The sequence below is a fragment of the Triturus cristatus genome, chromosome 10 (assembly GCF_964204655.1).
Source record: "Triturus cristatus chromosome 10, aTriCri1.1, whole genome shotgun sequence".
In the NCBI taxonomy this organism is placed as follows: domain Eukaryota; kingdom Metazoa; phylum Chordata; class Amphibia; order Caudata; family Salamandridae; genus Triturus; species Triturus cristatus.
In genome coordinates this window covers 488380299-488452387 of record NC_140593.1, presented here as the reverse complement: position 1 = coordinate 488452387, position 72089 = coordinate 488380299, and positions in this window count along the sequence as shown.

Below are 72089 nucleotides of genomic sequence, written 5' to 3'. Positions count from 1 at the left end.
AATGAAAGCTACAGGTTGGTCCAAGCCCTCGTCGTTGATCTGTGAGAGTACCGCTCCCACACCATGCTCTGAAGCGTCTGTCTGCACTAAAAATGCACTGGAGAAATCAGGCGCCTTGAGCACCGGTGCCGTGCACATGGCAGTGTTCAGGGCATCAAAAGCAGTTTGACAGGCATCGGTCCAATTCACTCTCTTGGGCTGCTTCCTTGAAGTCAGCTCCGTCAAGGGGGCAACAATGGTGCCATATCCCTTGACAAATCGGCGATAATACCCGGTGAGTCCTAGGAAGGCTCTCACCTCTGTCTGGGTCTTGGGGGGCTCCCAAGCCAGGATGGTATCAATCTTCGCTTGGAGGGGCGCCCCCTGGCCGCTCCCTACCTGGTGTCCCAAGTACACCACAGAACCCTGCCCTATCTGGCACTTACTGGCCTTGATAGTGAGGCCTGCCCTTTGCAGAGCCTTCAACACTTCACAGAGGTGCTGCAAGTGTTCCTCCCACGTGGAGCTGAACATAGCAATGTCGTCCAGGTATGCGGCGCTGAATTCCTCCAGACCGGACAGTACCTGGTTGATCAGTTTCTGGAATGTGGCAGGGGCGTTCTTCAACCCAAAGGGCATGACTCGGAACTGGAAGTGTCCCTCTGGTGTTGAAAACGCAGACCTCTCTTTGGCCCCCTCAGTTAAGGCAATCTGCCAGTACCCAGATGTTAAATCAAATGTACTGAGGTACTGGGCAGCTCCCAACCGATCCACGAGCTCATCAGCTCTGGGGATGGGGTGTGCGTCAGTCTTGGTGACCGCATTGAGCCCACGGTAGTCCACACAAAACCGGAGTTCTGGGGTGGCACCGGGCGGAGCAGCTTTTGGAACTAAGACCACTGGGCTAGCCCTGGGGCCGCTGGAGGGCTCAATTACCCCTAGCGCCAACATCTTGGAAACCTCTTCCTTGATGCTGGCCCTGACCTTGTCAGCTACCCTGTAGAATTTCTGTTTTACAGGTAGACTATCTCCAGTGTCCACATCATGGACGCACCAGTTGGTGACTCCTGGGGTCAGGGAGAACAGGGAGGAAAACTGACCCAACACCTGGCGACAGTCCCTCTGCTGCTCTAGGGTCAGGGTGGGCGAGAGGACCACACCATCCACTGACCTGTCTTGCTCCTTGGCTGCCAGGAGGTCAGGATGAGGGTCACTGTCCTCTTCCATTCCAGCATCTGTAGCCAGGAGCATGGTTACATCAGACCTCTCGAAGTGGGGTTTGAGGCGGTTCACATGTAAGACCCTCAGGGGCTGCCTGGGAGTCCGCATATTAATCAGGTAGGTTACTTCGCTCTTGCGCTCCACCACCTCATATGACCCAGTCCACTTGTCTTGGAGCACACAAGGCTCCACTGGCGCCATCACCCACACTTTCTGACCAGGTTGAAATTCGACCAGAGTGGTATTCTGGTCGTACCATCTTTTCATTTCTTCCTGGCTGGCTTCAAGGTTCTCTTGGGCGAGCTTCCTGAAGCGCAGTGTCTGGTTGCGGAAGGCCAGCATATAGCTGAACACATCCTGGGGGGTTTTCCAGGGGGATTTCTCCCACCCCTCCTTCACCAGAGTGAGAGGTCCTCTAACAGGGTGGCCATACAGGAGCTCAAAGGGACTGAACCCTAAGGACTTCTGAGGCACCTCCCTGTAGGCAAACAACAGGCATGGTAAAAAGATGTCCCACTTTCGTCTCATGGGCTCCGCTAGGCCCATAATCATACCTTTCAGAGTTCGGTTGAACCTTTCAACCAACCCGTTTCCTTGAGGGTGGTAAGGAGTGGTGAACTTATAAGTTACCCCACACTCCTCCCACAGAGACTTCATGTACCTAGAGATGAAGTTGGTACCCCGGTCGGAGACCCACCTCTCTGGGGAACCCCACACGGGAAAAGATCCCCATCAATGCACGGCCCACCACGGGTGCTGTGATTGTCCTGAGAGGGACAGCTTCCGGGTACCGGGTGGCATGGTCCACCAAGACCAGGATGAACCTGTTTCCTAAGGCTGTCTTGGGGTCCAGTGGCCCCACAATGTCGATGCCCACCCGCTCAAAAGGGGTGCTCACCACAGGAAAGGGTTGGAGGGGTGCCTTGCACTTTCCTCCACTCTTACCACTTGCCCGACAAGTCTGGCAAGTCCTACAGAATGTACCAACGTGCTTCCTCATCTGGGGCCAGAAGAAGTGGGTGACAAGCCTTTGGAAGGTCTTGTCTTGCCCCAGATGACCTGCGAGAGGCACGTCATTAGCCAGACCCATTAGGAAGGTCCTGAAGCGCTCGGGTACCACCAGCACATGGGCTCAGCGACCTTAGGCTCACTATAAAGTAACCCATCCTCCCAGTAAATGAGCTGATCCTTGGACTCTTCACCTGCTGCCTGGTCTGCAGCCTGCTGCCGCACACCAATGAGAGAAGGGCATTCCTTCTGCGCCCTGGAGAACTCTTCCCTGGAGGGACCACCCTCTTGCTGCCAATGGGTCAGCTCAGGTAGCTCCCCCAGTTCGGCCACCTGTTCCCCTGTAGGTTCCAGGGCATCCCCCTCAGGTTCTGCTCCTTCCTGGACCGTGGGAACGGTGGGGGCTGGTTTCCCACGCCCTATGCTCCTTCCTCTCTGGGCAGGTTCCTGGGCCACTGTTTCAGGCTCCAGGTCTGCTGAATCACCCCTACTGGCTGCCATAGACCGAGTGGTCACACAGATCCACTCAGGCAAACCCAACATCTCCATGTGAGCCTGGCGTTCCACCTCCTTCCATGGGGAACTCTCCAGGTCATTACCTAGCAGACAGTCTACAGGCATGGATGGACTCACAACAACCTTCAAGAGACCTGAGACCCCCCCTCCACTCAAAGGGAACTTGCGCCACCTTACAGAGGCACACCGAGTTGTCAGCTGCAACTACTGGGTGAAGCACATTGGGAATGACCTGCTCTTCAGACACCCACTGACACCTCACAGATGCCAGACTGGCTCCCGTGTCTCTCAGAGCCTCCACCCTCCTCCCATTGATGGTCACCCACTGCCCGTATTTCTTAGTGTTATCGGGCAGGTAGGTTTCCTGGACCATCTCTTGGTCTCCAAAAGAGACAAGGGTCATAACTGTTGGTTCCACCCCTTCACTAGAAATTAAATCCTACCCCAAAGCTACACTCACTAAACCCGGTTTAGGAGCACCAGTGGGTGCTGGAGGTTTCTTGGGGCACTTAGGGGCAATGTGTCCCACCTCATTGCAGTGATAGCAGGTAGGTGGGCCCCTGGGGTCCCACCTGCCCCTAGGGGGCCAGGTCGGTTTGGGCTTGGGGGGTTGGGACTCCGCTCCCTGGGAACTGTTTTGGGGCCCTTGAGAGAACTCCTTTTGGTTACCCTTGTCCCCCCCACTCTTTTGCTGGGGACCCTGCCCACCTTTGGCTATGGTACCCACAATCCCTCTGTGGACCCTGGTACTGGTTCAGCGGTCCGCCTCCTTAGCAAGCTCAATGGGGTCCGTCAGCTTGCTGTCTAAAAGATGCTGGCGCAGCTCTGGAACACATAGACTACTCAAGTGCTCCCAACTAATTAAATGTAACAACCCCTTATAATCAGTTACTTTGCTGCCCTTCATCCAACCTTCCAGTGCACGCGAGTACAGATTCACACACTCCATCCAAGTCTCAGACTCTTTCTTCTTGGAGTTCCTAAACTGCAGTCTATACTGTTCTGGAGTAAGTCCATACCTGAGACATAGGGCCTCCTTCATATTGGGGTAGGTCATGGTACCTGCTAATTCCAAGGGCTCTAGAGCAATCCTCCCAGAAGCCTCAAAATGTTTCCACAGGCCCGCCCCCCAATGCTGTTCAGGCACACCATTCATTCTCAACGCAATTTCATATGAGGTAAACCAGGCATAGATATCCTCACTCCTATTATAATTCTGTACCAAATCCTTGGGGATATATACTTTACCCCCTGCACTGGCTGTGCGCTGCCACCATTGGAACCGGACTCCGCCTGCTTGGCCTTGATATCCAGTTCTCTCATGCTCAACTCATGAGCTAGAAGCAATTTCTTCTCCTCCAAGGCACGGGCATTCTTGCTCTCCTCCGCCGCCTTTTCTTTCTCTACTTCTAATTGCTTCATTTTCATTTTCATTATTTCCAATTCATGGTTCCTCACTCTTTGATTCTCCTCCAACTCCTCTGGAGTGAGACCCCTACTGGAATGGGAGCTGCCAGCCCTTGAGCCTGGGTTGCTCACAGGCAAATCGGGGGGTTCAAAACCATCCCCCCCATTTGCATTATTTCCATCTTGGGCCTCCCACCAGGCCTTCAAGGCTTTCTGTAGCACATCCTTTCGAGATCCGCTTTTCACAGGGCAACCAAGGTCTTGGCAGAATTGCTTGAGATCTTCAACTCTGTATGAATACAGATCCTCAATGGAAAACTCCAATTCTGCCCTCTCACTTGTTGCCACCTGAGACATGATGCTCTTGAAGAGTTATTCAAAAATAGAACCAAAAATCAACAATCAGCAGTATGTGGCTGTGTAATGGTCTGCTCTCCTAGTGATGTACACCAATTACTGTGGGTCAAGTACAAATACAAGTTCAATCCTCACCGCTGACCACCAATGTTAGATCTGGGGGTCTCTAGTTGGCAGGGTAGGTACCACTGTCCAAGTAGGGACCCTTGCTTCTAGTCAGGGAAAGGGGGATACACTGTTAAGATAACCCCTGCTCACCCTCTAGGTAGCTTGGCCTGAGCAGTCTAGGCTATTAAAGGCAATGTGTAAAGTATTTGTACCAACACTCACAGTAACACAGTGAAAACACCACAGATTTACTCCACACCAGTTTTAGAAAAATAAGGTAGCTTTACTAAAAACTTCACAAGACCAAATACTACAGAAAAACCAACATACAATTAAAAAGGTTACTTTAAAGATAGTTCAAGAGTTTGCAGAAAGTACTCAAGGATGTAAAAATCAGTGTCCTGCACAATGCGACTCTCAATGCACAAAATGCGACACTCTCGTGCCCAACAGTACCTGTAGTTGCACTAAGGTTCCCAAAAGCTATAACAAGGAAGATGGCAAAGGCGATACGATACTCCTGAGACCTTGGGGAGGCTTTGCAGCAGCCCTGCTTCACGCAGCAGAGGTGGATGCGCTGGCTCCGATCTGTATGGGGAGGATGCTATGACTTTGGCTTTCGTTGCGTAGGTTTCTTAGGGGGAAGCTTCATGCACAGGTACGATGCGATGATCTTGGGTGCGGCGCGGTGCGCGGCGCAGCGCTGACTTCTGGCTCCGCAACCCTCGATGCGTCACAGGACGGGACTCTGCGTCGACACACGCAGCGACTGGATACTTTCACGCACCGGCAGTCGTGCGGCCCGCAAACTGGTTCTGCGACGACCCTCGCAGCGTCAGGAATCTTCACGCACCGGGACGCTGCTTGACGCACTCGGCGATGCGGGGATTCTGGGTGCTGCGATGACGCCACGATGAAATTCTCCTCGCACTCTCGCTCTTGCGACTCGCAACCGGATGATGGATGATGCGATGGGTACCAGTTACTCTTGTTCACGCTTCTGCTTTCCAGCTCCCAAACACAGCAAAACGACCTCCTGAGGCCCCAAGACTAGGCAAGCACTCCAAGGCAGGTCAGAACTCCCTCAGCAGAGTTCCAGGGGAGCTGGTGGTGAAGTCCTTTTGTTCCTGGGACTTCTTAACAGGGAGCCAGCTCTCCTCAGGCCCTTGGAGATCAGAATCAAAAGAAGGGGACACAGCATAGTCCTCCCCCTCTCCTTGGCAGCAAAGCAAAACAGCAAGCAGGCAGTCTTCTCCTCTTCAGTTCCTTCCAGCTTTCTCCTTGGCAGAGGTTCCTTCTTAGTTCCACAGTGATCTAAAGTTTAGGTGTCTGGGGTCCTCTTCTTATACCCCTCCAAGTCTTTGTCTCTCTTTTTTTCAGTGGGGGATTCCCCTGCTCAAACCGGTTCCTGGGTCTGCTCTGCCCTGGAGCACCTGGTTCCTTTCAGAGTGAGGGGCAGGGTCATTAGATGCTCAGCAGGAGGTGAAGCCTTCTTTGTGCTGGCAGAGGCAGAGTCCTCAGCCTGGCCTGCAGGGGGTGGAGCCGGCATTGTGCTGGCAGAGGCAGCCCTACTCAAACCCAGGGGCTACTCCTCCCACCCATTTAGAGCAGATCTCCCTATTCACCCTGCTGCTGACTCATCCAGACTCCTGGAGCCACCTAGCCCATCACATGACACCAGTCAGCCAATCTGCACACAGACACACAGGAAGGTTAAACAGGAGAATAGCTTCTTTCTAAAAAGTGCTATTCTCACACAGTGAATTTAAAAACCATCTTGCTAAAAAGATGTATAATTAAATTCTGAACACAAAGATACCAAACTTGGATTTTCTATCTTGCCTTTAGGGGAAGATAAACATGTAAACAGCCTCCCCCATTCTGTCCTATGGGCAAGATAGCCTCTCAGCAGTGAAAACCGAAAATGGCTGTAATTCACTACCAGGGCATGTTACACACCTCAGTACATGCCCTACCTTTCAGATACACTGCACCCAGCCCAGGGGGTACCTAGGGCCACCATAGGGATGCCTGACATGTACAGAAAGGGAAGGATAAGGCCTGGTCAGTGGTTGCACTGGCCAGGTCGACATAGCAGTCCTGGACTGCACATAGGCACTGCAAGCAGGCCTAAGACATCATTTTAGGGCTACTCATGTGGGTGGCACAATCAGTGCTGCAGGCCCACTAGTAGCATTTGAATCACCAGCCCTGGCACATTCAGTGCACTTTACTAGGGGCTGACAGGTGAAACAAATATGTCAATCATGGATAACCAATTACAATAACAATTTACCTAGGGAGCACTTGCACTTTGACACTGGTCAGCAGTGGCAAAGTGCCCAAAGCATCTAAACCAGCAAAAACGAAATCCAGCATAGCGTAAAAAATACAGGAGGTAGAGGCAAAAAGTCAGGGGAAACCACGCCAAAGATGCCAGGTCTAACAATGATGATGGATTAAACCGAGATCAGTTGACTGGGGGTGAGTGTTTGATTTGCTCAAACGCTCCGTCCATCATCCCCTTTGGTACCCCATCGACAGAAGAAGCATACCTGATGTCCCTGCTAAAGCCGGATAGGGACCCCACAACCCTGGGCTCGTATATACCCTTAGCCTTACACAATACCGACTATAAAATACTCACTAAGGTGTTGGAAAACAGACTGGCGCCAGTAGTCCCTGAACTGGTCCACACTGACCAAAACGGATTTGTACCTGCACGGAGCACATCGCTGAATCTACGGAGGTTTTTCAGGGTGGCGACAGATGCCATACAGGAATGGCCCAGAGCGGGATGTCTCATATTAGACCTGGAGAAGGCATTCGATTGCTTAGAGTGGGGCTATCTGTCGACAGTACTGTTGAGATATGAACTGTGCCTGGGGTTCCTTCAGATGGTCAACTTACTATACAAAAATCCCATGGTCCGAGTGCGACTGGGCCCGCACATCTCTGATGCCAATCCGGTGCGAAGGGGTACTAGGCAGGGGTGCCCCCTATCACCCCTCCTGTTCACACTGGTAATAGAGCCCCTAGCGGCATCGATACGTGCAACACTGGGGGAAGGTATTCCACTGGGAGATGTGGTACATCAAGTGTCACTTTACGCAGATGACCTGCTGGTCTATGTGAAAGACATAGAAAACATACCTGATCAACCAATGTACCACTTACAAGACTTTGCCGCCATATCGGGGCTCCGAGTGAATGATGGCAAATCCTGCATCTATGCGTTCAGCGAGGGAGGCCGCATCACTGAATGGTACGGAGGTGCAATGGAGAGAGTTCACTTTCCGCTACTTGGGGATCCAGATCTATCGTCAGCCGAAAGACTTGTTTGATGGAAACCTGGGAAGTGCCTTAACAGCAGTCAGATCGCAGATACGATTCTGGAACACACTTCCACTGATGGTCACTGGCAGGGTAGCGTTAGCCAAGATGGTAATCCTTCCCGGCTCCTGTATTATTTTGTTAATCTGCCGTTATATGTTCCGGTGACCTTCTTCACCACGCTCACCAAATTACTTAGGGACTTTATCTGGGGAAACGCCCGACATAGAATGGTACTAGCAAAACTGTACTTGCCCACTGATCAGGGAGGCATTGCCGCGCCCTGTTTTGAACACTATTATTTAGCCGCCCAAGTGCAGTGGATAGCCCGCTGGCTCACGGATAGGGGCTGAGAGGATACGGCGACCACGCTGCCACCATACTCGCTAGAGCAAATAGTTAGACTCTTCCACCCAGCCACTAGAGCCGTGCCACCTACGCCGCTTCTACTGGCAGTGGCATACAAATGCTATTGCAGGTGCCTATACATTACTAGAACTATTGTCCCCTATGCGCCAGCAATACCACTAGAAGGATCACCTAGTGGGCCGGGGTTTTCACATCCCTCTCACTCATGAAATGGTGGGAAGCCGACTTACAGACCCTGGGAGACCTGTACCGAGATGGTGCACTCATACCGTATGAGTCGTTAGTTGAAGATGAGGGGCTCCCACCGGGGCAATTCCTTACACACCACTCATTAGTAGCGACACTGACAATCAGATGGGGAGACATAACCATGGAACCAAGTCAGCACCTCACTATACAGTATTTAAACGTCATTGTGCGTGGAAGACACCTTATACGCTGGTTCGCGGCGTCGCTCCGTACCCATGCAGCGTTGAGTTTAGATCCGCTCTGCCGTAAATGGGAGCTGGACATGGGGCGGCAGTTGGCAGATAAAGAATGGGAGAGAATACTTAAGAGTCCAGTGCGCATACCCAGAAATATGAGATTCCGACAAATACAATTATTCATCGTTCATAGAGCATATCTCACGCCTGCGATGATTAACAGGTACTTTCACTGCACAGATGCGGCGTGTCTGAGATGTGCAGAACAAGGGGCTGAGTTGATATTGGCACATAATAAGTAGGTTGTTGCATACATGCACAGGTCGAGACATACCCTATGAATGGACCTTATACCTATTGCACCACTTTAGGAGGACCCCCGCCACAAAAGTAACCTCCCTGTTTCCAGACTTGGGGATGGTGGTCGCTAAGCGCCTTTTAACTAAGCTATGTAAGGCGCAGGACCCTCCACACACACACACGTGCGTGGCGTTGCTCGCTGTTAGCATGGGCCAAAGCGGAGGGTATTTCCATTCAACGAGAAGAAACATTGGGGCTGCGTAAAGACCCCATAGCACCCCACTGGGAGGGACTCATCCAAGCACTACACACAGTCGGAGGAGGAAGGCTCTGGGGGACGGTCTGGGTGGGAGGAGCATGAGCACCCAGAGGGAAGCACACACACTGTTAGAGAAAGGCTATGATATTCCAGGAACATATGTGAATTAGTTGATTACCTGTATAGCAGCAGTTGCCGCTAGCTAGTAAGGGGAGACACCTATTAGGCTGTTTAGGAAGCACTAGGGTGAAGTGTACAGGGGCAGCGGGGGGATAAATCCACAGGAACTGGTCAAAGTTGTTGTTGTTGTTTTTGTTTTCTGTCATATCATCTGTTTGGAAGCCCACGGTAAATAACCGGGAAGGACTATGTGGGACATTACTACGGTATTTCAATATGATTAAGCTGTAACCTATGCAATTTGTTACATTGATTGAGCACCTAGGCCATATTTGATCCTCCACGGAATAGAACCGTATGTTATTAGCGGTGCACATAGCATCTACGCAAAGAGAAATGTATGCCAATTTGTTGTTGGATCGTTATAAGTATGGGCAGCTGTTCAAACATCTGTTGCCTTTCATAAGAATGCAAAGAAAGTCAATAAAAACAGATTTAAACAAAAAAAATAAGTCTTATACACACACAACACCAGAGTCCACACATCAGAGTAAATATCCTGCCTACTAGCATTGCTGAGCACTCTTCCTTATTCATGAAGATAGAAGGTTACAATTATATGAGTACATGCCTAAAGGGACACTATGTATACGTGTACAACATGTTACAGATAGAATGGTGGTGACACTATTAAACTAGACACAAACTTTGGAATTGTTATCTTCCTTTTCCTTTTTGCTCCAACTCTATATCTCTTACTATAATCTATCTTCTTTTTCTGTTCTTCTTCTACTTTCTTGAGTATTTACTTCAATACATTATTCAGTTTGTAAATGACATTGATTGTTCTAATGTCCTTACTAATATAGGCAGGTTATATTTGATATGTTACTTTACTTTTCAAATATAGAATAATATCATAAAATGTTAAGAGTTTGTAATACCCAATTAAAAGGCAAAGGGTTTTGACACATTTAGCTAGGCTGCATGCAGACATTGCTCTATTACAGGAAACACATTTACCGGAGTTAGAAGAGATGAAATCAATAAAATGCTGGGTTGGTAAGTTTTTGTGTCTCTAGCCTTACAAAAAAGGAATGTGACGATTATCTTCATTAACTTAAATCTGAATGTCAAGGATGTATCACAGCTGAAAGGTACTGACCTGGGAGATGGATTGCAGTTAAATAGTAATCAAGCAAATGTGTTTCACAATGTGTAATGTGTATGGTCTTATGACTGTGAACAACTCATTTTGGAAGGATGTCACTAATCCACTTAAAAGCCTTGATGGGAACTACTTCATTGTACAGGGTGATTGTAACCAAGTGCATGATCCTGTCCAATACAGAAATATCAAAGTCAAATATGTACCTAATAGAGTGCACAAGAGTATTTGTTCTGCTAGCTCCCAGAAATCCCAGATTGATGCATGTCTTTTGTATTATCTATCTCTAAGGGAGTATATGCTTTATTCGCCAGCACATCATACGCAATCCAGGATTGATTATGTATTTACTAGTATATTTTTGGTCCAGAATATCTTGCATACAGAAATAGATTATATATTGATCTCTGATCACATGCCTGTAATTACAAATTTTGATTTAATTTCATATTAACCTCATCCTAAACATTAGCGATTTAATAACTCACTTCTTACAGACCCTGTTTTCAATATTAAGTTTTACAAAATGTACTAGGAATGTTTCACAATTAATAATCCCATTGACACCTCTATCTCAAATACATGGGATGTTTTTAAAGCACCAGCCTGTGGTATAATTGTTGACTATGTAAAACAAAAGAAAAAACAACATGACTTAACATTAATGGCTAAATCAAAAGAAATGAAAACATTAGCATACAAACACTACAACTCCAATTCTCAAGTCTTACTGAAAGAAGTGATTAAAGAAAAACTAAAATTCAATGAGCTATCCTCTGAACACGCCTCTTATTTTTTGCTTTGTCAACATGACAGGTATTATTGAGGGCACAAAAAACCTGGGAAATTATTAGTATGTTATTTAAAACTTGACACAAGTGTCATAAAATTGATCTATAAGAAACTTCAATAATCTTGAGACCTAATGATATATCAGAAGATTTTGGTGATTGTGGGGCAAAAAGGGACAACGCCTAGAGATGGGGATGCGAGACCCCTCCTTCACTCAGAGAATGAGAAGTTTCTAATGACCAAGATATTTTAGATAATTTTGGGGCATTTTATAATCACCTGAATGCTTTTTATGAATTTCCTTTTGAAATACATATAACAGAATATTTACACTCTATCCCAAAACCTGTTCTGGGGTATGCAGAATTTATACAATTCAAATCTATTATATCTCAAACTGAAATCGTTGATGTAGTAATAAACGTAAAATTTGGCAAGCTCGCAGACCTGATGGTTGTACTGATGAATTTTATTCTCATTTTTCAGAACCCTGATTTACTGAAAATATTTCACTTTTTTGAAACTTCTTACCCATTTTAATTCCTAAAGAGAAGCATGATTTACAATTATGTAAAAATTATCTTCCTATAACTTTGGTTAATGTACATTATAAATAATTTGCTAAGCTTTTAGCATTGAGACTTGCAGTCATCTTACCCAAACGAATTGGCCTGGAACAAGTCAGTTTTGTTAAGGGTGCTTTTCCTTTAATAACACTAGATGCTTCTTTAAAGTTCTTAGTGACGCATCAAAATTACCATATGGTCTAATGGCTTATACATTGGTTGCTGAGAAAACATTTTATTGTGTTGGCTGATGATTTATGTTTAATTGAAGTGTTTTGGTTTTGGACTCAAAATATTACATTTCCAATTATACTCTGCTCCTAAAGCTGCTATTCTTGTAAATTATCAAATTCTTTTTTATTCCAAAGAGGTATAGGACAGGGATGCCTTCATTCCTCACTTTTATTTATTTTAGAGTTTGAACCTTTTATTTCTAGAATTAGGAATATTCTGGGTATCTCTAGTTTTCCTTATAATGATACACAATTAAAGTTATCTGTATACTTTGATGTTATTCTTTCATGACTTTCTAATCCAGACAAATCTATATCTGCTTTTCATGCAGAGGTTCAATTATTTGCTAATTTTGAAGGCTACAATCTAAATTCAGATAAAACTGAAATACTACCACTTAAGTACTGTACTAAAGAATCCTTCAAAGATTTAGGTTTTGTTTGGAATTTAAATGCAATTAAGTATTTGGGTTTATGGTTTACAAATTCAATAAAAGATACGATTAAGATTCATTTTGAAACTGTCATAAAGAAATTAGGAAATGTATGTTCAAAATGGAAATCTTTTTTTTATCCTGGTGGAGTAGACTCCGTTCCATTTAAATGATGCTTTCTCTGTTAGTGATGTATTTAATTTCTACAATTCCAGTTCAAATACCAAAGATTTATTTTAAATGTATTGAACAGTTTTATTGCATATTGTTTCTTGAATAACAAGAAACTTAGGGGTCTATTATAATGTCGGGCGAATCGCCACCCGATCCTCCCGACATTATACACCGCCCGCCACCCATTTCCCCCCGCCATATTACTATGGCGGGGGGGGGACCACAGCGGACGGGAAGACTGTCCGCCGGTTTTCCGCTAGTCGACCAGTCTGGAAGACACCGCCATCCATATTAGCATACAGTCAGATTAGTGCTTTTTTATGGCGGCGTCGCCGCCATGGAAAGGCATGCTAAAGGATGTTAATTTATCTAATTTCCAGACATACCACTTTGCTTTTTTTAGGAAACAGATTAGACATTGTATTGCTTTTAATGAAGATTTGCCTACGCCTATATGGCTTAATGTGGAAAGTTTGTATATCTCTCCCTTTTCTTTTGAAGAATTGTTATCATTTTCAACCTGATATGCTTTGAATACCTCTCCCATTACCCTTTCATGAAACTCATTCTCTCATTAATCTGCTGTGTTCCCTTATTACTAAATATACACTATTATCTGATAAGATTTCTAGTAATATTTGGCAGTTAGAAAATGACAATATGTCATATCCCAATAAAAATGGAATTATATCTTTGTTAAGACTCCATTCTAAAGAGGCATCATTATATAGGTTTCTTTGGCAATCTAATGATGTTAGACTTAAATATCTTATCAAATTACAATGGGAGGCAGATTTCAATGTCATATGGTTCGTCACCAAGTGGAACAAAAGATGATCCAAACTTCACACATCATCTAAAGCAGCTAATACGACACACTTTAAAAAATCTATAACAGACTGTCTGTTACACCTGCATAAAATTGAAACTAGTGTCCCAGGACAAATGTTGGTCTTGTGATGCATTTCAAGCTGACTTAATGCATATGTTATTTACTTGTGTACATTTATAACATTTCATGAAACAGATATGGGATCAAATTAATGTAATTTATATGTCAATATTCCTTATAGAATATCACATATATTTTTTAAAAAGTGTTCCTCAGTGTGGAACTTTTTACCTCACTGTTAAATTGATTGATCTTTTAATAGTGGTAGTATTACATTAAAATACTTCTAATTGGAAAAATGGTGCTAATATTTCTATTTAGAGCCTGGTGGAATGCAGTTTGTTTTCATCATACATTAGATAGAGCATACGTCATTCGTATTGCATTAGTTAAAAAGGAGAAAAGAAAAGATGTGGTTGCCTTTAACAACTTTCCCTAACAAAGCTAGTCAAGTATATAAATCACTGCTGAAGAACTGATGAAACCTCCATGATTAATTTTTTTTTTAACTTGGTACTTTTAATTATATGAGTTATAGCTGTCATAGCTACTAGTGTAGCTTTCTGTCACACTATATTACATTGGTGAATGCTTAATTTATTCCATGTTATTGTTCAATAAAGCATCTTTAAAACGCCCCAAAAATAATTTGTGATCTTGCCCTTTAGTTGAGCCAAATTGCACTTAGACATGTGATATTTGCCGCTCATATAAACTCAAAATAATACCTATCAAAACACTAGTAGCGAAAGAAGTTGTAGAATGAGTTTTGCAGATTGGAAAGGGAGAAAACACATGTTTTTACACTTGCATAGATCAGACCACATCTTTCTTCAGTCCATCATGTAAAACGCGTAATTAGAGGTAAAATCAGCACAGGACATTTTATCTTACTCATAATGAGGGTCACTGCCTCTTATTGATGAAGTGTGATGGTAACAGAACAATTTTAGAAAAGTCCAAACAAACCAAGTTATATGCATTTTTGTGTGACAAATGCAAGAAAAAGCCACTCTGATGTATTATTTCTCCATTTTAGATTTTCCCTTCTATGTAGCAGTAATATGTTTTAGACGTGTATGCATTTTTCATTTTTGTGTAATGCAGAACTAGGTGGTGGTTCCCCTAACCTGAAAGAATGGGAAAATTGCTTATGCTGCTAATTCCGAATAGTGTAACATATTCATACTGTTGGGGCTTCTTAGAGAAACACAGATGTAATGAGTTTTGGCAGATTGATTTTAGTCTGGGCTAAAAGTGGTACTTGCTGAAATTTTTTACTAAAATTCGGAACATCCGGCAGGCATCTTCAATGCATGTAACTTTATATCATTTCAAAATGTTCAACATTTTACTTGTGTTAAGTGATAAAAATCATTACCAGATATACTAGCACACAAAAGCCTCCCTTACTACCAGCTAGCATAAAAGTTAATTAAATATGTTTTCAACAAAATTCTAACTGATACATAAGTTGCTTACCTTCTGTAGCACTCTGTCTGGTCGATACTCTATCTAACTGTAACTCCCTCACCTTAGAATAATCCCCAGGCACCCGACTGCATAGTTAAAACTTTCTCTACAGCAGTACTCCTGCACACCACTGGGTAGTGCCATGCATCTCTGCACTGACTCAACTATATCCCAGAAGTAACAGAAAGGAGCCACATATAAGCACCACTCCTGCACGCTGATGTCAGTTTCTTGTCTTTCCCATTCCACACACTCAGACAAGGGGAGTCAACAATTGTTGGTACCGTCGTGCTGAATCCTAACCTTGGACCTTTTGGATAATAAAAAAGAGGACATTCCACAGAACAGTGAAGACAGAGAGGAATCTGCAGCTACACAGAGTTTCCTTTGAAGGTGGAAGTCTGGCATCATGACGCCCTCGCACCTTTTCCTTGGAGTTAGAGTGGTGGGATAGAGTTGAGTCCCGCATTGCTGTCTTATGCTTATGCATGGACTTGGACTTGCTGGACGACTTCAGGTAAGAAGTTGTGGGGGCACAGAAATGGCCTCAGGAGCAAGTCAGTACCCGCTAATAGGATCAGGAGTGAGACTTTTGCATAAGCTGCAACTTCTTGTGTTCGTCAGGATACAGCTTAGCCTCCCTGTCTCAGATTCTAAGGAGAGGAAGCTGCAGTTAGACTTATCAATCAGAAGGTCTGAGCATTGCTCCCATGATAACCATATTGCTGTTGTAGATAATTTTAATATCCACGGGGTGACATGAGACACTCTTTCTGCTGTGTTGATCAACATACAGCACATTATGATAAAAACTTTCTCTGATGTGCAGGCGAGACAATTACAAGATCATTGAAGACAGCTGAACCTACTCATTTGGATTCTCAAGGTTCTGTCTATTCTACTTCCTGTTTTTGTGTGCTGCATTGTACCCGGATTACACTGTGTTGTGTGTATATAAAAGTAGGTTCCTCAACCCCACTTTTAGTGGACACCCACTGTCACACTGGGTTCATTTGAGCAATTGGGTTCATTGGTGCAAATGATCACATATGGCCGTGGTGTTGAACATTATGATACATCACCACTACTTCATAGCCGATGCTGCAATTTACAGCTTCACATTTGATTGACAGAGGAAAGATCCTTTAATAATAATAACAGTGACAAACTTTGAACGTTTTCTCCTGAAGGCACGTTTGATAAATAAATACACTTACCAATCCAGCATTTCCTCTGAGTAGACATGACCTGTGAGCTATTGCTGACACATATGGGTAATGTAGAACATAGTAGTCAATGTTGAATGCATACAACTATTGCATTTGAGGTACAAAAGGTTGTGTTTAAAGATTTTTATTCCATCTTAATTAAGAACAACAGAAAGTCAGGTTCTGTGCATAGTACAATGCACTGCCAGTTTAAAGACGTGGCCAGGATGAGGCTCTAGTCGGATCTGAGAAAAGCTCCATAGCCTTGAGGGGGACTGGCTTCCACAGGCCCAGAACCTGCCTCTGAACTGGGGCTTCAATTGTATCCAAGCTAAATTTACTACAGGAGAGCCATTCTTTAATGTCATATGTCTGGGTTGGCAGTACTTTCACCAGGTAGGCCTTCCTATAGGCCAAACTACAGAATCCTCCATGCTCCTGATTAAACGTGGCTAGTCTTTCTACCAGAATGGCAACAAACCATTTCTTCTTTTAGACCTCTTGACTGGTGCAATATCATATATATTTTTCTTATATAGATCAACATTCATTTGACATCCGTTTGTTAGCAATTTAAGGGACTAAGGTAAATTAACTTCTACACACATGACGGTGAACACTACTGTCATTCGGATACTTGCCTCCCCTCCCTCGTACCGCTTTAGTAGACCGGATAAACATATAGGAACCAAAGTACATTTTTCTGCTAAAGAACATGCTTGCTCTGTATGCTGTGTTTTCTCTTGTGCATTGATGCCCAAAGTGACTTCTACAAGGTATTTTTGGAAGGGGTCTTAATGAAAATTATGTACAAAAAAAATATTAAATAACCTTTTTTATATTCTTCTCTATGCCCATGTATAACAGCTGCATTGGAGGAGGCCCATGCGTGCCAGCTCTTAAGGGAACTGAGATCTTAGCAGCAAATTATGCTAACACACAAGCTAAAACTGTTGAAGAACCAAAAAACTTTAAAAGCAACCTTTTGTACCTCATATTTAAATGTGTACGTATTCAATATGTACAACTGTGCTATACATTTACGATATATGTAAACTGTATATACTACTGTTACACGGAGAGTATTACAACCATACTCCAAAGTGTAGAGACATAACATCAGAGGTGGCACCTAAATATAAGATAGTTGAGGCGGTCACTGGAAGCTAAGGTCTCCTTTGTCTTGAAAACATAACCTGTGATATATTGCGAGTGTGTAAAATGAAGAAGTAGTGTGCACAACCATGTAAGTTGGGAAGGTTGCATTAGAGGTTTCAAAAGCATGTAGTTTTGCACTTTGTGTAGTAGAAAGTTCTAACCCGGATACAGCAGTCAGGGGTGTAACACGCGCCCCTGCAGTCCAGGGGAGACCATGGGGGCTCCTCTGCCCTTCAGGGGCCCCCATTCTGCCCAAAGCTAATGAGTATCTGTGAGTTATGGAAGACTCTGTGAGTCTTTTTTATTTTAGTTTTTATATTTGATGTAAGACACCACCACTGGCAGTGATGATCCCAAGAAGGGAATGAAAGCTCATGAAGGGCTCATATTGGCTTTAGCTTCAAGCTCTAATAGTATCATGTCCCATCCTCATAGTGGCTTCCACTCATAGTGGCTCCCAATCTTAGTGGGTTCTACTCTTGCTCATCTCAGTAGGTCTCCCAACCAGTGTTTCAGTAGTGGTGCTAGGTAGGAATTCCAAGCTATTCCTAAGTCTCTTTTCGCTAACATAAGGGCCAGATCTATAAACCTAGAATGGTATTTGAATTCCTGCGGTCGGAGTGTTAGGCAGCAGGCATAACAAGGGTACCAGTGACAATGTTCACCCGACAAGCATACTGGTGGTCTCCAGTCCTCCCTCCCAATACTGTGAAATAACTGGGCACTGCTATATCATGTGGAAAAATCCTGCTTATGAGAATTGGCAATGGGAGGCCACTCCATCGTACATACAGGCAATATGTGCAGAGGTAGGTCTGGTGTCGGTAATTGAGCTGGGTGTATTTTATTTTGGCATTCGGGGACACCCTATGGACAAACTCCAGGACTTTGGTCCGTTGGTCATCTCCCATATCTTTTGCTCCCTGGCAGTTTTAAGTTGTGTTGGTGGGGCGACATGTAGAGTTGGTGGGGAATTCTATATCACTGAGTGTGCCCTGGGTCTCTGCCAATCGGGTTCCTTGGGCCTGTGTTCTTTCCCTAACCTGTACCATTGCATCCACAATTGGCACAACCTTTGGTCCACATGTAAGTCCCTTGTAAACTGCATCACTGATACCAAAGGGCCTTGTGATCTGAGAAGGCCTCTGAGGGCTGCAGCATGTATTATGCCAACCTCAGAGACTCCTCACCTGACACATACACCCTGCTACTGCAGATCGTGTGTCAGAGTGGGACAATAGACACAAATGTCGACATGGCACTTGCCCCTGGGTGCCATGTCTAACAAAACACTGGCTGTGGCATAGACAAGTGACCCCTCTAGCAGGGTGCATAATACCACAGGTGAGGGCCCCGTGGCATGAGCACTGTGCCCCTACAGTGTCTGTGCCATTCACAGATATTGTAAGTGCAGAAAAGCCATTTAGAGTACATGGGCTTGGAGTTCGTCATCACAATCTTCCCAACTCCATGATGGCTTAACTGAAGACTGAGAAGTTTGGTATCAAGCTTCTCAGCACATTAAACCTGCACTGATGTCAGTGTCAGATTTAATCTAAAATGCACTCAGAGGGCATCTTAGATATGCCTCTTGAAACATGACCAGCCCTGGTGCGGTTCCTGACTGTCTACCAGCATCTGCCACCACCAGACATGCTTCTGGAGCCCTCTGCTCTCTGGGTCTGGAAACAAAACTGGTAACAAAACAAAACAAAAAAAACACCTGGGCCGAGGTGTCATGCCCCCTCCCCCAGGATGGGCAAGGTCCCTAGAGAGGGAGTTTCAAAGGCCTGCCATCTTTGTTAGCTACCCCCAGCCTTTTGCTGCTATCAGCAACTGGATCCCACGGTTCTGACCCCCTGTTGGTTGTGAGAACTGGCAGGAAAACCTAGCCAGCAAGAGAGGTGTGCCCACCGTGACCAACCCCACCCCTCAAGTGGGTGAGGTGAGGCGAGGTGAAACACACATCTCAGTCCCCTCCATCTTGAGATGAGGGGACTCAGGCAATTAGGAAGAGGATTATGCCCCCTCTGGAGGATTGTATACGAGGGGGTGTAGACACCCCAAGGGAGGGACCCATTGGTCCTGACCTGTGCACCCTGTAATGCCCATAAATCTAGTGTTTAGGAGCACCCTTGAACCTTATCTCTTCAGATTTGATGGATCAAAGAAGAAGACAGACCAGGACTGCTTCTGAACTAGTAAATTAATTGCAGCAGACAAAACTCGGCAAGAACCACACCACCTGCACCCGGTTCAACCACTGGACCTGCTGTCCCTCCAGAAACCTTGCCTGACCTGCAAAAACCATGGAGGCACTGCAACCTTTGCCAAAGCGCCAAGAATCTCCCTTTGAACTAAAGGATCTACTCCCCAGCATCCGCGACCGGATGGCCTCCACGACCTTGAGGGATCCTCTTGGCCCCACGAGCCCAGCTGTGTCCAGCGGGTGCCAGAGAACCTGTACCCTCCAGCAAATGGCCCTGTTGACCTCCTCCGGTGCCTCTGGCCGAACCACCTGACTGCGACCTTCACCATGACTGTCTGATGACGGCTGAACTCTTCCAGGCGAACGAAAGCCGCCAGCGACCACAACTGTAACAGTGTTGGCGGTCTGCTGAAAACCAACCTACTACATTACTCTCTGCAGACCGCAAGGGTCTATCTCATTGCCGATATCAACCGTTAAGGCGTAGATACTGAAACCAGCACCTCCGGGTGTCCCCAGTCCCCCTCGACTGGCATTGCCGTAGTGTTGGCCTGAGACCACCCGAAGACTGTAACTGTAAGCCGGGTACTTACTTGTAAGCCCATCACCTGTCTTTCTCCCCACAGGATTGCATAGCGTTCTCTCTGTATTGCACTAGCTGTATATACTGAATACCAAGTATTTTCTTTCTGACAGAAAAGTATTGCGTGAAAATTTTACAAACCTTTCTACCTAAAAAGCTTTGATACTTTGAAAGTATTAGAACTTACCTGCATTAAGTAACCCATGGTTCTTAAATAAAATACAAAGTATAACTTTTTTATACTTACCAATTGGTCTGGATTCTGTCTTTGAGTGTGTGATAACATTTCTTGCCTGAATGTGTGCAATAAATGCTTAACACCGCCCTCTGTTAAGCCTAACTGCTCGGCCACACTACCACAAATAGAGCAGTTAGTATTATCTACTTTAGTCTCTGTTATACCTTTGGGGATCCACTGGACTCTGTGCACACTATACCTTTCTTTGATATAGTATATACGGAGCCAGTTTCCTACATTGCCATGGACCACATGTTCATGTGAGTTGAAGGACACAAGCCATCACCAGCTGAGGCAGAACATCGGGTGATGGATGTCCCAGAACCCTGTGTGTTCTCTCAATAGAAAAAAGGTGTGTATCTTTACCTGCCAGGATTGTGTCCAGGAGCCACTTCTTTAGTAAGACTGCATGCTGGGTCCCTCAATCTTTTGAGGCAGGCCAATGATCTTTGTTATTATGGTGGGAGCACCCCGCCATGTCTTAAACCCTGATCTTAAGGATGCGAACCTCGTCTTTGAATGCTGTCTGCTGCAGTGTAGCTCCTGGACAGTCAGACACACTGCTGTGAGGGTGGATTCAGCATCATCCACTCTGTCCACCAGTTTCCTGTGGTCAACTCATAAGAGACCGACCTCTGCACCTACTGCATCTATCTTTGTCTCCAGTGCGGTCTTAGATTAGCGAATGGCATGTAGTATTAAATCAGACTTGTTTGTGTGTTCTTCCAATGGTAAGCTCACTTGTGTTAGAAGATCCATATCAGCTGGAGGTTTGAGTATGGTGGCCAAGCAGCCCATAGTCATTGCTCGTTTGGTGGTTTTAGGCTTCACCATTATGTGCGCTGTGGGAAGTGCGTGGTGGGGGATCAGTCACTGAGCAATGGGAGTCAGTAATGTCCACGGCCTGAGGTAGTGTCCAGCCTAGCCTGCTTCTCCTCTATCTGTCTCTGCACAGTTCGGCCCAACGCTGGGATGATTACCGGAGTGGGGCCAACATATGATTCAGGGTTGTCGACCCGCATGCTGGTGATCCTGATGAGTTGCATCCCCCGCAGTGCCAGGCTGCAGGCCAGAGGAGTGTCTTAGTGGGTGGGTAGGAGAGGGACACTCTTTTCCATATCTCCACATCCCTGTGATGTATCTGGTGAATGCCTTTGGCCTGTCTGAGTTGATATATACATGAAGTACTGGCATACTCCCAGCACCACTAACAAGGTGTATCCACCAGGCGTCTAGATAATGATCTGCTGTTAACATTTAGTAAAATTCCAGGCCTTGGTGTGCACTCTCTGGGTCTCCCCTATAGTGGGCCAGGTCCGCCCCCTGTCTCATTTCCATCCACTATTGGGTCGGCCCTTGCTTCCTCTCCGGCCTCTCAATGTAAGCTGTGGCACATCACGTTGATGAGCACCTGTCTCTCCCCGATAGCCTCCCAGCACCTCAGGGCTTGCGTTTATCTTTTTCCTCACTCCTGCGGGCCCTGAATGGGTATCAGCTCTGGTGACTCCATGAGTGGTCACAGACTCTGTTTCTCCTCAGCATGTCAGCAATCCCACAAACACTAGGCCACTTTTCCGTAATTGGCGACTGGCTGATCAGCTCCGTTTGGTGAAAGAAGTTGTGCATAGAGTCCGGTTTCAGAGGTTCACCCAATGGATTGCTAGCAGACGATCTCCAGGAGGGGTGTTAAAGCTATTTGTCCCAGAGCTCCCCAGATCAACAAGGGCACTGTTGAAGATGACACACCCCACTGATGATGACACTCTGGAATTTACGGTGGAACAACGCTGCTGGTTACGCTGCCTGCAAAAAAATGCAGTCACGAGTCCCTTACTCCCCAGCCATTCCCCTGGAGATGTTGAATGATTTGCCTCATGGAGGCCGCTAGGAGAACCTGCGAGATTGGACAGGAGCAAGCGTTGCAAAGGTGGGTGATCTATTCCGTGATGGAGGACTACATCGATTTGAGGACTTCAGGGAGGAGTTCAGCTTACTCAGAGGTTATTTTTCTGCTTCACACGTTATGAGTACATTTAAATGCTGGGCTGTCAGAACCACAACTCCACAATACTTGCCACTACATGATAAGGGTGGCAGGCAATTTTAGGGCAGTCTCCTGCCTCTACAGAGCGATAAGGAATAATACATTGCTACCGTTAGGGATATTAAACGTTAGATGTGAGAAAGATCTAGGAATCCCCTTCCCGGAGAAAGTCTGGGACAACATACTAGCTAGGGTGCCCAAGATCTCCAGGATTACAAGATTCAAACTGATCACCTACTTCTCATTCTACAGGGTATATATGACCCCAGAACACAGTAACAGATATTTCTACAGAGGATGCAGCCTGCCCGAGATGCGGGGCGATAGGGACACAAATAAAACACATGATGTGGGACTGCCCAACTTTAGTACCTTACTGGGAAGAGGTCACAGCAGTGGTAGCGCACACACTCTCCAGAGAGATCCCCTGCACGATAGGACACTGTTACCCCACAAACAACGGTCACAAGTAGATTCCAGGACCTAGTATTTATACTTGCAAAACGCGAGATTACGAGAAACTGAAAAGCCCCTAGAGGACCCAGAACATTGGGATGGAAGAAAGAACTTGAGAAATGGGCAGGCTATGAAGGGGAGGTATTGCTTAGGGAAGCTAGATGAGGTATTCACCCCCTAGAAGTAGCAAGGGATGTTCACTACTCGCTTTGGTGGACTCTCTTACTCAGACACCCAGGACTCCACTCCAGTGGGCTCTTCAGCCCAGACCACCCCCCCAGCCCTGAACACTGTGCTCGCCACTAGTAGCGAGAATATCTCTGTTAGGAGTGCATCCCTCTCTACTTCCAAGAGCAGCACCAAGAGCATTGAAGTAATTGCCTAGATGACTTTCAGCTCACAATACACTGGTAAGCCAAACTGTATCTGACTCATGGAGTGGGTGGAAGGGAAGGGAATAAGGTTACTATACCAGTAATGCTGTGATTATGTTGTATGCTGCAGGATGATGACAAGGTAACATATCCGCTGTCAGCGGAAACTTGTATGGCTTATGGCTGTATTGTTGACTTAAACCTGCATAAGACCCAGAGACAAAGGTGGCCCTGGGGGACTGTCCAGACTAAATGAGTGTGTGCCGCATATTTGTCAAGTTTGGTAGGCAGTGTGGAGCACAGTTAATGTGTGGCCATCTCCTCCGCCATCTCGGCTACGCCCCCGCTTAGTTCTATGCTTGTTTCCCCCTCACCATAATGTAGGTGTCATTTTGTTGGTCACAAACAAGAACCTCTCCTAAGAAAGAATTGTAGGAGATGGCCACTAAACAAGTCACTGTTATAATTCTGAGACATTGGGCCTCTTGTTTCTGATTGGTATACCCCATCTTGACCTAGTTTTTAGTTTTCCACTACCTCATCTACTTACCCTTTTTGGATTTTAAGGTGATATAGCGTAAAACCTGAATCTTATGCAATGGACTTTTATAAGTTGCTTAAATGTTGCTTTATTTGTTCTTGTACATGCAACATTTCTTTGGGCAACAAAGATTTCGTATACCCCTTTGTGCATGAATGGTGGGAACTAAACCTTGTAACCATATCCGTGAAGAGCATAAAAGTAAATAAGCTCATTATCGACTAACCTGTGAGGATGGACTGGACAGTCGTTTCTCATGATGTGCATGGGAAAACATGCTTGAGTATAAATTTGTACCTGAAAGGCGAAAGGAGGATCACATAATGATCAGACCTTTGTGGACCGGCCATTGATGTCATAATGGCAAACATGAACTATAAAACTGTGTTATTCAGGAGGAGGAGGAGGGAGCTTATGCCTAAGCTCAGGAAACTGCAGTTTCACTTTCCTTGCTTCCAACCTGCCTGCTGGACTTACTTTTACTCCCCTTGCCTTTTGCCTTTGCTGATGAACTTGCCTGTTGGACAATTTGGAGCAGTTTGGTGAGAAACCAGACTTGAACTAACCTGATTTATTTTCCATTCCTGAATTACACACAGAGGAGTAGGGAAAGAAAGAAGTGTATATAAGTGTGTACACAATATACATAGAAACATAGAAAACAATGGTACGTGTTCACTGTGGAAAAAACTGCCCTTACTCACAAAATTGTGACATGCTTTGTCATAGGGCCTGCTACAGACACCCCCACGCAGATCAACGCCTGGGGTGGAGCAACAGGGAGGGGAAGACAAAACAATCAAATATCTTTGACTGACCGAAGAAAAGGTGCAGCCTGTGAAAGTTAAAACTAGCTTAGATGTGTACCCACTGTCAAATGTATTCCGGGGCCATCTGGCTAGATTAAAAACGTGAAGGAGGGAGGTGAAAGGAGAAAATTAGGATTCCTGCACCCCTCTTTTACTGCCAAAGTGTCAACATGTTTCTGCCGTGAAAGGTATGCCCATAGAGAGGGGGTCACTTCGCATTCATCAGGACCCTGCGGGACCCAAAAAGGGAGGTCCCCTCTGATCCTACCTCCAGTATCTGTGGAGAATGCTTCTAGTAATGGTGAGATACCTTAATCAATACGCAAATTGTGTTAGTTTCTTAGATAAAGTCTCAAGAACTGGCGAGGTATTGGGGTGCCCCCTGTAGTCAAACTTAACGTCAAGGTGGGTATACTGCTCGGAGAGTTTACAGATCCTCGTCGCGAAGGTGTTGGAGTAGGGCGTTGTCCTCTCCCCCTTCTTAGTGTGAGCATTTTTTATTCTCCATTCCCCCATGTCCATTCCCATGAACTTTTCCCCTAGTGGACTTTAACTTGACCCCCTTGTCCATGCTAAGATAACCTTTGAGACCCAACCTCCTGCATTGTTGGTGGTAAAAATGTGTTGTTTCTAAATCATCCTCTTTATGGAGTCTTTTATTTAGGGATCGATTATGTCACCTAGATGTGTGGTGTTATATTTTGAATGGTTATATTTATGACTGAGCGTCTTAAAATGTTACTAATATGCATTGATTTCAGATCTTTTATACAATAACCAAAGAATCTAAAGTTGTCTGAGTCTCTATTGTTCCTTTTGCAGAAACTGTGCTTAGGTTAAATGTAGAACAGCTATAGTCAAAGATTATTTTCAGAGCATCAGGTTCTTTTGCTTTTGTTCTGTGTTGCCACAGCAGAGCTCTTGGTTTGTATGATTCTTGTCAGACTTAACTTCTTTAGGAGGTTTGGTGTACTGTTAGAAATGGTGTTTCTGGTTGGCTAGGGTATGCACATAAGCCAGGCAGGACCCACCACTCTAGTCAGAGTAAGGGAGTTATACACTGAAGATAACCCCTGCTCACCCCCTTGGTAGCTTGGCAGAGCAGTCAGGCTTATCCCAGAGGCAATATTTAAAGCGTTTGCGCAACACACTCACACAGTAGTGACACACTAGGCACACCACAAAAGAGACTCCACACAAGGTTATATAAAAACATCCTTTGTGTTATTCACAAAACACATTAGATCACAATCACATATATTATACTGTGCCACCAGGCACTTGTCATGACTTCACAGGGATTACATAAAACACTAGGCCAATCGGGCCACTGTCACCAACATTACAGTGAGGGCGACCAGTAACTTCTGGTAGGAACTGTGCTTAGCATAACTCATTATGCCTAAAATGTAATCAGCAGTGCACCGTAGTGAACACTTGCCACAGTACACATATCATGAGCACATCATGCCCACTTTAGATATATGCAGATCACCATTACTGCACATATGGGTGCCTTCTTGGTAATTAGCCCCATACACATGTGAACATTAGGCATAACTGTTATTACTGAGCCTGATCCGCCATAGGAAAAGGGAAAATGCAACAATCCAGTAGTCCCAAATTACCAGGAATCCTCCTGGCCATGTAGGTACACCCCCATAGGGGTGGCGGTGATCCCTTTGACCCCTCTCAGCACACAGACTTCAAATTAGCCCCCAGGTGCAGCCAGGAGTGCCGTAAACTTGGGCCAATCGCCCGAAACACGGTGTGGTGGAGACTTGGCACCCGACTGCACAGAGCACCAAGGAAGGAAAACAATGGTCTACGCAGGCCCGCAGCGGGACCTCGGCCCACAGACACGGACCCAATCACTGGCACAGATGCAGGGAAAAGGGGGGGGGCATGTCCACCCTGGAGGTCGTACTCCCCGGGACCTCCTCTGGCTTCCCCTGTCTCCTCGATCTCCTCACCGGTACCTACTGCAAATCGTGGCCCGCCTCTCTCTCTTCCAGGTGGGAGGAGGCGGGAAGTCGTAGAATGGAGCCTACGAGGCTCCGGTTCTTCCTACCTGCATCAGGAGCCCGTGAGGCACCGGCTCCATCTTGTCATTGGGCCCCGCCCACAACCAGACTTCCTCTGCCTGACTTCTGCCGGCTTTGCGCGGTGCGGCTCGACTGCAGAGTACGAGTGAAGTCTCCTTCGGGACTGCAGTCTTTGGTCCGCCTCACTGCTCAAACGCACTCCACAGCCGCCGTATTTGGAGGATTGAGCCCACTCCTTGGGCTCAGGAAAATAAATTTGGAAGCGCCCACCACACGTTTCTTAGTGGGGCTCACCAGCACTGGGACTGGCAATCAGCTCACCATGCGATGTGTCGGGTCAGGGTGACCTCAGGACCCCAGTACACACCAGTTCTCAGTCACAAAGTCTTTGTTCTCCCCTGGCACAGGGCTCTGAACCCAGTCCAAACCAGTTCTGGGGGCATTTCACAATTACATTTGCAAGGGCTCAACACCCCCACAACACCCCCTATTCACAGTGGAAGGCTTGGCTCCAGACACACTACGGGCGGAGCCATCATTGTAGAAGGGAGGTACAGCCCTATTCAGGAGCAGGTGCAACTCCTCTTACCACTCCAAATGCAGACCAGGCCTATTCAGCCTAGCGCTGAGTCATCCAGGCAGGGCAGGACACACCTCAACACCCCCAGGGACTGGCTGGATTGAATGCACATCCCCTCTCCCCCTCATCCCCTCTCCCCTGTCAGTCAGAATCAGGCGGACAATACACATCAGGCAGGCACAAAGACACATAGCAGACAGAAATGGCCACTTCTAAAAGTGGCATTTCTAAATAGTAATAATAAATCAGCTTTCACCAATAAGCAGGATTTATCACTAATATTCCAAACATACCAAACTTGATCACACTACCCTTCTCAGATCAGGAATTACAACTGAAGCACATGTCAGGGAATCCCCGAAGCATCCCTATGAACCCTGTTCGGTCGCAATACTATAATTAACAATGGGAGCATGCATGCTCTCATCGTTAAGTGCAGAGGTGCAGTTCATTTCTGCACCAAGTGGCACGCACCCCAATGTGCCTGCCACGGGGTGCAGGGATCAACAGGGGAGCACCATAGGTGCCCTATAGCCTGCCATTTGTCGTCCTCGCATACATGAGGGTCTGCAGGGGTCCCCCAAAGGCAGTTTCCCAATGCCTTTCTGTGTTGGAAAGGCCGTCACAGAAAAGCAGTGGGAAACAACCATTGTGCTCCCTCGGCCGGAAAGAGCAAGCTGGGGGAGTACTGAAGGTTTTCCAGATGGCGGATGGGCTCTCCGAGCCCGTCAGAAGCCATCCGGAAAACCGAGTTGGATTCCTTTCCGACCGTGCCCATCGGAATGGCTTGGTCGGAAAGGAATCCGAACGGGCATGTCCGATGCGGTTCGGATGGCTTTGACCGAGGATTGGAGCCATTCCTAACCGTATCGGAATCGGGAGTGGCGTAACGATAATTGAAGGGGCCCCCCTTCAAGGGACTTGGAGGGGCCCCCTCTGGGCTCTATCAGGAGCTCCCCAATCCAAGTGCAGTGCTGAGGGGGGCCCCTGGAGCTTGTGCCTCCCCCCCACACTGCGGGGGATGCAGGGGCCTGTGTTACGCCCCTGGGAATCGGCCCCTAAGTTTGAAGTGTATTGGCTTCCGCTGCAACAATGGTTTCAATTAACAAAACTTTGCAAAATACTTCAACAGTGCAGATAACATTTGCTGCAATATTTTTTGCAGTCATGCTCCGACTGTCCTGAATCCTATGCGAGGAATACTTGGAAAAATTCAACAACACAAAAAGTGCAAAGGTGGCAGAAATGTTTGGAGTGGTCTGACTGGTGTTTTAACTCCAGTTTACGTTTTATAAGGTCGAGGAAGAGCGATCAGTGTGTTTCAAACCTGTCAGATTTACTGGCTCGTACGTCTGACGTTGGAACATGTCCAGTCCCCACACCTATAGTGCGATGCTTGCAAATGTATTTTAAACGATTTTTGAGACAGTTTGGCTCCTCCCACAATTGTCGAGCGACTGAAGTAACAAGCACTTGTCTCTGTAATACTAAGAAATAGTTTACCGAGATTAAAACCCATTTCCTAATTGCACAAATCTGATAAACACCAACAAAATACTGCTGTCCCACGTTGCATTGCCTGTTTCATGGTGGTAAAATGTTAATGGGAGAGGTCAGTGCCTCCAAAGTAATTAAAGTGAAACCAAAACACAATATCACGAAAACACTGATTACTGAGTAAAAACATTAACCAGTAACACATTTTACATCACATTACTACGAAGGCATCTTAGAAAGGAATGCCTGACAAACACATAGCAACGGTACAAAATGTAAAGCGCAGCGGAGCGTCACGTGGTTTATGACATTTAAGAAACCACACTGGGACAGTCAACAACACTTCACTCCGAGCCCTTGTGGTTGTGTTACCCAATTAGTACACCCCACCCCTTGAGACATGTCCCTGTGCGTCTATTAACTTCTAACACTGCAGCTTTCTAAAACAGAAAGCGGAGTTTAGCCAACTGGATAACATTGATTGCTTTCATAATTGGCTTTATCTGAACAGTGCACTTCACACCCTCTCAAGAAAATGACTTCTCATCCGAGGGAGATTCGTGTCAGCCAAGAAGCCAGCAATTAAAACATTTTGCGTTAGATGGCCACGTGGTAATCTGTAAACAAAGCCTTGCACCCCCTACTGAGTTGGATGTGTCTAAATTAAGGCGAGAAGTACAAAACAGAATCTGATTTTAATTTCCCCATTCGTTTTGTGCGCGGCTTATCTAAATCTCAGAAATGCTACGAGAGCCAATCTGAAATTAAATCAAATTAACAGAAAAGGAACGGGGCTTTTAATGAGGTGCCGAGGCCCATCTGGGAATTGCTCTGGGCGTCATGGCAGAGCCAGTAATCCTGTGCTGAGATGGCCTGCTGGGCTCGTCTGGGCGCCTTTGTGCCAAAGGGCAACCAGTGGTCTATTTGTGGCAGCGCTTTTGTATTATCAGCATCATGTGTGTGACCGTGTGATGTTGAAAGCTAAAGGAAATGAAACAAAATGTAATAAACCAAACAGACAAAGCTCGCCTCCTAGAATTCTATAAAAAAAAGAAATCCGGAAGTTGTTTCAGGGTAAATAAAACAATACTGTATTTTTCGTTTAAATGTATGTTTAAATGCATGTTTTCATAATGATTTATTTGACGAGTCACAGAGTAAATGGCGGGCGTTAACCACCACGCGTTCGGATTTTTAGGTGTACTTAAATACCGGATTCGGTTTTAAAATATGTAGTTTGAAACGTTGCAGCAATTAGGAATCAGGAAAGAGGCCCGGAGCATTACTGGCGCGCGGACATACAGCAACAGTGAGGCTTGCAGTGTCTGGAGCTTTGGGGCCTAGCTACCTCCTGAGACGTGACCCTGTCCCCAAGCGAACAAGGAGCATAGAGAGCAGCAGGAGAGGGCGCTCTATCTTTTCCTTTCCAGGAATACCTTCTTAATTCTTCTTATGTCTCCTTGTCAGCCGCTGGGGGCTGAAGAGGCAGCTAGGGAGTGCTGGCCACATACCCCTGCAGCAAACAGTGAAAGTCTGGCAAACTCCTTAAGCAAATGCATTTAAGAAAAGTCAATAGTTCTGTGCTAAAATGGTTTCCTTTGGGTGGCCCGTCTTGCTATAATCACAGCGCTTTCCCAAGTGCAGCCAAACTCCATGCAATTAACTCTTTTCACAGTTTTGTTTTATCTTCAGGAGGCGGCACAAAATGAGACACTTTTCAGCAACTCTGTAAAGGAATCTTTCAGGCTGGGTATTTTCCCTAGTGATCTCCGAGTAAGCAACAATTGAGTGTCAGTAGGAGTCCTCTCCGTTCACCCCATGAGATCCTTCTGATAGTATTAACATTTCCACGTGAAGCAAGAGCAGCAAGAAGGGAACCAAACAGTGATGTCATAGCATAGGCCCATGCTGTCTCGACATAAAAGCATCTTTGTGGCTGGCCGAGGCACCCGCAGCGGGCCACTAGAGAGGTCAGCACTCTAGTGTCACCTGGGCACCCCACACCCCCCGCCCCCATCAGGGGATGGGACTCTGGGTGGAGTCCCCCCAGCCTAGTCGGGGCGTGCTAGGGGCGTCACTTCCTGGGCACCAGGACTTGGGGGAGGGTATATATGCCTCCCCCACCATTTTAGCGCACTCTTTTGCACGCCCAACTTGCCGTCTTCGGACACGCACTGACTGTCGCCTGTCGTCGCCGTCGTGGGTAGTGTTGGGTCAGTCGGTTAGAGACTCTTTCAGGAAGCGAGGTGAGTCAGTGTGCGTCACCCCTCTCCCTGCTCCGGCAATTCGCTGCCAAGAGCCCTTATTACATTGTCCTCACTCCGTTACTGGGGTTGCACGCTGCCCGGCCCCGCTCAGGAACCGCTGTTTTGCGATGCTCCCGGAAAAGGAGGGTCAGTGGGGGGATTGGCTGAGAGCCGGAGAGAGGGTGGTTTTGGCGCGGGCCCTCTACCGCTAGTTAGGCATGTAGCAACAAGGACCTGGCCGGGAGTTATCGATGCTCCCCGCATCCTGGGGGGGTCATGGGCATAATCAGTGGCAGGAAGGCCCAAGCGCTGCGGCGCATGGGCACCGAGATTAGGCACAGGACGATGCACATTCCCTCACACGCGCGGTCACGAAAGCGGCGTAATGTTGGCTCCAATAGTGAGGCAGGGGCCTTGAAATCATGTGGCGTGTGCCTCATGGCGCTGGCCTGCTCCTCCCAAGCTCGTAATGGGCTCGGAGCTTGCCCAGGGTTACCGGCCACAATTGCTGGTATTCGCGCAATAAACAGACCACACCGTGTCTTTAGCGTAAAAGGCCATTTATTAGGACCAGGCTGCACAACATTAACAATACCAAAACATTATATGAATAAACTTTCCCCCAACACTCTACCATCCTTCACTCCTTTCACCCACTCCACACTCCCCTTTTGTACCACTCCATGCCCCTTCCGTTCCTCACCATTCCACAAACCTCCTTGCATCCTCCCGGCTCTCCTCGGCCATTTCACTCACGCCTCCAATACCCCCACCTCGTTCACTCTTCCCCCCCCGAGGGATGGGTGTGCCCGCTAATGACTCCCCCCACCCCTCCAAAGTACCGCCACCCCGCAGCCTGTCCTAAACTGGCACGCTGTAGCCAACCCTGTAAACCCAACCCTCAACTGCAGGGCGGGTGGGTGGCCTTTTCTAAACCCTCCCGATGGTGCCGAGCGCAGGAAGAGGAAGTCGCCTTCCTCCCCTGCGCTCATATACCCACCCCCTAACTCCACCCCTTGACCCTACCTGGTCCTACCCTCGCGCGAATGACCCCGGGGGAAGACTAGTCTGCGACTCTGCTTCCCCCGGGGCCCGGCATCGCGCAATAAACAGACCACACCGTGTCTTTAGCGTAAAAGGCCATTTATTAGGACCAGGCTGCACAACATTAACAATACCAAAACATTATATGAATAAACTTTCCCCCAACACTCTACCATCCTTCACTCCTTTCACCCACTCCACACTCCCCTTTTGTACCACTCCATGCCCCTTCCGTTCCTCACCATTCCACAAACCTCCTTGCATCCTCCCGGCTCTCCTCGGCCATTTCACTCACGCCTCCAATACCCCCACCTCGTTCACTCTTCCCCCCCCGAGGGATGGGTGTGCTCGCTAATGACTCCCCCCACCCCTCCAAAGTACCGCCAACCAGGTAGCCCCCTGTAGGGCGGGTACCTGCCCCACCCCCTAGGCCAGGACCCCTCACACATCCCTGCGACACCAGATTGCCTCATTCCAGAGCTTGCTGACCACATCCCTCATTTCCATCATATAATAGGCGTTCCCCAATCGAGACAGATGCACCCCGTCATCCCTAAATAGCAGTGGTTCCTCCAGTCGTAGTCCCGGGTGACTGATCACCTTGATGTCCTTCTCCCCACAAAAAACGCGCATTGCTCTGTTCAATTTTCGACGCGCTTTCTCAATTGCCCCATGCTTAACAGCTCCCCTCCAGATCCTCCTCGGAACAAACTCTGTCCATGCAATGCAAGCCCCCGCCAGTCTGTGCTTAAGTACTTCCAAGTCTCTCTGCATCAGCTGTAAGAGCGCCAAACCCGACAGCCGAACCAAGTCATTTTCCCCCAAGTGTATAATCAACAGATCCGGGCAACCCTACTGTGGGACCATCTTCGCGAGCCAGGGCAGTAGTGCCCCCCATCGCATTCCCCCTTTACCCCACCAGTGCACTTCGTGAAGTTGTCCTCTGAGTCCCAGGTTACGGCCGTACACCTGTTGCTCCGCATATTTCGACGCCCAGTGCACAAAAGAATGCCCCACGATCCATGTGACCGTCTTGGCCCCAGGGCCTCCCACGCAACCTAAGAGAGAAACAGAGGTTAGAGACGCACCAAGAATGCCAAACCCCGCTCCATCCAACCCCCCACACCCAGCACCCCGCCCTGTCACTTTCGCACGTAACGCTCACAACACCTTGACCTCCACCTCCCAATCTGTCGGATCCTATCCCAGGACCACCCCAGCCGAGCAGCCGCTGTCGCCGCCCCAATCCGGAAGGAGTGAGTTCCAAAACCCGCCGGCTCCAAACCCACACGCACCAACGCCATGCGCAACACCGCCAACAACTGGCCAGCCGTCACTCGTGCCCCAGACATGTGACAAAATATTTCCCCTACCCCAAGCTGCCGCACCCTCACAAAAGCCTGCCACTCAGCCACCGGGCACACACCCCCTCCCTGATTCTCATTCAGCCAAACCCACTTACCCCGGCCCAACTGGTCTGTCTTCGACCGACCGAGCCAAATCCCCAGGCGCCCCGCATCCAATCGGACGTCCTCATACCTCCGCCCCTCCCCAGCCCGCGTGCCCAGCAACTCAGACACCCGGAATGCCCCAAAAAACATCCAGACCATGCACAAGCGAAAAACCCGAACCTCAAACTCATCATAGCAACAGAGCGGCAACGCCGCAACCAACCGAACCAACACCTCAAACGTTATGGCCTCCCGCGGCACAGAGCCCCCAACCCGCTCCCTACCCCAACCCCGCAACACCCTACTAACAATCACACCTTTCGTAGGGTCAAAACCAAAAAACAGACAGCAATAAAAGGACACCCCTGCCAGCTTTCCTGAAATGGTTGCCGCCGACAACCCCTTATCCATACAGTGCAGCACAAACTGTAACACTCCACGCTCCACCCCCACCTGTCCCCCAGCCTCAGAAACCCCGCTCCAACCCATAAAGGCGACAAACTCTGCCCACGCCCGTCTGTAGGTCCGCCTGGTGGTAACAGCAACAGAATTTTCCACTAGGTCAACCACCCTCACTCCCCTAGGGCCCAAATGCCATCCGGCAGCCCCGTCTTGCACAGATCCGCTCCAGGTGCCAGTCGCCGGAATCGCTGCCACTGCGAACGAGACAAAGCATCCGCAATGTCATTATTCGCCCCTGGCACATGCTTGGCTCGAAAAGTCACATTCAGCCGCAAACACTTCAGCATGAAACTCCTCAACAAGCGCAACACCCTCAGGTCCCTTGCCCTCTGCCGGTTGACCAACTCGACCACCGTCATGTTGTCCACATGGAACAACACCGCCCTGTTTTGAAACTCAGAACCCCAAACTTCCAGTGCCACCAACAAAGGAAAGAATTCCAAAAAGGCAATGCTCCTCCCCTGCTTCCTCCAGTGTTCCGGCCAGGTCTCTGCACACCACCTCCTGTCCCAGAAAATGCCAAAGCCATCCGCCCCAGCTGCATCCGAGTAAATTTGGATTTGCCAAACCGTGTTTTCCTCCACAAAGTCCAATGAGACCCCATTGAAATCCATCAAGAACAGCAACCACGTCCGCAGATCCGCCCTCACTCCCATGGAGATCCTGACCCTGTGGTGTGGAAGCACTGCCCCCGACATGGCCATGCCGAGCCGTCGGCAGAACGTCCGCCCCGCCCTGACTACCCGGCACGCAAAGTTCAAGAACCCCAGCAGCCTCTGGACCGCCCGCAGCGCAATCCGTTTCTCACCAATCGCCCACCGGAGGCACTCCTGAATTTCCTCTACCTTCGCGGCCGGGAGCCTCGCTGTCCATTGTATGGAATCCAGCTCAATGCCCAAGAATGTCAAAACGCAAGCCGGCCCACTCGTCTTTTCGGGCGCCAACGGAACCCCAAATCCCTCCGCCAACTCCTGGAACCCTGACAGAGCCCTGCCACAGTCCCCCGAACCTGCCTTCCCCAGAAAGAGGAAATCATCCAGATAGTGCGTGACATCTCGGTGCCCAGTTCGCTGCGTGAAGGCCCACTGCAGGAAGGTGCTAAACATCTCGAACAAGGCGCAAGAAATCGCACACCCCATGGGCAAGACTTTGTCCACGAAGATGGCCCCCCCGAACTGCATCCCGAGGAGCGCAAAATCCGCCGGGTGTATAGGCAGCAAGCGGAAAGCCGACTTCACGTCACATTTTGCCAATTCCGCCCCCGGCCCACACACCCGCACAAGGCGGATCACATCGTCCACCGACGCATACAGCACCCGGGAATCCTCCTCCGCGATGAAGTCGTTCACTGACTGCCCCGCTGGCCACGATAGGTGATGAATCATCCGAAACTCACCCTCCTCCTTTTTGGGCACCACCCCCAGTGGAGAAACGATCAAATCCTCCATCGGCCAGTCATAAAAGGGGCCCGCAATCCTCCCTTCCTCCACCTCCTTCAAGAGTTTAGCCGCCACCACCCCCGGCAATTCCTTCGCTGACTTGAGGTTGTCGGCCCATCTCCGTGATCTGGGACCTTGATACCCGACCCGAAAACCATCCGTAAAGCCCCACTGAATCTTTAAGGCGGCCTCCCTGTCCGGGTAGAGGGAGAGCCACGGGGCCATCTCCTCCACCCTAACCGGTGTAGGGGCCCTTCTGTCCAGTCTGCCCCTTCCCCTTGGCATTCCGCCATTGTTCGGAAGGAGTGGTGAGTGTAAGGCATTGCGTAAGGGGGTGCTTCCCCCCGCACTTAGAGCACTCGTGCTTGAACTTGCACGGGTACCTGGAACAATACCCCCTATTGTAACTCCAACAGGCCCCGGTATTGTAAGTGCCGGGCTTGCTAGACTGTCCGGCCCCACCTGTGGGTGCTGCGGTCCCCCCCGCCCCAGTATGGGCGGGACGCGACTGAAAAGACCGATACAAGACCGGCAAACCACTCGCCGTGTGAGTTGATGCGGATGAATGCGTAGACGCCATCCATTGCATCCACAATTCCTGGTCCACCTCACCCCAATGCTTCTCGGGGTTCGCACTGACCCGCGCCCTGAACTCCTCATCGTAACTCAACCACGCGAAACCCCCAAACTGCATCTGAGCCTTCCTGATGATATCCATGTATTTCAGCAATGCGATTGCCCTATCGGGATGTTTCTCGCAATAGATACTCGCGTAAATGAGAAAGGCAGAGGTCCAATTCTCCATATTCACCGGCACCCGCGGCCGCCTAGTCAGCTCCCACTCTTCCTCCTTGGAGCCCTCTTTGGCCTGCACCTCCCTATGCAGTAATTTAAATACGTCCACGTACTCATGCTTCCAGATCTTCCCCTTTATTTTGTCGGACAAGTGCGACCCCAACGGCATAGCCAGGCCCATGTAGGGCAGTTTTTTGGGGAGCTTACTCCCCGACGCCTCCTCCTTACCCCCATCCTTCTCTGTCTGCACCCCCGCCGACGCCACCGCCTTGCCCCCAACCGCTTTGTCCTCACTCGGGAGCCCACCCTTGGGAGCCTCCACCACCTCCCGCACAGAGCCGTCTCCCACCCCAACCGACTTACAAGCCTTCTTTCTTCCCCCATTGGGACCCCCGTCCCACACCGACCACCAAACCCGCTCACCTGTCAAAGTCGGCTGTCGCTCGCTGAGCCGTCCTCCGGAGGGGGTCGCCCGCCGCGTCTCTACCGTCTCCTTGTCCGCCGATCTCCGGGGGACCTGTAACACACCAACCTCTCTGTTGTCCTTGCCAGCGCCCGTCTCGTCACAGTCATCCCGCACCTCCCCGTCCTCCAGCTCATCACTTTCTGCCTCATAATCCAACTCCACATCTGCCTCCACACCGCCAGGCACCCACAACACCTCTCTCGCCGCTCTCTTCACACCCTTGCCATTCAGTTCACCAGACATGCGTGACCCCTTCCCCCCCGCTGCCACTGCCCATTCCCGCGCTGGAGGGATGGCCGCCGCGGACCGCCCTACTGCTTCTTGACGGCGGTAAGGGGCCGTCTTGCGCCCCACCGTACTCCCCTTAACTCTGCCGACAGCCACCGGCTTGGATCCCCCCCCGCCCCCCAGGTCGCTCAAACCTGGGCGGGCCCCGGCACCATCGGGCCTCAAAGCCGTCCTGGCCGTCCCTGCCTGCGTCCGCGGACCCCTGACAGCCCCCCCCACCCGCCCCCTCGCCCTCTCCGCCCTCCCCCGCTCCTCCTGCTCCGCCCACCGCTCCTCCTCCGACGTGGGCGACGGGGGCCCCTCCGCCTCGGCCTCCCACACCGCCCCCACCCACCTCTCCTGCTCTGCCCGCCGTGCCTCCTCAGCTTGCGCCCAAAGGCGTTGTTCCCGCAGCCTGTCCTCCCAAGTCCACGCGCACCAACCCGGAAGCCGTGGGGGGGCGGGTACCCAAAGACCCCCCCTCCAAAATCCCCGAAGCAGGCTGACCAAGCCCCACCGATGGCACGACCCCTCCGGGCGGAACCTCGGGGACCCCCCCTCCCGGCCGCCCCGCGCCGCCAGCCGACACACCAGGGGTCGAGGCCCGAGACCCCCCCCCGAGACAAATCCAGGGGCCCCTCAGCTTCCAAAGCCCCCCCCACTCCCTCTACACCAGCCAGAACGTCCACCACCTCGCCCGCGGGCCCCAGCCCCCCAGCCCCCACCCCCACCACAACCTCCGCCACCTCGCCCCCCCAGCCGCCACGAGCTCGTCCCCCGGCCCCCCCACTCCCCCACCCGCCCCACCCTCCACATCGCCGGCCCGCCCGGCCGCAGCCGCAATCACCGGGGGCCGCACCTCCGCGGCAAACGTCGACGCCACGCCCCCGTCCGCCTCGTGGGCCCGGAACGACAATTGAGGGAAACGAAGACGCGGAGGCAGGCTCCTGCGCCGTCCTCCGCGCGCCTGGCTAGCTCGGCCCGCACCCCGCCCCCTCCCCCGCAGACCCGAGAGACACAGAGGTGGCGGCGGCTCCTCCTGACACGCCAGTACCGCCGCCGCCACCCCCGCCGAGGCCCCCCGCGGAACCCTCTCATAGCCCACCCACGCCTCTCCCAGCACCCCGGGCCGCAGAAGATCCTCCCTCCCGGCCCGCCCCAGAACCAACAACGCCCGCCTCACCTCCTCAGAGGTCGCCGCACCGTCGCCTCCGTCACGCTCCATAACCGCGATGTCCGCCGCACCCAGAAACCGCTGACACCACGAAAAACTCTTCCCAGGCCTAGCCCTACACTACTCTACACACACTCCCCTTTTCTAAACCCTCCCGATGGTGCCGAGCGCAGGAAGAGGAAGTCGCCTTCCTCCCCTGCGCTCATATACCCACCCCCTAACTCCACCCCTTGACCCTACCTGGTCCTACCCTCGCGCGAATGACCCCGGGGGAAGACTAGTCTGCGACTCTGCTTCCCCCGGGGCCCGGCAGTAGGTCCCTCCTCCCGGGCTGGTATGTGTACCGTGCCCCCCCCCTCCCCGCGTCGGATCGTAAAGTCGGTTTCTGCAGCGGTGAGTCCCGAGTTTGGGGGGCAGTTGTTGCGGTCTAGGGGTGTGGAGGAAACCGTCTCGGGAGCCATTGGGGACTCAGGTTGAGGTTTTCCCGGATGCCCTGATTTTAATTTGTGTTGCGGGGGTTGGGGCCAGGCCGGTGCCTGCGGCAGCCGGATTGAGGTACTTTTCCCGGCTGTCAGGGTCAGAGACCTGTAGGTATGAGGGCCCATGGCCTGGCTGTGCACGGGCCCAACTGGTTGGTGCGATGCCAGGGTGGGCTGCGGTGAGGCTGCCGGTGCCCCGTAAGTCAGCGTGAGCTGTGTCTAAACAGCGGGGGAACATCAATCAGCCCGAATAACTGCTCACTCCTGGTTGAGACTGTTTGAGGGGGTAGAGTTAAGGGGATGTTGGCTTTGCACAACATGGAGCATGCGCAAATGCAAAGAGCCCTGAGACACTGAATCTGATCAGGCGACTTGTTCTCCTCTTTGAGCGCACGCAGTTCAATTTTGAAGTCATGCCAGGTGAGCGTTTTAAGAGAAGGGAAATCCTTGTCTCGGGAGTCGCCTTCTCTTTTTACACCTCAGGAGCAGCAACAGTGTCAACCGGAGCTTTTAGTGGAAGCTTTTCAATATTATATACAAGCCATAGTTACTGCTTATTTAGCTTATGCAACGAACAATCATTGACGAAGCCAATAGTGCTGACTTGTTGTAGGTATGATGTTATGTGTATCATATATCTGGATGCAATGACAGAAACAGCAAAATACAAGTTGGACTGCTCACTATGCTATGCACAGATTCGAGCTTTGGGCCAATTGGGTATTTGAGGCACTATCGTTATCCGCACGGCCCGCCGCCTCCAACCCCTCAATGAGCGTGTTGCTGTTCCAAGGCAGGAAGGGCCGCCCTTGGCTGTCACTGGTCTCCGCCAGGTGCTGGATTACACTGTGGTTGCCTGCATTGTAGTCTCGAGGTAATGGGTCTTGCGGGGAGAGCGTAACTGCATTTTTGCATCCGTGGATCCTGGATCCGTGGGCAGGGTTGCTGCCTCCCGGCCGGCTGCTTATAGCCCGCTTCACTGCGCTACCGTAGCGGGTGCTACCGTCGAGTCCACTGTTTCGGTTGGGCATGTTAGAGGTGTCAGGGGGCAGTGCGCCCCCCCTTGATAACCCAGGGTGCCCGGTGGGCGATGCTAGCGGGTGGCGTGAATTCCAGCTGCGTGATTGTGCTGGCTGCTCATGCTGGCGCACGTGGGGCGGGTATGTTTTCTGGATTTGCCCCCCCAGCGTGGTCGTGGTGCAGGTCCGGTCGCAATGACCTAATATTATATACAAGCCATAGTTACTGCGTATTTAGTTTATGCAACTAACGCCCCTCCCCCTGGTTCGCACCTAAGCAAAGGTGGCAGATTAGTGGCAGGGAAGAACTGTTGTTTATGATGTGCTGGTTCAGGGCCGATGCGCACTGGCCAGCCTTATTTACTTCGAGCATTGTCATTATTATGGCAGAGACCCATGGGCTACCTCGCTAGGTAACGCAATGGTCCGTTGGCTTACGTCGTTGGGGTGCAACGTACCAAACTGGGGCTCAATGGCAATGATGGAGCACCGCGAGCAGGACCATATGCGTGTGCTATAATGTTAGGTCGCGCTCTCTAACACAGGCGCCATGTTAGGTTAGGTGGAGCGTGACCCCCCTCCTTCTTGCAAATTTACCAAGCTGATTCTAGCGCAGTTTGCATGCTGCACGAGCTGATGTTCAGTCTGGGGATGTCTGTGTGTGATCCCATCTCGATAGAGAATGTCGGGAGCATGCACGACGAGGTTGCTTAATGTGTTTCTGGGTTGCCACCTACCTCTGCCCGGGTAAGAGGAGCCTTGAGCCGCCGCGTCCGGGGTTTGCGGGGGATCCGGGACTCAAGCACGGGTTAGACGGGTAGCTCCAGTCCTGGTGTAGGGCGCAGTTGGCGATGCCATGCCACTTCGTTAATTTTCCGGCCGGGTCGGCTGCGTGTCACTGCCTCTCGGGTTGTTTTAGCACCTGGGGGTGGGGAGAGAGGGGGTCTGGTGATCGTTGCTCACGGGTCCTAGGTGAACACCGCTTGGGGGCAGTGTTGTTATTGGGTTCACCTGCTTGTTGGAGCTGGGAATGCAGCGTTGGCCTCATATCCCCCCCACTAGTCCCTCTCATTTAGCAGCGGCCTTCCGGCTTCACCAGCAGCGCCGGGGGTAGGACATGCAGCCCACTCATCCTCAAGGGGCACGCGCGCCGGTAGTTGTCAGTGCGCAAATTTTACATGAGTTGAGGCAAGTTTATCAACGGGCAGAGGGCACATCATCATTGAGAAATATTTGCACACGTCTTCAGGCCTCTCTTGCCATGCCGCTAGTGCGGTCCAAACAGCGGTGGAGGGGGGCCAGGCGATAGTTTGGAGTGGTGAGTAGGGACCGCGGCGGCTGTGTCTCATGCCCCTGGTCACACTGCCCCTTGGGTGCGCCGCATTCTTGCAACTGCAGGCCCCGCTGAAGCGATGGGAAGTGGCTGGGTGAATCAGCTAACTTGATTGCCGGACTGCCCCCTTCTTAGTGCAGTTTAAGCATACGATGGAAGGAGTCCATTTTGTTAATTACATAATAGGAAAGAAGCAGTTTCTTTCGTGTTATTAGTGTTTCTAAATCTAGCAGTGCGTGCTGCTGCAGGTTCTTGGTGTTCGCTACTCTTGCCCTAATTATTCAGATATTGGAATGTTACTTATGAGTCACTGTGGCCTACTGGGTAAGGTCTCTGATTCCTACTCTGAATGTCAGGTGATCAAACCCTGGTGCTTCAATGGTTGTCGTTCTGAAGTATAATTATCAATGAAGTGTGCAAATGTCCGGCACAGCGCGAACCCTGTAGCGCCCATAACAGTCGGCCATCTTATGGACAGACCCCAACCGGGGGCCGGTGGCGGTGGTGGCCGTGTGCACCACTGTCTAGCTTTTCATGATGAGAAGCAAACCTCCTGCTGGCATTGAACTTAACGCTGGAGAAGGCAAGGGGCCCTGGTGGTATGGCGCCTAGGTGTTTTCGATTCACTTTGATATAATACTAAACGCTTTGGCGCAGTAATAACGATATTATTTACTCAGAGCTGTGCTGCCCACTTTTCACCATTGGAGGGATAAAGCTCTAAGTTTGCCTCGCTGGTATTGTCGCAGCGTTTATTTGGGCCGGTGGCAAAGGAGAGCGGCGCTTCCCGCGGTTGCTACATGAGGACGCAGTTCGTGATTTGTTGTAAATTTACTTTTGGGTGTAGTCCAGTGTCAAGCACTTGTGCTCACAAGCACAGTGTTGCTCGCTGTGGCCATCGGATGAATGGGGGGGTCTGCCTCGCTGGTATTTTTGCTGAGTTTGGTTTGAGCCGGTGGTTTCTGGGGCTTGGCATCGGACTCCGGCCCTTGTGGTCGCTGCCACATGGTAGCGCTGTTTGTATGGTTTGTTGTGTGGGTAACGATGAGCACAGCAGTTGTTTGTTGTTCAATGTGCATTGGAGACAACTAGTGCCCGCTCCAAAATCATTTTTAGCGTTTGGCAGTAGGCTCAAGCATCCTGTGAAGCAGTACAAATCACTTAAGTTACCTCGAGCAGTCTGAGTTGTCGCACGCATAGGAGTGGCAAGGTTAGTAGTTGTGCGGGCAACTAATAAGCATTGACTAAGGCAATGGATGGGCTTGTTGTAGGTGTAGTGCTAGAAAATGTCAGGCATAGTCTTGATGTCACTCACAGATGCACTGGAATTATGCAAACGTCATACATAGCAATCTGCAACAATGGCAGCTATGGATGGGGCCGAGCTAGCATGCTTGTTCAGAATCCTCAAACTAAGCCTTTGCCAAGATAGGCAACCTGATTCGGGGCAATTAACCTTGCCAGCGTACTATTTTGCTGTCTGCAGGCGGTGACTCAGTCCAAAGTGGGATTTGTCGGTGCACCATCAAATGGACCCGGTTCTCCTTACGGACAAAGAGTAGGTACGAGCATATTAAGATAATCAACATTTCTGGTTATTTAGCTATTAGCTGCCCAGTCGTGTGAGCAAATAACCTGTAGGTAATTTTGGGAAGTGAGGCTGCTCAGTTACTCAAGCATTGTCTGCCTCGTTTCAGGGCCAGTGATTGTTATTTTTCAAGGTTCAGGCTCAATTTCTTAGTTACGTTTTGTGGTGCTTGAATAGGTTGCCAATATGTAAATAGCACAGGGCTAAAGCAGTAGTTTTTTGGAATGTTGGAATGGGAGGTAATTTACAAGAAACGCATTATAGATCTGGGCGTCTTCGCTACAGGCTAACAGTGCAGGCATGGTGCTCTGGTTGTGGGCCTTTGTTTTACCAGTTTTGGTACTTGGAGCACCAGGGTTATTGACTCCTGCAGTGTGGGGCACACAGTTCACGGGTACCGTGCTGCATGGTGCGGTGAGAATTGCCAGGTTAGGGATAGATGCAGCTTCCTCCATGACTTTCCAGTTCACTGGAAAAGGGCAGTTCGCTGAAAGCACCATGGTTCAATAAAATAGCTAGCCCAATGTGGGGCGGATGCCGGCACAAGCCAATTTGGTCTCCGATGCGAGGATTGTGCACCGCCATTCCATTTTCAAAATGGCTGCCGCTTTCTGGTTTCGGCACCTGGCATGCGTGCAGGTGACCTGTCTGGCTGTTGCGGGAGTACGGAGGGCGCTGAGGGACTCCGTGGTCTCTACGATTCCCTGATAAACTGCTTCTAGAGATTTCGTTTGGCTACGGCTGGGTTTTATACACATTTACCAGCTTCATGGGGCGGTACAGGATCTCAGTTGATTCGTGATGTGATGTTGCTTAGTGGTATTGGTCTCATTTGCGGTTCAACTTGCTTTCGAGTGAATTGAGACATTTTATTCAATGGTCAACACATTGAGAGTGACAGACCCACCATTTAAGAAAGAAGCATTCTCAATACGCTATGCAACGAAGCTTAAATTCGGGCTTAATTTACTTTACACAATTAAACAAGCATTGTTTAAACCAAGGGTAGTGACGTATTGCAGGTTTAGTGTGGTTTTGCAGTATATAGCTGGAGGCAATGACAGAAGCTGCGAAATGCCAGCCGGCGGCACTCTAAGCTTTTACAAAATGCCAGCGTATGGGTTACCCACACACATGCATTGACTATGCATCCAGGAGGTGCAGACACAGCATCTGTCAGTGCAGATGACGGATGGGTTTGCAGGCTACACGGACATGGTGATCCACCCTTGCCTTGGTTTAGGCGAAGTGGCACACCGTGCAGCCTTGTAGGGCATGAGATAGTGTAAATTCACTCCATGACTACATGTTTATTTGCTGGCGCAGCGCTTGGTCATCAGTCTGTACCCTTGTACAGGAGATCATCCAGATAGGGGGCTCATTAGGGCTTAGTCACCCCAGAATGATATGCACAAAGAGAGGCACTGCGAAATACTGAGACTGCATTGTGCAATTGGCTACAAGGGCCTTTATGAGGAACATCTGCTGGCACCATATAGAAACAGGTACCATGTACACTGGGTGGGCATTCCTCTGAAACCAAGGGTAGGTTTCAGGTCGCTTCAGTTAAGACATATTCACCTGCGCTTTAGGCAGGGCAGCAGTTGAGTGGTGGTGGTTGTCATCTAACAAGTGTGCTGCGTTGCAAAACAGTTTGGTAAACACTGCGTTAGAGCCAAATTGTGACAGGGTATTATAGACCATTTGGCTTTCCCAATATTCAGGAAAGGGCAGGTACTTGCACAGAATGTTCACCTCTGGTTCCCACAGACTTGTCTGCCCCCTGGGTTATCCTTCTATGGGATAGAACCTGAGACTGGAAGGGGCATCTTCTGCGACCGGTGTCCCAATTATGTTGATAGTCAACGCTGGGGTAGATGTACCATGGAGGACATGATTGCTACTTGGGTTGTCCCTAAGTTTAGGGGTCAAACTTGGTTGGAGCATTAAGTCTACAGTCATTCTATCCAAGTAAGGGCAGTTAGCGATAGATAAGTATCAGCGAGAGGGTAACATATACCGGCTATTCAGTGACATCGTGACCCGTGGGCACACACGCTCCACAAAAACACAGAGCTGCAACCAGAGGGTGCCAAGTGGCAAAAACCAGTAAATAGGTTCAAGATGGGTGTCTATGGCCTTACAGCTGTGTGAAGCCAGTCTCATTTTGAGGTACGCCCAGGCGAAAATCGGGTGCTTCTCAACGTTCTCATGACCAATGCGGTTTGTGGTATCTCCCAGCGGATCCACTGAAAGTGTACTGCAGCTAACGCGAAATTGGGAATCTGGGATTCCGACACTTTTGCGAGTTTAAGAATCCAGGGTCAGAGATGGTTAGTAGGTACTGGCATCTGTGTTCCAACAGCAGTTAAGCAAGCGAGGTGCGCTAAGTAAGTTGTCACTACACGAATGGGTGAGGTGTCGCCAATAGCGGGCATAATACATATATGGTCAAACCAGATTTCACACCAATAAGGTGTTCACCAGGGCTAGCACCCAAAGGGGTCTGTGCAATTGTCTGGTCAACGGGGTGAAGTAAGTGCACCCCTGAACCAAGGGTAGGTGACCTGTTGCTGCAGTTAAGCTCAAAAGCCCAGCACGGTCAGCTATATTAGCCACGCTTGGTGGGCGCGGTCAGCCAAGATAGTGTGATGCCGTCCCAATAAATGGGGTAACAAGGTGTCGAGCGCAATGAGCTACTATGTCAATAGAACATTTGGCACGTCTAGTGTTCAACAAAACCTAAAGTTTAACGGAGCAGGTCATTTTCCACTGCTGAGGATGCTCCGGGTTGGCAGTGGGTCCCTCCTACCCCCCATTTGGAATATTCTAGGAGGGGGGTAAAGTAGGACTTAGCCATTCTTGAATGTTAGGCACCATATTGCAGACAGTGCGCACTGTGCAAATCAGACAGGTTGGCTAAGCGGTATGCCTAGGGGGTTTCACCACAGAGGGAGCTGAGCGGGCAAAATTCCCATAAGGAGTAAGGGATGCAGGGGAAGTGCTGGAGGTCAGTCTTGCTCATTGTCACATTCGCCAGCTATGAACATTCATGTGTGCCATGATTTAGCAAGCAGAGGGACTGTGCAAATGTTAAGTATATTCCTTCTCGCCCTAATAGCCAAAGCAGGCAGGTGGGTGAAAGAGCGGTATCCCAACTAATGGGCTGCTGACCCAGAGATGGGAGACACAGGTGTCCAGGCACACACGGTGCTAGAAGGGCAGCAGCTAGGTGAGATCAGCAAATAGATGGGGCAATGTCTGCCATAGTGTCTGAATTCTTTCCGCCCAGAGTTGGCACAGGGTGGAGTCATGTGAGGCAGTGGAACTTTCACACAGAAGGGGGAATAGTAATTGCACAAGTCACAGGCCAAAGGGGCCTTGGTTTCATCAGACACTAGCTGATTCAGGCTAACGTCAAGGGTTATTGTAAGATAGATTGGGTTAATTTATCACTGGTAGGGATGTATCCCTTTCTTCTTGTTTTGCGGGAGGCTCTAGAGAGGAGAGGTTGCAGGTAAGACCATAGCTGTTTTGGTGGGGGGCTCTGGCGGCGACGGTGGCCACCTCCAGAGCTGTGGCAGAGTTACAGGGCGATCTGGAAGCAGGGCATTACAGAAAGGTACCTCTGCGCGGCACCATAGTACTTTGTACTTTCTGACTAGTGAATAATAAAAAGGTAGATATACTAAAATATATGGGAGTAAACGTATTAGTTATTGTCTGTTCTTATGGAATAGAAGTAGTTGGGGAGTGCTTCTTTAGAAGAGATGTTTTATAAATGTGTGAGATAAAAAAAATGTAAATGTGCGATATATTTTCTGTATGAGTTTGTTGACATTAGAGAACTACATGTGATTATAAGTGATACTATTTGTCAGGCTGTGTCGCTGTGGCAGATATATGTAGGTGTTGAAGTGGTTCGTGTTTTACTGATGGTGAGCTTCACTATCCCTTTTGAGACACTCGTCAATTTTTTCATTCCATTTAATATCTTTAATATAGATACAGTAATGGGACTGTATATCAAAAGTTTGGGAATTAGAACTTTGTTTACTCTCCCCATGCCCTGCTATACACTCTATAGAGTTTAAACGACTTTCGTAACATTTAGATGTCTAGCTAGTAAAGGTGGTGTAGTTCGACTGGGCCCATTTATAAACCGTGCTATGGGATGGTTTATGTTTTACCCGCCAATTTGCATGTTTGAATACTTTTTGCTGATAATTGTTCCGGCAGACACCTGTTAAAATTAACGTCGTATATGGGTATAGTGGCGCTACTGGGAATGGTGGGGGTTTCTGTTTGATTTCGTACGGTTAAGCAAGGGTGAGGGTGGGTGTGGGGGAGGTGGTTATGTTGCTGATTGAAACACAGAATAAAGTAACGTGCAGATGTCGAGCTACTAAAGGTGATCCAGTACCACTGGGAGCACTTATAAAGCGCCCTATGGCATGGGATATGTTTTAGTGGCAAATTTGCATGTTTTAATACGTTTTGCTGGTGAGCGTTTCGGGAGACATCTATTGAAATTAACCCTCTGTTTGGCTATAGTGGCGCTTCTACGTTAGCTGGGGCTCTTTCTTTTATTGCGTAAAGTTAATCATGGGTGGGTGTTGAGGTGGTGTAGTGGTACTGTGACTATTTATAAACCGTCTTATGGTATGGTGTATGTTTGAGTTGCAAAATTGCAGGTTTTAATAGGTTTTGCTGATGAGCGTTCCGGCAGACACCTGTTGACATTAAGTCTATGTATGGCTATAGTGGCGGTAACGGGAGTGCTGGGGCTCGTTGTTTGATTTCGTAAGGTTAAGCAAGGGATGGGTAGGGGTGGGAAGGTGCGTATGTTGCTGATTATAAGACCGATATTTGTAACGTGGGCATGTGTAGTTACTAAAGGTAATGTAGTTTCACTGGGCCCATTTATAAACAGTGCTATGGGATGGTTTATGTTTTACCCACCAATTTGCATGTTTGAATAGGTTTTGCTGATAAGTGTTCCGGTAGACACATGCTAAAATTAAGCCTGTGTATGGGTATAGTGGCGCTACTAGGAATGGGGGGTTTCTGTTTGATTTCGTACTGTTAACCGAGGGCAGGGGTGGGTGTGGGGGAGGTAGTTATGTTGCTGTTTGAAATACAGATTATAGTAACGTGGAGATGTGGAGCTACTAAAGGTGATGTAGACCACTGGGAGCACTTATAAAGTGCCCTATGGCATGGTATATGTTTTACCCGCAAATTTGCATTTTTTAATACGGTTTGCTGATGAGCTTTTCAGGAGACATCTGTTGAAGTTAAGGCTGTGTATGGCTATAGTGGCGCTTCTACGTTTGCTTGGGCTCTTTCTTTTATTGCGTAAAGTTGAGCAAGGGCGGGTGTTGAGGTGGTGTAGTGGTACTGTGACTATTTATAAACCATCTTATGGTATGGTGTATGTTTGAGTTGCAAAATTGTAAGATTTTAAAAGCTTTTGCTGATGAGCGTTCCGGCAGACACCTGTTGACATTAAGTCTATCTATGGCTATAGTGGCGGGAACGGGAGTGCAGGGGCTCATTGTTTGATTTCGTGAGGTTAAGCATGGGTATGGGTGGGGGTGAGGGATGTGCATATGTTGCTGATTATAAGTCGGACATTTGTAACGTGGGCATGTATAGTTAGTAAAGGTAATGTAGTTTGAGTGGGCCTATTTATTAACCGTGCTATGGTATTGTTTTTGTTTTTCCCGCGATTATGCATGTTTGAATACTTTTTGTTGATAAGTGTTGCGGCACACACCTGTTAAAATTAAGCCTGTGTATGGGTATAGTGGCGCTACTAGATGGTGGTGGTTTCTGTTTGATTTCGTGCAGTTAAGGAAGGGCAGGGGTGGGTGTGGGGGAGGTGGGTGTGTTTCTGATTAAAACACAGAATTTAGTAACGTGCAGATGTCGAGCTACTGGAGGTGTGTAGTACCACTGGGAGCACTTATAAAGTGCCCTATGGCATGGTATATGTTTTACCCGCAAATTTGTATGTTTTAATACGCTTTGCTCATGAGCGTTCCGGTAGACGATTGTTGAAATTAAGTTCTTGTATTGGTATAGTGTGTTTACTAGGTTTGGTGTGGCTCTTTCTTTAATTTTATGAAGTTAAGGAAGGATGGGGAAGAGGGTGGTGCAGGGGCAGTGTGCCCATTTATGGATCGCTTTATGGTATGGTATATGTTTTTCTGGCAAATTCCCATGTTTTAATACGTTTTGGTGATGAGTGTTCCAGCAGACAGGTACAGATATTACACAACATTTCTGTGGATAAGACATCTTCCTGCTGATAGACACTCTTGTACTGTGGTAGAAGGCTGATAACGTTGATGGAAAATTATGAAACTTGGTGCCATTGTAGATTTTAATGAAATGTTACACTGTTTGTTTGTTACTATGGTATAGTTAGGGTTCTAAGTGGGAGAACAAAAAGTGGGGGTGCTCTAAAAGGGAGGCCAACGCTCTTAAAGGGGTGCGGGCTATGCAAGTTGGGGCATGGTCTAAATCAAGATAAGTATCATTGTGTGCTTTAGAAAATCCTCTCCAATTATCGTAGGTTCGGGAAAAAAACATTGTTTAAAGGATTTCCCTTTCTTCTACAACGTGGGTAACCTAGTGTGATGTCTCCAGTTCTCAGTAGTGAGCAAAATAAGCATGCGTACATCGATGTGCATGCTGTTACTGCAGTGTAATAAAAAATAAAAAAAATTGACTATCTGTGAGAGGGCCGAAAATAGAGCCTGGTAGAGAGTCGTTTGGAGGCTGCCTGAAAATAAGTGCCAGTCCCCAGACCCGGCCCAATTAAAGCACAGTATCCATGCATCCTAAGCACTGCGCCATTCAACCATCTTTTTATTGATGGATATATTCCTACTTATATATATACATAAATCTGTTCATCTGCATATCTTAAGCATCTATGAGCGCACTCGCCTATAGTAAGCACTGTGCCATTCATGCAGCCATACGCCTATATATGCATAGATATATCTGTCCCAGAATCAATCCTAAACATTTATCAGCCCACCCGTCTATCGTAAGTACTGGTCTTTGCAGTCATTTATCCTTCCATCCATCCATACATTAATACATTGATCTATGTATCTATCCATTGATGCATCTGGCCATGCATCCACTCGCCCTTTAATCAACTAAACATACTTATTTCCGTGCATCGTCTGCCCCCGATCTTAAATACGACGTATTTTACTCATCCAGCTACCCTCTTAAGGCGTTGAAAAGGCTTGCGAAAAGCATTGACAGGCAGATTTTTTAATAAAGAAAAACAAAGCTTTGAGTTACTCTTTGTGGAGCATACTTCAACACCCTTCTCTGGTGGTGTTTTAAACAAAGGTACATCTAGCGAAAGAAATGTAAAGGAGCTTTTAAGTGTAATACGTTAATTTAGAAACATAACATTTTGTCGAGTTGTTTATAGGTACACTGTTTTAAAGTGGCCGTGACGAACAGATACTGAATACCTGTACTTCTTATATTTGAGAAAGTATACCAGAGAGCTAATTTGGGGTGGTGAGAACCTTGAGTTCTATATTTCCATGTGAAGTACAGTATAGGAATATAAAAGTAATTGGAAAGCTTTTATGTTCATATTAAAGAGGGGGTGTGAGAACTTAGTGAGGCAGGCAAAGTGTGTGTTTTCGTAGCACTAAAACAAGATCGTGTGTAAGGTGAGAGCAGGTTTGTGCTGGAGTTGCCTTGTTGTGGTCGTTTGCAGAGGCGAAACCAGAGGGAAATTTCGGGGGAGCCTAATTCTTTCAGCAATAGGCAGAGTGGGCATGTAAGGGTTGTAAAAAGGGGTGAAAAAGAACAAAGTCTCCTTTACAAAATAATTATGTTTTGAAGACCGGTGAAGTACTCGGGTGCGGCTGTGTGTGTGCGCCCGGGAAGCTGTGTCAGAGAGTCCGGGGCAATGGGCGTTGCGCACCTGGTGGCTGTCTGCTAATCACCCCACGATGATGTTGCTGGTGCGTTGCAAAAAGAGAAGGGAAATACTGAGAGAAAATGGCTCTCTTTAAAGGATTTCCCTTCTCCTACAATGTGAGTAAAAAAAAAAAACGGATTACGTTTGTGAGGTCAGAAAATAGAGCCCTATAAAGACCCGTTTCGAGGCTCCCAAAAATAAAGTGCTGGTGGTCACATCCCCACAGACACCTCCTCCAGTTAAAGCCCTGGGTGCAGTGTTATGTTTGCGAAGTTGTTGATAAAATTGTTAGGTAATAATGGAAATTTTTATGTGTGCTGTTTGGTTGAAAATATCATTCTAAGTACATAGATTAAAAATTTTAAAAATACTATTTATAAAGTTGTGTGCAGTGGGTTGCAGAGAAAGTGGTGTGGGGTGGTGGGGTGTGGCGGAGATGTGAAAAGTATGAGGTAGTGCAGTTATATATAAATTGTAAAGGAGTATGTAAATACTTAAATAAATACTTGCTGTATGTTCTATGGCACTACTTGTCATCCGAGTGCTCATCTGTCGTGCTCCATCACGTTGCAGCACTGGGTCTGGAAGTTGTTAGTGGAAGTTTTGCAATTGTATGTTATTATTATAACATTGAGAAGAAATGTGAAAAATAATTGAATCTATTTTTTGTTTTTCAGAAAATTATTTCGTTTGGATTGAAATTTGGAAATGCCTAGAAGAAGTGGAAAAAAAAGAAAAGAGAAGAAAAATATATATTTGACGAAAAGGAAAGATCTTGAAGTAGAAAAAATGTGAGTAGTAGAGAAACTGTTTGTTTGAATAAAAGCAAAAGACAATTTTTGAGAAAAATATTACGAACATTTAATGAGAAAAACATCACACAAAGCAAAAAGAAGAATTTTTCAAGTAAGGTGAAGCAGACTTCAATTTCAAATACGAGGAAAAGGAAAGATGATAAAGAAATAGTATCTGGTACTCAGAGACAAAAACAATTTCAAGAAACTTTTTCGATCTAGAGTGATTCAAAATTTATTGAAAACATGCTGCAAATATAAAAGAAGAATGTTCCAATTCAAAGAGAAGCAGCGTATTGAAAGTATAGTGGATACTGCTTTCAATTTGAAACAGAAGTTGTTCATTTTGATTTTAAAGAGATTGAAAGTATTGGATAAAATAGTCAAAGTATTGAAAGACAAAAGTAGAAAATAAAGGCTTGTGGACAGAATCAACTTTTGTAAAATCTTTAGTGGTCATTGGAGACATACTTCTAGTACTGAGCCTTTTTTTAATGAGGAAAGTTACTTTCAGGAAAATAGTTTATCATTTGCAGTTGAGACTGGAGGTCGTTGCTACGAAGTTCAGGATGGTGTTCCTCTTCCAAAGGAGGAAATGGTTGGTAAAAGTGCAGAAGATTTAATAGCTGAAGAAGTGCAAGGGAAACGTCCACGAGCTCCTGTATATAAGTGGAGTTGTAGTAGCATTTGTAGTATTCAACAGGAATCCATTGATATAATGAGAAATTTGCTACGAGAATATACTCAGAAAAGTATAAAACAGAAGATTAAGTTGTTACAAGGACTAGATCCATGTAATGTAAGAAAATATACTGAGAAGTATGGGCATTTTCTGGCTTGTCTTTCAAGAAATGTTTGTAAAAGTGTTTTTCATCATTTGAGGATGTTAGCAGTACACCATTCAGAAATTCGGAACTTTGTAAAGAAACTGTACTATGTAAAAACTCCTGCATTAAGTTTAAGTGAACTGAATGGAAGTCTTTTATATTGTTCTTTATCAGATGTTTAAAAAAAGTGTGATGATATTGAAATGCGATATTTTGGTTCAGAAGAGCAGTTCATAGAAAGTGAAAGTTTGACAATTACAGATGTTGGAGGAGATGAGAAAGTGATTAGCACTGATCAGTTTGAAGAAGAAATTGGAAAGTTTAATTTAGTGTGCTCTGAAATACCAAACTATGTTTGTGTTTGTTGTCGACATACTCATTATAAAAGTCAAAGTAGGAATGTTGATTTGTATTTGAAAAGTGAAAAGGAGAACAATGGTAAGTGGGAAGAATTTGCAACTTACTTGTTTGTTGAAGGTCGATTTGAGTTAAGTAGCGATCAACGTATATGTAAATATTGTTACAACAAATTAGAAGAGAACAAAATGCCTGCTAGAGCAGTGCATAATAAGTTGGAGTTAGTAGCTATTCCGCAGGAGCTGGCCAAATTGAATACATATGAGTCAGTTCTAATTCAATCTGTTCATCCTTTTCAAACTATAATTCGGATGGAGCCTAAAACAGGTAAACTGCCACCAACAGACTTGCAAAGAGGGCTGAAAGGAAGAGTGGTGTATTTACCTTTGGATTTTAGGAAAAACATTGAAACTACTGCGGGAGAGAAAGAGGAAGATGAGGCAGTAGTTATTTTAGTAAATGGTGTACCCACAAAGAGTCGGAAAATATGGCAAGAATTTGTGGATGTTAATACAGTTGAAAAGGCTATATCTTATAGAGAACAATATTTATTACAAAAATGTAAATGTGGATGAGCAGGTAATACGTTTAGAAGATGATTTTGAAATTTCAAGTGGTCAAATAGAGAAAGTGGACAAGTCAAGGACTGAAGAGATTTATGAACATTATACAATATGTCCTTTGCATTCAAAAGAAGTGATAGGAAGTAGCATTGAGTTATTTCAAATTAAAAAAGCACAGGGAACTCCAATGAGTGTATGGGAGAAAAGCTTGGAAGCTTGTTGTTTTCCACAGTTGTTTCCTACTGGAGAAGGTGGACGATATGATGACCGACCTGTATGAATTCCAGCTTCAGAATTTCGGTCAACAAGATTATATTCTGAAGATCCTAGATTTTGACAGTGCATTCCATACATATTTCACCTTTTGTTTGAAAGTGATCTGTCTTCTCCCTCGTATGCAGTGAATCATATACTTAAAACTGGAGTTCATGAATCACTTCTTTCTGTGAAAGAATTTGTGGAGAAAGTTCAAGAAACATGAAAATTTAGAAGCACAGTTAATCAATTTGATGGCATGTCAACGTGTTGATTATGAAAGCGAACGCATTCTAACATACAGCCACAAATATGATCACCTCTACAACACAAATTCATCGGAACCTGAAACCAGAACACCATTGAATATCAAACAGGTCCTACTTCCTCCCACCATGACTAGCAACTCGGATGCCGATACTTCAATCAACACAGCCAATACATCTTCAGATATTGACATCATAACGAAACCGGCGACCTTTTTAGATGAGTACCGGTTGCTAAGGAGGGCTCGGCAAACGGGAAGAACGACCCCTGCACCAACAACTTCAGCGAGGGGAAGAGGACAATGTGGTAGAGGTAGGGGTGGAGCCAACAAATGAGAAGAGGACGGAAACAGAGGATCCAAAAGGGGAAAGGACGAAGAGCCCATGGTAAGCAAACGTGGAGGCTCCAAGGAGAAATAATAATGGATGACGAGACGGTAAATAAGACCATCATTAATCTTACAGCCCGCCTGCTCGCTCTCCTTGAAAAGAAAACATTGTGCTTAGGACTCACCTTTTGTCCCACCGAAATGTTCAACTACTCAGACCACCTGCTGGAGAAAAGAGTAACACTCAGAACATATCCCCCTTCTCCAATCTCACGGTTGGTGATGCAGACACACTTGTAGCCATGCATGAATTTGAATGTATCTCCGATGGATGTGTTGATGGTGTGAGCATCACCAATAGTGACTTGGATATCATCACTGACAGAGCTGCCTCTACTACTTTTAAGCCACGCTCTGTGTTCTATCCCAACCTTCCGCACGATAACATTGACACTTTTTATGAAGTAGTCACCAAAGCTCTACTCAAATTTAAACATCAGAATGTTTCCAAAGGTTTCCAATTCTACAATCTGTCAATTAGACAAAAGAATATCAATACATCCTTAGCCAATGACACTGAGATTGTGATTTGTACAGCCGACAAAGGCGGAAATATTGTGCTCATGAGTCATTTGAGATGTCATCAGTGATGTCACTGACCATGTCATGAGTGGTGTAATATGTGAGGTCATAAGCAGTGCATTGCGGGGCGTGAGGCATAGTTTGCTCAGATAACTATAACGGCTGAATTTCTCTGGTTTTGTATGAGTGAAATGTCAGCCTAACTATAACGTTCCTGTAACCTTTGTTTTTTTCATGAATTTCTAAGGTTTTTTAAATGCTAATTCCTAACTATAACGTCCCTGAAACCTGTTGTTTTTTCAGCGAATTTCTAAGGTTTTTTAAATGCTCACTTCTAACTATAACTTTCCTGAAACCTGTGCTTTTTTCAGTGAATTTCTATGGTTTTTTTTAACTAGCAGTCGCGTTTGCAGAGTGGATGGAGAAAGGGGTGCTTGTCCTCCAAAAACCTCTTAGCAATCCCATTGCGTGGAACTCACTGGAGGTAACAGGAGGGGTAGTTGGCCCCAAGGATGTCCTTGGGGGCCAACTACCCCTCCTATTACCTCCAGTAAGTCTCACACAGCAGGATTGCTGAGTTCTGATACTAGGCTATGCCCCCTTTGTCCACCACTCTGCAAACACGCTTCCTGGTGAACTCTTGGTTGGGGGATGAAGTCCCCTTCGCGGCTGGGGGCCCTTAGGGGCCAACTAGCCTACCTGTTGACTCCAGTAAGCCCCACACAGTGGGATTTCTGAGAGGCCACGCCCCTTTTTACACCACTCTGCAAACGAGCCTCTTGTTCACTGCTGGTGGGGTGATGAGGCCCTTTGTGTCCTGAATAGAAATTCAGCAGGTATAGTTATACTTATAGTTATACGTATCTGAAGAAACTATAACTTGTGCCTTTAAGTAACTTTAGACCACAAGATTTAGTTTCTTAACATATGTATAATTCCAACTATAACTGCTGAATTTCTATGGCTTTGTGTGCGTCAAACGTGAACCTAACTATAATGTCCCTGTAGCCGTTTTTTCCAGTTATTATAGATATATATAGACATAGATATATATTGATACTAACAAGACAAAAGACTGTCCACAGCGTTAGATTGAACTATTTTCAACACCCAAAAGAACAGAGTGAGAATGAGGATGAGATATAATTACTTTATTTCCATAATGAATGGGGTGTTTACTTAAGGTATAATTATAGTCGTATTATTAAGGGAGCATCACAGATACATTTGTTGGGTTATGTGACTAATATAATTTTAAGCCTACAAGCTTAAAACAGTGTTTGTTGTACAATGAATTGTACACAGAGTAAAATCATGTTTCAAAACCAATATCTTCTATTTAAAGAGTATGGTCAAGGTTTAAACTTTTACAGATGGAGTACGTATTGTTGCCATTGCAGAGTACTTTAATCCCACCATGTTGATGGTACTCTGCATGTCAAATTTAGAAATGTCTGCCTGCCCTGCAGATATACTTTGCATCTTAAGGAACCACTTTCACAGTGTTTCCTGTGAATGCATTGAAAGTTTGACCAACGGCTCTGTCAACATACGTCAATATTTATTTTATTTTCAAAAACAAAATCCCAAAGCGTGAATTTCTTTTTAATCATAAATAAAGCAATGACTCCCTTGTCGTGGAAGTTTTCCCCAATGGCGTGAGAGTCTTTTTACAGTTTTCACTACGGACAGTGAAATCATGTCATTTGTCCTCTCACTCTAAATAGTGCGGGAAGACAAATGGCATAAACTCTCATGGGTCATTACACTTTTGGTCTGTCGGAGGCGTATGAAGGGTACGAGATGAAGTATTCTTCGCTGTCAACATACTGAAGCTCTTCCCAATTCTAGAGGAGGATGGCGGACCATCAGTTTGGCAAAGAGGGTACTCCATCTGAATTGCGACAGAGTAAACTTTAAATCGGGCCCAATGGTTTCTATGTCAATTGTGAAATGCAGTGATTGGTTATTTAAAGCGTGTCAAAGATCATGCTGGTTGTGAGCAAGGCTACAAAGTAGCCGAAATGTGTAAACCATTGCCACTTGAGAACAGTAAAGAACACTTCAGACAAATCTTAAGTGTCAATCTCTCTGTTCGTACATGGGAGTGGAGTTCGATAAGAGCAAGGAGGATGGTCTTCATTTGAAACCAGGCACCGTTTCGGCTAAAGTGCCTGCCAGCAATAGGGTTGACAAATGCAAAAAGAACAATCGATGTACGTCATTAGGAACAATGTCAGACATTCTCCCGCCAGTACAGAGTTCTGGGCCTAAATCCATCGCTTTTTTGCTCACCATGCCACCCCAGTTTGGGCGTAGCCATATGCAAATCAGTTTTGAACATGCTCCCCAGTTTGAACAGTCCAGCCCAATCTGCCGGGCAAGGACCTCCCTGGACTGGAAACAAGCATTGTCTGACCGGTTTCGGGGTATTACTCCTCATGAGCCAGGCTAGCTTGAATCCAGTGGCACAGTGAGCACGGGACCCCCGTCTGGGCATACCCTTCTCATTAAGGCTGACAATAGCAAAAAGAACAAATGATGGATGGAATGCTGAACAATTCACCCATTCACCTCCAGTCACAGATCTGGGTTTAATCCATTGTTTATTTTTTTGCTCACCACGCCAATCCAGTTTGGACCCAGCTATATGCAAATCAGCCTTGACCCTGCTCCCCATGGGAACAGTCCAGCCCGAACTGCCAGGCAAGACCCTCCCTGGACCAGAAACAAACATTCTGGGACTAATCAGCCAGGCTAGTTTGAATCCAGTGGTACAGTGAGCACTGCACCCATGTCTTGGCATACCCGTCTCACTTGGGGTGACAAATGTAAAAAGAACTACTAATGGACAGATAGCTGAAGAATGTCAAACATTCATCCCCAGTACAGAGATCTGGGCCCAAATCCATAGTTTTTCTTCTCACCATGCCATTCTAGTTTGGACCTCGCCATATGCAATTCAGTATTGACTCTACTCCCCATATTTACAGTCCAGCCTGAACTGCCAGGCCAGGTCCTTCCTGGACTGGAAACAAGCATTCTTTGCCAGGTTTCAGGGTATCACCCCCATATTAGCCAGATTAGCTTGATTCCAGTGGCATGGTGAGCACAGGACCCACATCTGGGCATACTTGTCCCACTTGGGGTGACAAATGCAAAAAGAACAATTGATGGATGGAATGCTGAACAATGTCAAACAGTCACTCCCAGTACAGAGATCTGGGCCTAAATCCATTTTTCTGCTCCTCATGCCATTCCAGTTTGGACCCAGCCATGTGCAAAGAGTGTTGACCCTGATCCCTATTGTTTACAGTAACGCCGGAACTGCCAGGCCAGGTTCTCCTTGGACCAGAAACAAGCATCCTGCGATGGGTTCCGGGGTATCGCGTCTCATCAGCCGGGCTAGTTTGACTCCAGTGGCATGGTGAGCATGAGACCCAAGTCAAGGCATACCCGTCCCACTCAGGGTGACGAATGCAAAAAGAACAATTGATTGATGGAATGCTGAACAATGTCAAACAGTCACCCCCAGTACAGAGATCTGGGCCTAAGTCCATAACTATTTTACTTGTCGTGCCATTCTAGTTTGAAACCAGACATATGCAAATCAGTCTTGACCCTGCTCCCCATGGGAACAGTCCAGCCCGAACTACCAGGCCAGGTCCTTCCTGGGCCAGAAACAAGTATCCAGGGACCAGTTTTGGGGTATCACTCCTCATCAGCCAGGCTTGCTTGACTCCAGTGTCATGGTGAGCACTTGACCCACATCTGGGCATACCAGTCCCACTCAGGGTGACAAATGCAAATGCCAGCAATCGCTCAACAGAGAGAATGAAGGAGAGGTCAGCGAGCCTCCCCACGCCAAGACACAGACATTCCAAAGGTTGAGGTTCGTGAGCAAAGGGTCAGAAGATGCTTTGAACTGTTACGATCCCCCCTGGTAAGTAATATTGTGGTTATGCGGGACAAAAGAGGAAATACTAAACAAGAGTATGTGGTGGTGATTTTAACTATCCACAAATGTTGGTGAGCACAATACAGACCCATAAGCGAGAGAACCAGCAGCAGTGCAGCTTTTTGTGGAGAGAGGCTCTGTGTTTTACAAATGAGACAAAAACTGTGATGAAAGCTCTGAAACAGATCAGGATGCAGTAGAAGGAATGAGCAATAAACCCTTTGGAGGAACTGTAAATCTATTGGATGAATTTAATTTGTTAGGGATGGACAGAGAGTTGAAACTCAGATTGAGAAAAGGCCAAAAAGAATGAAAGGCAGAGGAACCTGAAGAGGCGAGAGGAGAAAAAAGTAGAAGAGGACACTTGGGAGAAGAGAACATGGAACAAGAAACAGTAATTGACAGTAAGATGGTAATAAACCTAACAAGTGACATTTTGTCCACAGCAGAACTACAGATCCTCTCTTTAGGCCTGTCCTACCGGCTCTGCCCAGACTAGAGATGATGTTTTAAATCCATCAAGAAATTGATGAATCCTTCAAACAGAATAACTTCAACACGAAAAACACAAAATGTAGCATACTGTGAATTTGAAGTTACTTTGCAACATAAATAAAAAGAGAATGCATTTTTAGATGTTACGGTATCAGTAGAAAACAGCACGTTGATATCATCACTATACAGAAAGCCAATAGCAGGCAATAGTTTGTAGCACACAAGTAGTTTTCATCCAGTGGTCTTAAAGGAGATTGTTGGTAATGGAGAGTATCCACAAAAAGAAGAAACTGGAGCACAGAGGAAACTTTTCAACAGATTCAAGAGGACATGATAAGTAGATTCAGGGCAAGAGGAGACTATGAAAAAATATTACATGGAGACAAACAGAATTATAGGAATTAAAAGGGAAACAGTTTTATTTAAAGATGTAGAGAAAACGAATAAACATAATACTCACTTCAGTGATGTATGCAGATTGATTACAACATACAGAAGGCAACATGGGGAAATAAGATACATACTGAATAAATGTTGACACCTACAAAGGAATAACCAGGTTAAAGGATGTGAAATAGATTATTTTTAAAACAACGTTTAGAAGATCGTGTTCAATGAGAGATTGCATAACGAGGAGCGATGTGAATGGTTCAGTAATTTCATAGCTGAGACCTAATAAGGGGTTCACCAGGTGTAAAAGGTGTAAAGCTTGCAGAGAAGGTGTAAATACAAAGGGCCAGATTTATCATTATTTCATGCAGCCCAACTCAGCAAGCCGCCTTGATTTACCATTATTGGGCGCATTCCTGGCCTTTCCTAGCACTGGTATACTTTTAGCTGCCTAGCACCAATGCAGGCACCCTAGCGCCATGGTGCAAGGGTGCCTGCTTTGTAGGCAGGATTGTTTTTGTGCAGGAAAGGACACCTTCCTGCACAAAAACAATCCTGAGAGGCATTTTCCTCTTTCTATGTGTGCTGCACAATGCAGAACATGTAGAAAGTGGAAAAGACAAGGAGAAATTTAAATATTTCTCCTTGTTATCACTCACCTGGTGAGGCGTAGCATTTTGATGCATTCCCAGGTGTATCACTAATGGTAAATCTGGGAAGGTGCCAAAATCCATGGGTGAATGTGTGTGAACACACTTGCTCCACCCATGGAACACCTCCCTGCCTCAGAGTAATGCAAGGCAGCAAATTGCGCTGCCTTGCTTTACTCTAGATTTATCAAGCCATGCTTGGTCACACAAAGTGACCTTGCTTGGCTTGATAAACCTAAATTAGGTTTTGCATTGCCCTTTTGCCCCCTTGCATGGCGCAAGTGTGACGCAAAACCTTGATAAATCTGACCCTAAATCTAAATGCAGACCATTTAGTAACACACCCAGAAAAATAAAAAGAGTCTATAACAAAAAAATAAAAGGATCCTGAAATTGTAAGAATGATTACAGTTATATAAGCAGTATATATGTTGGTTTGTCCGTGCCCAAAAACGTATGTGGTAAGTACCATATTGCCAGTCGCCAAGAGATATTGCAGCCTATCAGAGTGATATGGAACAAATGTGAGAGTTACCCCATTGCACAACACTTCTACACACACAACATGAGGTAAAAGAAGAACTTCTTAAGTACCCTGTTGGTGATGTGGTCCTGGGGCATACTAGAGGAATTGATAGAGAGAAAATCCTGAGCCGGCTAGAGTCTAAGGACATTTCAGACTTTGATACCAAAGAACCAGAAGGCCTTAACATTAAAGAAGAACTCTATGTACATTTGTAATCTAATTGCTGAATATTTCTGAGATTATTGTGCGTACTATAGTGTTTTTAATTTTGTTTTTTTCACAGAAAAAATTGATATTACAGTTACCCATACTGAACATGTGGAAATAAATTTGGAATTGAGTAAGAGCCTACTTGGGCAGAAAAAGACAAAATACTATTTGAAGCTTGAGATTGAACTGTTTTTAAATGCCTCAAAGGGCTGAACGAGGGCAAGGTACCCAATATAATGTCTTTGTTTCCAATAGGGGTGGGGAGCTCCTTTGAGCTAGACTTATAATCGTACTATTAAGGGAGCATTCAATATACATTTGCCCACTTAGGCTGTATGATTCAAATAATTTTAAGCTTACAAGCCTGAAAAAGTAAATTGTGCAAGTTGAAATGTGCCCAGATAAAAATCATGTTGCTAAACCGACATCTGCAGTTTAAAGAGTATGTTTTCTATGCCAATTTTAAAATGCACATCGAAATTGGATATTTAAAACACATTAAAGATGGCAGTTGTTGTTCGGAGCAAGGCTACATAGTGGCCGAAATGTGTAAACCTTTGGTGCTTGGGTGAATAAAGGACAACTCAAGTGCCTGTCTCTGTGCACATGGTAGTAGAGTTGGATAAAACTGTCCTCATACGAAACTGGACACCACATCCGTTAAGGTGCCTGCTGGCATCCTGTCAGCAAAAAGAAAGTTTTTTGTGAATTGATGTATATCCGTTTAGTAGAATTGGAGAAATTAAGGTTAAACATTTATAGATATTTCAGTTGTAAAATGGATGCCAAACTAATACATTTGGCATCCACTTTAAGACTTGGGGACTCAGTCTCCTGTCCTGGAAAAAAAAATGTAGGGGTCCAGGGTAGGGATAGCCTGGTTCCATGGGCCTTGTGTGGGGGGGGGGGGGAGAGTCCCAAGCGGCCCCTTTTGTGACCAAATTGATTTGTTTGCCCGACATTTGGAACCCTAATTTCCACCTGGGTGGGCAAGGACGAGAGCGAATGCAGTATGTTTTATTTTAATTACAATTTGGGGAGGGGTCGTGCATGGGATCCCGTCCCAAAATTTTACTTGCCCCTTTGGGCCCCCATCTCCAAAAAGCTGTCAGTGTTCAAAAAGTTGTCCAAGGACCCCGTCCTTGGGACCCCAAACACATATTAGATTAATTTGGGGAGAGGGCGTGTGTGGGTCCTTCCCCGTGAACTTTGTCCTGCCATCAGAGGCCCCATCTCTCCAGGTGTGCTGCTGTTTGTAAGGGTCCCGGGACCCTGTCCCCAGGATCCTGAAGCAGGAGAATGTGGGGGTGGCGCTGACACACATCCTCCATGTTGATGTGTGCCCTCTGGATTCTGATCACTTGGCGAGCGGGGGCAGTTGTGCTCCCTGCCTGCATGGAGAAGGCACAGAGCAGAAAGGTTCCGACTCTCACGCTGGCATGGGCTTTGCTGGCCCAGTGGGGAGCCAGCTTGGCAGTGTGGGAGTGGGATCCCTGCCCCTGCTTTTAAATAAAGGAAGGCTCTGGGTGCTCTCGGTGGGACTGGGGCACCAAGGCAAAAATAAAAAAATAAATAAAGAATCCAAGGTATGACCCCAGGAGGGGTTGCAATCACTTTGAAAGAACACTGAGCTGGAGCTGTATGCTCTTCAGCTGCAGTGTGGAAACCCATTGTGATGGTTCTATGGCTGCATTTTGTGGCCAGAACAATATTTTAAAGACATGTTAATGTTTTATTTTTTTTAAATGCTTTATTGAAAATATTTTGTGACAATCACTTTTATTAAATATTGCAATGTGTGAATGTATAATATATGTATTTGGTTATAGTTATTAGTGACTTTTTGATAAAGACTTTAGGTCTGCTTTATGTTAATGTGCTGACTCCTTGATAAAACTAATGGGACGTTTTTTTCTATTTTGGTTTTCTGACCCTTTGACAAAGTCATTAGGTCTGCCTTACGTAAAATGACACCCTTTATATTGTTTAATAACATAGTCAGCCGGCCGCAACCCTAAATAATTACTTTTTTAAAGGGGACGAGGTGTGTGCCCCCACCTTCCCTGAGCCTTCTGAAGGCCCTGGGACCCCAACCCTCTGGACCATAGTTTTTTCTTGGGGGAAGGGGGGAAGAGGGCTTGGGGCTTCCCTTCCCGAGCCTTACCCCCCTCCACCCAATTTCCATAATTTACAGCTGGTAGTGTATTTAAGTGTATTTATTCAACCATCACATTTACTTATAGCCCATTATTACAATGTCCCCAAACATCATAGCTAGTTGTGCAAAAGAAACAACCTAAACCAAGCATTAAGTAAGTAGCATTAACTTCTCCTACGTGTTCACCCTTAACTAATTACATAGTACAGGCTGCTGCACCTCACAGCCACACACCCAGTTAAAAAACAGAAAGTAGAAACTGCTAACTCCTATTTTAGTTGTGTCTTGTAGATACCCAGGAGGTCATGACTTACTAGTGGCTACAGCGTTTGTTTTCAAAGTAACTGACCTTTGATTGATGCTGGGAGCTGGTGGAATACCGCTGGCCCAGGTAACTTTCTCAGTGCAGTGAGCCGAGTATGTTTGAAGAGTGGAGTGCTGCTGGCTATATCAGGAAATGGGAATGGTCGCGCTCCTAGGCTGCAGAGTGCCTGATGGGGAGGCGCCATAGACGTGGCTCCAGGCTGAGAAGATGCCAAAGGAATTTTCCGGCATACTTCTGTTTTCATCTGGCCCCGGAGGACTTAGGAAGAGGGGCTCACGGTCAGAGGAGGGGCAGCTAAGCACCTTTGAAGGACGTGATGACTTCACATGGGGGATCGGCTTGTGAAAGGAACTAAGAGTAGGCGACTCCTGAGCTGCTCAGGCCTGCGATGCTACATTTTATCTGAGACAAATGGGCCTCCTTTAGCATGGTAATTGCGGGGATGCAGTGGGACCTATCATAATAGAAAACAGATGGGGGAGCTGACTTCTGCACTTATACTGTGATGCTTTGATTTCTGGAGGGCATGGTTTAAATGATTGAATTATGATTTGCAGAACAGTGGTATTTAAGAAATCTGAGTTTCTGCCATTTGTGGTTTTTCTTCCACTTGAGAGTGTGTGTATTCTCTATTCTGGAGAGCAAGAAGTTTGCGCAAGAGAAGCAGATGATTTCTATTTCCTCTGACTCTGAGGAGAGTCTGCCTGGGTCTCAGAGACCTAAAAAGGCCAGGGAACATGTCCCTGCCAGTCCTGTTTATTTGACTGAGGCCCAGGTCCAGTTGCTAAGGAGTTGGCTGCCAAGCCTAAGAGGAAGGAAAAGAAAGTGGGGTCTTTCAGAGTAAAGGGAGATATGAAGGATACTTTTTCAGATTCAGCATCAGAGGATCCTAATATTTTGGCTTATGGGTAGTGCATTTCCAGGGAGGTTCTGGTTCAGATTTTGTCAGAAGTAAATTGGGCTTTGAAGAGCCATCGGCTCAGCCAGATGAAGATCTCCTCCCTCAGTATGCCAAGCCTTTGTGTCTACCTCTTCATAAGAGAATTTAGGAACTAATCTTCAGGCACTGGAGGGAGGTGGATCAATCTAGTATTCTCAGGTTCCACCAAAATTGTACACCTTCACGAAGAGGGGGAGATATTTTTGCCCAACATTTGGGTGGATTCAATCCTGGCACCTTTGGCAGGACAGCAAATAACCCAGAGGATTGCTCACCTGCCAATTCTGTGGATTGTAAGATTGGTAGTGATACTAAAAATGCATTTTCTGCCAGTTCTGTGTCCATGAAGGCAGCTACATATCCCACATACATGGCAAAGACTTTGAGTCTCTTTCCACATTCAGGAGAATGTGGATAGTATTGATTTACTGCTGCAAATGCAGCAGGATGAAAAACTGTTAGCTGATGTTTTTTCAGACCTTATTCGATCCTCAGCAGTGGCTTTGGGTACTTCCTCCTGGAACACCTGCATTTGTGGATGCAGGGCTGGAAAACTGATTGTGCAGAGAAAGCATCCCTCCTGAAAATTCCCTTTGAGAGGAGGAAGCTGTTAGGAGATCAGTTGGATGAAGTCTTTGGAAGATAGGAAGCACACTTTTCCCTATAAGGGTGCAGCCTTCAAATCCTATAGCTCTTGGAACAGGGACTATAAGGATTTTTCGAAGAAGGGTTCAAAAGGCTTGTTTCATCCCTGGAAATCCTCCTAAACACAGGGCTCTGGTAAGCAGGCAGGGGCAAGCAAGAATTGTTCCTGACTAGTCTCCCCTTCTGGAGGGGGATTGCCCAGTTGGAAGCAGATCATTAGATTTTGGCAGCATTTGGTAGGAGTCATTCATAGATCAATCGGTGCTCAGTCTACTCAGGAGAGGCTATCTGATCAAGTTTCTTCAAAAGGCTACAGATTTAGGAACTCTCTCTACCTCTATTTCCAGGGATCCGGTAAAGAAAGAGGCTTTGTGGTCCAGTGTTTTAGCCCTTGTGAAAAAAGAGCAATTGTGAAGGTTCCAGCACTAGAAAGGGGCAAAGAAGTTTACTCTATTCTGTTCCTGATGCGGAAGGCAAATGAAGCGTACAGGCCAGTTCTAGACTTAAGAGGAATGAACCAATGGGTAAAGATCATCCATTTCAAAATGCTCTTCTTGCAGCAAGTTATTCCTTTAGTGTCAAAAGGTGACTTTCTGGCCACTATTGATCTTTAGGATGTCTATCTTTATGTCTTGATGCACAGACATCAGCAAAGATGTCTGCAGTTTGCAGTAGGACCATTGCCCTTCCAGTTTTGGGTGCTGCTTTTCGGTCTAAAATCAGCACCAATGATTTTTACCAGGAGACATCGCACTTCTTCCACATCTAGACAGCTGTCTGGTGTTCTCGTTCTGCTTGAAAACCACTGTGTCTCATGTGGCAAGTGGAGGGTCTTTGGTCAAGACTGCAGCAATTGTGGTCCTCCAACTGGGGGGAGTTAGAAGCAATTCATTAGGCACTGCTTCAATTTGCTCCTTTGTTGAGGGGCAAGAGCATTGTGGTATGGGCAAACAACATGGTCAGGTCGTACCATAACAAACAGAGGGGTGCAAGATCTCCGGCATTGTTGAGGATCTCCTATAAGATCTTTCTGTGGGCATTGGACAACAAAATAGAGCTGAGAGTGATTTACTTTCAGCGGAAGCTGAATGTCAGAGAGAGCACATTGAGCAGGGAAATTCCCTCCTCGCAGAACTTTTTCCTGACCAGGCAGACATTTTACAGGATTTGTTAGGAGTGGGGGACTCCAGTAGCGGGTTTGTTTGAATAAGCGCAGAATGCCCTTCTGGCCCTATTCTGTTCGAGGATGGGGGAGAAGGCTTGGGCAGTGGATGCCCTTTCATGTTTTTGGCGGACGGGGATCCTTTATGGCTTTCCGCTTTTCCCTCTACTTCTTAGGTTTTTGACCAGTTTGGGGCAGGAGAACTCTGTGGTGATATTGGTGGCTCCAGCATGGCCCCGTTCTGCTTGATATCATATAATAATGACCATGAGGACACGCAAGAGGTTTCCTCTTCGAGTAGTTCCATTTCCCTTAGGGCTTCCTTGCCTTCAGATCAGGGCATTGAGAACACTCAGGCTAACGGGTTGGAGCCTAAAAAGGCAGGGTGAAAGGTAAAGGGGTTTATGAGAAAGTAGCTTACTTCCTTCAGGTGACAAGGAGAGTTTCCACACTTTCTTCCTATACTAGACATTGGGCCACTTTTCAGAAATGGTGTGCAAATAAGCATTTAGTCTCACAGTCAGTTGAGCTGGAGAATGTGCTGGATTTCTTGCAGGGTATTTTGCTCTGGGGCTTTTAGGATATCTTGGGGTTATTTGCAAGATATAGAATACCCTTTTTGCCCTCTTCTGTACGAGAGTGAGGGGAGGAGGGGGCTTGGGCAGTGGATGCTCTTTCATGTCTTTGTCCAAAGAGGATCCTTTATGCCTGCCCGCCTTTCCCTCTACTTTTAAGGTTTTTGATCAGGTTGCAGTAGGAGTGCTCTATGATGATATTGGTGGCTCCAGCATGGCCCCGCTCTGCTTAATATAATTTGATAATGACCATGAGGTTAGGCGAGGGGGTACCCCTTCCAGTAGTTTCCTCCCCCTTAGTGTTTCCCTGCCTTCAGATCAAGGTACTGAGAGCCCTCGGGCTGACGACTCAGAGGCTAAAAGGGCAGGGTGAAAGGTAAAGGGGGTCTCTAAGAAAGTAGCTTCCTCCATTCAGGTGACCAGAGAGCTTCCACACTTTCTTCCTATACTAGACATTGGGGCACTTTTCATAAAAAGTTTGCAACTAAACATTTAGCCCTGCAGTCAGTTGAGCTGGTGAAGGTGCTGGATTTCTTTCAGGATGGTTTTGCTCTGGGGCTTTTAGGACCTCTTCGGGTCATTTGCAAGACACAGATGGGCCCGTCCAAAGACTTTTTAAGGGGTTTCCGAATCTCAGTCTTCCAGCTAGACTAGTTAACCCATTTCGGGATCTTTCTTTAGTTCTGGATGTATGGCAGTGGTCTCCTTTTGTACCTCTTGAGAGTGTGGATTTGATATTACTTACTATTGTAATTTAAAAGTGACACAGAAGTAAGATGGAGGAGGAGTCACTTTATTCAGACCCTCCGCTCTCTCTGAAACGGAGGCACACCGTCAACATTCTAAGGTGAGCTACCGGACATTCTAACCGAGGATAGGAGGGAGGGGTGGATGGAAGGTACCAAGAAGGAACGCAGAGTGGTAAATACAACACATCTCTTTACCCATAACTAACAATGCAAACAGTTTAAAGAAAAAAAGAAAATGACGTAGCCAATCTGTCCCCACTCCTGATTTGTCCATCCTCCAACTGCACCACATTTTCCCAAAGTTCTTAACGTTTTGTGGAGGGAAAAATTTGCTCTGTCCCACCTGCACCCGGGTGGGTTTCCTTACCACCACGGGGTCGTTAACATTGAGATTAAAATCTTTCACCCCATGTTTTCTGTCGTACCAATCTTTGTAACAGGATTGGTGTTGCTGGACTTTAAGATGACTTTACTTCCTGTTATAGACAATAGTTTTACCCCCGTCTAGCCAGAGAGGGTTTAGTTTGGTGCCAGGTTCTCTCCCTCTTAGGGCCACAAAAGGCGAGATACCTCTTACGTGGTTGGGTGCTGTGTGGTAGGCCCATAAACAGTCTCTCAGAGAATCATCTATGTTGAACCCATTGGATATTGCCAGTTGGATATGATCCTTAATCATGCGATTCGTCCTTTCTGCTAACCCATTGGCCTTGGGACAGTAGAGTGCAGTCCTTTCATGCTTGATGTTAAGGTTCTTCAGAAAGGTCTTCATTTCATCAGAGGTAAATTGCACCCCATTGTCAGTTACTAGGATTGATGGGATACCTTCAAATGAGAAAACAGACTTTAAGAAGGTGACAAGGTTGTTGGTCGTGGTGGAAGAGGTGAATCTTGCATTTATCCAGTGTGAGGTGTAGTCCACCAGAACAAACATAAACCTTCTTTGTGGACCTAAAGAATCCATTGGGCCAATTATGTCCATGGCAAGTTTGGTCCATGGAATTACAGGTACCTCTACTGGGGATAACGGAACCTTGTGTAATATCTTTGTCTTGTCGCTTCTAGCGCAACTAATGCATTCCTGTACTTTTAATGCCACCCTAGAATCCAGTTTAGGGAACCAAAAGCTGTTCCTTACTTTGCTTATAGGAATACTTCTCCCTAAGTGTCCCTCATGGGCGAGGTCTATGATTTTGTCCCTTAGGGCCTCGGGTGGAACTATTTTAGTGTTGCGGTATATTTATTTTCCGAAAATGGTCAGCTCATTTCTAACCTCCCAAAACTCCTTTAACTCATCCGTGACATTGCAGCATTTTTCCGGCCAACCATTGATTATTAGATTTTTAAGGCAATCATTTTGGAGTCCTTCTTCATTTCATCATCCCATTCCTCCTTTGTGAAAGAGGGAAGATGGATAGATAGGATGGGAGTATCTAAGGGATCCTCACTGATGTTGACTTCCAGAGGTGACCTAGATAAAAAATCCGCCACCACATTTTCCTGTCCCGGCAGATACTCGATCCTAAAGCAAAAATTCTCCAGCCCCAGAACCCATTTTGCTCAGAGTGTACTTTTTTTGATGAGAAAATGTAAGTCAAAGGCTTATGGTCTGTGCGGACTGTGAATTTACTCCCCCAAAGGAAAAATTTGAAATGATTAATGGCCCAGTAACAAGCCAGGGCTTCCCTTTCAATTATGGAAGAGTTCTGTTCAGATTGACTGAGAGTGCGGGAGGTGAAGGCAATAATAGTTTCACCCCCATCCCCTTTCTGTGAAAGGATGGCCCCTAGACCTTTGTTCGAGGCGTCGGTGCTTAAAATGGTTCTCTTTTTATGGTCAAAAGGGGCGAGAGCACGAGAACCTATAATTTCATTCTTTAAATTGATTACAGATTCTGAGTGTTTCTCTTCCCACTTAAACTCTTGTTTGGTCTTCAAAAGTTCACGCAAACAATCGCATTTTTCAGAGAATTTAGGGACAAACTTCGCCATGTACTCAACCAGGCCTAAGAAGGACTTTAGTTCTTCTTTGTTCGTGGGAAAAGGTGCATCTTCCACCGCCTGAATTAGGCTATGTTTGGGTCTTATTCCTTCGAATGATAGATTGTGCCCCAGGTAATCCACTTCCATTACTTTGACCCTACATTTGTCACGTTTTACGGTCAGTCCCGCTTCGGACAGTCTTGCACATACTTTTCTAAATACGGAGTCATGTTCCTCTTCAGTAGCCCCATAGACTAAAACATCGTCTTGGAAACACATCCTGTTCGGGATGCCATCCAGAACCTTTTGCATCATTTTTTGGAAGACAGCGGCAGCTGAAGCAAGGCCGAAAGGCATCCTTCTGAACATGTATGTGCCGAAAGGAGAGGAGAAGGCGGTCAAAGGCCTGGACTCCGGGTGGAGTTCAACTTGGTAGTAGGCCATGGACAGGTCTATGACAGAGAAGAATTTGGCTTTTCCCATAGTGCTCAACATTTCGTTGATGTTAGGGAGGGGGAAACGCTCAATCCAAATATTTTCATTGAGGCTGCGTAAGTCAATGCAAAGGCGGATGCCTTGCCCGTTGGCTTTCGAAGCGATGACGATGGGGGCTAACCACTCTGAGGCATCGATTGGTTGTATGACACCTATGTGGCAGAGTTTATCAAGTTCGTCTTTTAATGGTTGTCTTAAAAGTAAAGGGACTTGGCGAGTTTTGTGCACAACCGGTTTGGCCCCTTGCCTTATCTTTATTTTATGTTGATACTGTTTCAACAACCCAAGATCATCTGAGAAAAGATGTGGGAATTCGTCACATAGGGGACTCTGCAAGTCCATTTCATTGACCAGAATGACCTGTTCCTTACTATTGGGGTCAATAATGATGCCAAGCTCCCTTTGATGTTTCCATCCTAGGAGGTTAGAACCTGTGCTCACAAGGTAAACTTTCCCTACTGTGGATCTACCTTTGAAGCATATTTGAGTTTCTACCATGACTACCAACGGTATAGGATCTTTAGTGTAACCATGTGGTGTAATATCAGGTTTATTAATTGTCATGCCTGGATCCCCTTGAATTTTCCTGTAATCTTCCACATTTAGCAAAGTAAAAGGTGAACATGAGTCTGCAAACATTTCAAAAGATCTGTTGTTGAGTAAGATGTTGCATTTAGGGTACCACTGCCACAAGAGCTTTTTACTTGAAAAACGAATTTAAGTTGATCATCGCTACCCTCATTGATGGCTTTGACTTGACTGCTATCTCCATCCCTGCATCCTCTTGCTAAATGACCTCTTCTGTTGCACTTCTTGCAGTGTGCGTTACGTGCAGTGCACAGGGGACTGTTGGCTAAGGGGTTATTACTCCCACATCTGTAGCATTTGAGGTCAGAATGTTCTCCTATGAATTTGTTGGGTAGTTCCCCTTTATTTCTGACCTTCACTACGCTTTTGGTGGGAACTTCGACCTGTACTGCGGCCACTACTTCTTCAGAAACTTTTATTTCCTTCATGCACTTTGCAGTGTGTTCAATAGATTGAGCTATAGAGATAGCTTCTTCCAGTGTAGGATTTTTGGACAACAATTTTTCTTGAATCTTACTGTTGCTCGTACATCTTACTAACTGGTCTCGTATTAAAGAGTCATTGAGATCCCCAAAGTCACACCTTTGGGTTAGGCCTCTCAAGGCCGCAATATAGCTTTTCACAGATTCACTTTTGTCTTGAGCACGATTGAAAAATTTGTGATGTTCTAAGACGACATTTTTTTTATCCCCAAAGTGGTTTCCTAACTTGAGCAGGGTGATTTCATATGCATCCCGATCGTTTTCCTCATCAAGCTCTGGTTCAGGCAGGGTCTCCTACACTTTGCGACCATGGACACCCAGATTATGTAAAAGAATGTGCTGCTTCCGTAACGCAGAAAACCTTTCCCCCCCCATGGCAATTAAATAAAACTCGAATAGTTTAGTCCATTCCTTCCAATGGATGTCAGGTTCTCCACATTCATTTAAAAATGAGGGGGGTTGACAAATGCCTGGAGTGCCCATGCTAGTAAGGAATAAGAGAAGTAACAATCCTAAGAGCAACGGAGAATAAAAAACCCTGGAAGATGAGAGGAGCACAAAATGGAGAAGCAGGAGGTAAGGTATGCTCCGCAATTAACAGTCAAAATGGTAGATGAACAGGTGGTGGAGGATGTAAGTTTGGCAAATCCTCACAAAGTAGATCCAGCGCAGACTGTTTTGGGAGGAGAATATGTGAAGGAAAAGTAACCGCAAAACTCTCATGGAAGGTGCAGGCAAGAGACCAGAGCTGGCGTTTCCAAGGAAAATGAAAGTGAAAACCAAGGAAAAAGTCACAGAACAACCAGAATGGAGAGCAATGCGGTGAACAGCGCTATGGCAGTAAGCACGCAATCTGAGAAGCAAGAAAATGATTTCACCTCACCGTACTAATGAGTCACACAACCTTGCCCAAAACCCGTCCGGCTGACAGTGCTGCACAGACACAGGTACAGCAATCCTGTAAGTGGACGAGCTGCAAGGAAGTTCCGCCCGCTGGTGGGCGAGAATTAGCTGGCAATGCTACACTTCCGCGGGTACAGCAACCTTGTAAGGAGGCGAGCTGCGAGGAGGTTCCGCCCGCTGGTGAGCGTGAATCTGCATCCAGGAAGCACGTACTTGAAGGTAGGGACGCCGGGAGAGCCGCCAGAGGGATGCGGAAGCAGCCGCTGAAGAGGAGAAGACTG